We start from the raw sequence: 72,089 nt of genomic DNA on the forward strand, positions 1-72,089 counted from the left end.
TCATGACTAGACATTAATCTGTATCTACACATTGAAAAAATCTAAACAATGAAACATAAATAAAAGTTTGTGATTGAAATTTATACAATAACAAAACTAAACATCAGATAGACACGTGATATTTGTTTGATCCATGACACCTGTACGTAAATAACTTTGACACCTGTACGTAATTAACTTCAGCAATATGGAACTAAACATAATATAAATACTATGAATGTTTCTTTGACTCCGGTTTGAACGCGTGAGGGTAGAAGGGGAGACAAGCAATCACCCTTAACCATGTAATTAATATGAGATGATTACATTCTACAACCCCTAATGGCTCAATCGTGTGCCGGTAATGCACAATAAACTTAATATATGAGCCTAATTTCTTCTCGCTGGGTTACAAATGAGTGAATCTATTTTTGGTAGATAGACAAACAGCTGGTGTGATAGTGAGCCATCTGTTCTATGGCTCTCTGTCGTGTGGAGTAGAGCTACACTTGATCCACCCCCTCCCACACGACCATGCAGTCAGTCATCAAGTGCAAGTAGTGCGTGGAAGTTCCTGTTCGTTCATTGATAAGGGCTTGGGTACTCCGGCCCCATCCTGAATGACTCAAGATATTCAGAATTGTGATGATTGTTTTGTTGAGTATTTAAAAAGGAAATTTAGTGTTGCTTTGATGGTTAAGGTGAGTTAAGGTAAGTTATTATGTAGTACTAGGTTAATCCCATCCTGGAGGTAAATATTTGGCTTATTAATAGTTTTGTGTCTGGGATAATAGAGACTTTTTGAGGTGTAGGGTTGGATAAGATGTAGAGATGTTTGTGATGGTATTGAATTAATCCTTTGTTGATAATTAACTAAATGATATTCACTCTAGATTTACATATTTTTGGTTAGGTTAGGATAGGTTGTTTGTTTGTATTCTAACCTAGTGTGTTTTTTTTTCGTTTTTTTTATGTTTTGTAATCTTTTTTTTTTTATCGACTTTATTTTTCCAATTTCTTTCTTTAACACTTAATGAACACAAGGCGTTTTAAGGTATGATTTCCTGTGATCTTTTGAAAATTTTTGTTTATTCATTCATAAATTTTATCTCTCTGTTTACACTTTGATTGTATGTTTTGTGTTGTGTTGTCAAGTGAATAATTTTTCAAAGTTTCCTAGTTATAATTTTTGTTTATAGTGTTGTAGAATAGTTGTTATATATTCTAACTGTTATATTCTCTTTGCTGTTGCAGGTTAGTGGCGTTTGTGTTGGAGAGCTGGCGAGGTGAAGGAGGAGGTGAGTGAGTGAGTGGGTGGGGGTGAGGTGAGTGGGGGTGAGGTGAATGGGTGGGGTGAATGGGTGTGTTGGTCGTGGCGTGAGTGGCCTTATTACACACTTACTCTCACCACACTCAACTACCCCACTCAACTTTTTTTTCTGGTTATATCTAAATGTTTCTTAATTTTTATAGAAATTAGACGAATTTTTTTAGAGAAATTTTAGGTATTAATTTCTAACGTATGGTAATTACTTGCAAAAATTTGACACACCGTGAATATAAAAAGTGAGGGAAGAATGTTTTAAAATAGTGAGATGAGGAGGAAGAAGAAGAAGGAGAAGAGGAGGAAGAGGAGGAAGAAGAATAGTGAGGGGAGGAAGAGGAGGTGGACAGAGAGGAGGGAGAAGAACAGTGAGATGAGGAGGAGCAGGTAGAGGAAGAGTGAGGTGAGGAGGAGGAGGAAGAAGAAGAGTAAGAGATGCAAGAACAAGGAAGAAGAAGAAGAAGAAGAAGAAGAAGTAGGGGGGAAGAGGAGGTATTGGCCATTAAAGGTGTTTAAGAAGGTAAAACAAACAGCGTTGAGTTCCATAGACGCCTATACACCAACACGCTCCACCGACCTACCGACACTCACATTCCCAACAACTTGCATAAAAATATATACCCAGTGTGATGACTCTCCCTCTTCCCTCACTCTCCCTCACCCTCCCTCACCCTCCCTCACTCCTCCCTCACCTCCCTCACTCTCCCTCTCCCTGCCTCCCTCACCCTTCCTCTCTCCCTCCCCTCACCCCCCCCCTCTCCCTCCCTCTGCCCCTCTCCCTCCCTCCCTCCTCCCTCACTCACTCTCCCCCTCCCCACTCTCCCTCACCCTCCCTCACTCTTCCTCACCCTCCCTCACTCTCCCTCACCCCCCCCTGCAAAAAATAATACCTGTCTATTTCTGTCACCTGTTGTATATTTTTTTTTCATTATTTGTTTTTTTTTTATGTTTTTTGTTTCTATTTGTTTTGTAATTTTTGTTTTCATGTTTTTGTTTCGTATTTTAAGCTTACCTAGGGATGATGAGTTATTGTCGTGTGTTTGACCTGACCTTGTAGCTTGTGTGACCTTATGTTTTATAGAGAATACGAGTTTAATCTTTTATTTTTTATACCATTAAAACTTTTTTCCTTATATTTTACTAATATTCCTCCATTTCGTCGACTCTCTCTCTCTCTCTCTCTCTCTCTCTCTCTCTCTCTCTCTCTCTCTCTCTCTCTCTCTCTTTCTCTCTCTCTCTCTCTCTCTCTCTCTCTCTCTCTCTCTCTCTCTCTCTCTCTCTCTCTCTCTCTCTCTCTCTCTCTCCTTATACACTAAACAACTACTCAGAATTAAAAAAAAGCCTAAAAATAAAAATAGCAAACATTCAACACAAATGGAAGAATAAAGACAAGAAGACAGAGAAGACACACACACACACACACACACACACACACACACACACACACACACACATATTAACCAAACAGGAGAACCTAACACACACAAGGACGTAACTTGATATTAACACAAACACTTAAGATATTCAACAGGTAAGTGACATGATTGTTTGTTATAATAATTATTGACAAACATCAAATGAGTCAATTAGTCTCTTCAAAATACCTATTATAGATGAATAGGTATTGTCTGTTGATATAACCTAACCTACCCTAACCTAACCTACCCTACCCTACCCTAACCTAACCTACCCTACCCCACCCCACCCTACCCTAACTTTAATACACAGTTTATATGACAGAGGCTTGGCGCTCACATTGCCGGGTTAACCATCTGGGTTGTGGCAGTTCCTGGTTCAACTCAAAGTGAAACTGAGTCTCTTTTTATTGAGTTAAAATTCCAAATATTTCAGTTCAATAAATCTCTGATAATTTGACTCATCAAATAGTTCAGTAATTAACTCTTAATGTTTACCTATACAGGTATGTTGACCTTAACTTTAAGACACAGGTGCCAACCATGATGGTGTGTGTGTGTGTGTGTGTGTGTGTGTGTACAGTATATCCCACACAGGAGGTCCAGCACGAGGTACTATTAAGAAACACCAGACCAGCCCCCCCCCCTCCCTCCTTTACCGTAAATATGTTGCTAAACTTCCTATAACACCTTTAACACCTGTACTGTTGTCGCCCAAATGAAGGAACACCTTTCACTTAATTACCAATATTTCATCGCTCAAATGAACGCCGAACCTAACCTAACCTAACCTAACCTAACTTCACTTAACCTAACTTAACCTAACCTAACCTGACCAAACCTAACCAAATCAAACCTAACCTAACCAAACCTAACCAAACCCAACCTAACCTAACCAACCTAACCTAAGCTGATCAATGGGATTAGGAGGCAGTATAAATGGAACTTGATCCTAATGGCCCGCAATTCTACTGGGTACCAATCCTAATAGGTCAGGTTGGGTCATTAGGCAGGACTGTGGGGGCTATTTGACCTCCAGAGGCCCACACCCTTTAACTCAGTGTCACCGACAAGACATACTTCTCCCCTAACCTTCCTCTCTGGTCCTCAGTAAACACACTCTCGTCTTTTCCCTGTTGTGATGATTTTACATAATATGTACAAAGGCTATAGTTGACCTCAAGATGAAGTAAGATTAGATGGATATAAACTGGTCTTGTGTTAATTATACAGGTATACATAAATCTGGTCTAATTAGCACCAGGTTACTTAGTGATGCGCAGGTGTTCAAGAATATCTCGTTTACTCTCTCTTGTTTATATCTGAGGGTTGATATTGGTGATGCTTATCTCTGTATATATATATACTCTTTGCTTTGCTCTGCTTTGGCTCGGTGCCGAAGTTGTTGGGTGGTGTGGAGTGGGGGATGGTTGTGTGTGTGTGTGTGTGTGTGTGTGTGTGTGTGTGTGTGTGTGTGTGTGTGTGTGTGTGTGTGTGTGTGTGTGTGTGTACATTATATCCCACACAGGAGGTCCAGCACGAGGTAAAGGTTGGTAAAGGTAAAGGTTGTAATATTCAGGGGTACAAGTGGCTCCCCCTTGAGGTTACTTTATGGACGTGAGAAAATTGACCAAGAGAGAGAGAGAGAGAGAGAGAATATCTCTGACTGTACTTTACGGGCGCCTTATTGTATCCCAAATCACTGTGGAATGTATTTTAAATTGCCTTTTATCACACTTTATGTAATCTGATTGTACCGTGTCTTGCTTGATTATATGTCTGTATATCTTTAGTTTTGTTTAATGTGTATAGATCGTAATTATAAGGTCAGTTTGTGTCATATGAACTGGTGCTGTATGGCAACTGTCTGTAATATATGGTACAGTTGATAATATTGCAGATTATTTCATTATGGGGCTGTAGCATTCATGGTATGCGGTGGTGGTGTTGAATATTGCAAGGCGACGTCCTCAGGTGGTGGAATCAATTGTAAAAAAAAATTCCGTTCAGAATATTTTTAAGGATGTAAGTTCTTCTTTGTTTATTTTCATTTAAAGCTTCTGATGGCTGGTGATATTTACGTAAACAAAAACAGATTTATAATAGACGGTAACGCAATGAAGAGAAAACTTTATAGACGGTAACGCAATGAAGAGAAAACTTTATCAATTACATTAAATTAATATGTTTCCTTATTCTAGTTTTCATAAGCACCTGGTGTCGATTTTTGTTGATAGATATATGTTTGTGTTTAGACAGGCACTCATACACAGGTACGTACTCACAGAAGACGACCCTCAGCATGACGTGATGACCTATACTCGATGTACTGTAGTAAGATCGATCATAGGACATTAGTGATGGGCAAGTGGATGAGTGAATGTATGTACAGAGGAGGACTGCTGTAGTGGACTTGAGAGATCACCAGCCCTCGTAATGCCTACAAATTAATCAATCTCTCAAATGTAATTATCCAGGTGGGGTTGTTAAATACTCCTCGTAACAATAGCTCTTTGATGAGTGATACTCTATACTGCCCTGTTGTCTTGTTTACCTCCTGCATACCGTCACACCCGCTCGCTCGCTCACTGCCGCCACTAACTTGTCTGTTTTCACCATCACACACACACACACACACACCCCGTCACCAGCAGGCACCATCAAAGCCTACCTGCTACCGAGAGCCTATTCATATAGCCTCGTCACCTGATGGTAGTAATGACTTTGTTCATCTCACGGGCTGTTGTAATCACATACGTCTTTCAGTAAACCATTTGTCTCTCTCCTGTTTGTGGATCATAAGTTAGGCTTCTTATCCTTCCTCGCCTCGCAACGCCATCACAACACCAGCATGAACAGCCAGTAGTATCTCCTAACACGGGGGTCAAGTTTTGTTTTGTTTAATATTTTTTTCTTTCACTTTTTACTAAAATTGACGCTTTACTACTGGTGGGGGAGGTGGTGGGTGACACAGGATGGTGGGTAGTACACAGAGACGTGTCCTGCCCTTATCACCCTCAAGATATTCTCCCTGAGGACGCCACATCTCTTTACCTACCAAGTGTTACTACAGGAAGTTACTGATAAAATATATTGTTTATCATTTCGTTGCAACAATTTCACGAATTTATTCCTGATAATATGAGTGTCTTTGGCTCATAATTGTAAATATTCATATAAAATCATGTACAGTATATATGTATATTGTATGTTTTATTTTACTTTGTGTGGTGGACTAGAGAATTAAGGTCAGCCCCAACAATAATACGTATATTCCAGTTTTGTTTCTCTCATGCACCCAGAACGTCAGCCTCTTGCTTCTAGAGTAACATATCATAAGTTGAGATAGAATAAGTGTATTATCCACCGCCACTCCTTCCCCTCATTCCGTATGTAGGTGTTGCACTGAGGGGCGGTGTAGTACACTGAACCTACCACAACTCGTCTCTCTCTATGGTCTAGATGTCTGGTTTCTGCGATAAGCCGATGGTGGTGGTGGTAGTAGTACTGGTTCTGCCTCACACTAGATCTCAATCACACAATTCCTTCTCAATAGGAATTCAATCTCGTGAGTTATGGGACTGCTAACCCAATGCAATAACCACTCCGCCACCTTACCCATGTTACTGCTAATCTCCCATGCAGAGAGAGAAGGCGTATATACTTATTTATTAAGGTTTTACATCGGGGAACTAAGAGTAATGACCAAGACACGGATGGCCACGAACTATACTATATATTAAAAAAAAACAATTCTGGAAGTTTAACGTAAGCACTTCTGTGGTGATTAATTGAAACTACAGCGTCGGGAGGAGGTGTGTGGGTGGTGGTGAGGCAGGCGGTTTAGTGGTCGCTAACAGGCCTCAACGACCCGATGGTAAACGCAAGACCAGAGCATCACTGACGGCCCAGTATACAACGTGATACAACGCCTTACATCACTCGTAGTTTTTTTTTCCACACTAATCTCCGGTATACAAGGGTGAGACACTTAAGCTAGGTTAGTGTTAGGTTAGGTTAGGGTAGAGAGAAGATCCCTTGAGAGTAGAGCGATAAATAGCCTCATAGCGACGTCTGGGGGTTGTGGAGGAAGAGTCTCACTGCAGTACTTGGTGTAAGAGAGAGTCAACAAACTTGGTGATAGTGAGGCTCAGTCAACGTGGGTGTTCCTGCTACTAGTGTGTTCAAGCGTCGTGTTAGTTAATAAACTCATTTAATAACACAGTAATATTATCTCTTATCATCCTCACTCTTAATGTTGTTTTTTTTGCTTTTGTACGGTTGTTATTAGTATTTTTTTATGAATTAATGTTTATTTTTTTTATTTTTGTAGTAGAAGACATAATTCGATATATATTTTTTTAATAAGTTCAGACAATATTTTAAACAATTCTAAAACACTTTTCTTCTATGACGTTTCCCTCGCAAAAGATCTAGAACCGGCTAGGAAGTTAAGGTAAGGTTTAAGTAGGTTCTGTTGCTGCTACGAACCGAGATATTTAATATGCCAGGGGATTCAGGTAAGGGTAGATAGGTTTGATTAGTGTTATCAACCATAGGTATTATTTCGGTTATGGGTGAAAAGCCAGAAAAATGCCATAGATGTAAATGGTCTCGCTTTTGCCTGAACGTATCATTAATTGTGTGTGTGAGAGAGAGAGAGACACTAATACCTACCTACATGTCCGTTAGCTTGTGCGTTTATTCGGCCATAAATACATTGATGTGTACGTTTTTACACTGTGTTTAAGTGAAGAACATGGGTGAAGCAGGAGGTTGTTTGGCTGTGTTAAGACGGGTCACGGCTGAGGCGGAGGTGTGATGCTTCCCGCTGCTCTATCTACACTGTCAACACCGACTCCCTCACGACCAAACACATTGTAAACAAGAGATTCCTTTCATAAATATATACTGTCTATCCTCATGTATATAACACTTAGCTAACACCACTCCAAGCTAACACCACTCTAAGCTAACACCACTCCAAGCTAACACCACTCTAAGCTAACACCACTCTAAGCTAACACCACTCCAAGCTAACACCACTCCCAAGCTAACACCACTCGAGCTAACACCACTCCGAATAACACCATAAATAACACCACTCCCAAGCTAACACCACTCCAAACTAACCACTCAAAAGTAACGCCACTCCAAATAACACCGCTCTGCGCTAACTTGCCACTCTAAGCTAACCTTGCTCCAAAAATAACATCTCCTAAGCTAACACCACTCCGACTAACGCCATCTGGTAACCATCTCATTAACACTTAAGCTAACGCCGCCATATTTCTACACCACTCAAGCTAACATATCTAGTAACACTATCCCAAGCCTAACTTATACACTCGAGCTAACGCCATCGACCTAACGCCACTCGAGCTAACGCCATCGAGCTGACATATCTCGCTAACACCACTCCAAGCTAACACCACTCTAAGCTAACACCACTCCAAGCTAACACCACTCTAAGCTAACACCACTCCAAGCTAACACCACTCCAAGCTAACACCACTCCAAGCTAACATCAATAGACATTTTCAAACTAGTGGATTTGTCATTTAATTCATTACTGTATCGATTTCGTATTTTTCTGGGGTTAACTATCGTATTTTAGTTTTTTCAACGATCATATGGGTAGTTAGTGTCATTACTCACCACCTTTACATTAATGACTCACCAACCACCACTAATGAGGCCCCCCCCCCGGATAATGACTCATAACTCAGGGGTCATTTATACTCACCAGTCACTCGCCACTTCCATGACTCATCTCTTTAGTACCCCCCACCGTCACTCGCCACCTCAGACTCACCACTTCAGGACGTGTTGGTTGGTGAGGTAGCCACAAGAGGTGATTGTTGTATGAACATTAATTTCCTTGGCGTGATTGACACATGTTGATTTACCTACCGTGTGTGGTTGCAACGTGGGGTCATCTGTTATGTCTGATACGATGACGGGAGAAGAGGAGAAGAGGAGAAGGAAGGAAGTGTGAAGAAAAGATGAAGAGAATGAGGAAAGGACCTAGGGGAGGCGGGCGATGAACAAGAGTAGATGGTGGGAGATAATGGAGAGAAGGAAGAAGAGAGAGGTGGAGGAAGGATAGGGGAAGAGAAGAGAAAGAGGAGAAAAGGGAGATGGTAGATGAAGAGAGATAAAGGGAAGAGAAGAGGAAGAGGAAGGAGGATGGACTTCTCAAGGAGCTCTTCACTCCTACACTGGCCAATATCGTTGCCTCCTTCACTGGGGTAGATAATGAATTTGCTCCCATTACCAGACATGATATTGTCCATCCTGTCCACTATATCCTCCACCCCAGCTCCTGGTAAACACACTCTCATCCTATTTCTGTCTTTATTACAAAAAGTACGATATAAGTACCTTACCTGTGAATCACCAACAATAGGTTTTCTTACCTTCCTTGCCAGCCTTGTCCTCTCCCCGTCTCATATCTTTCTCTTTCAGCTACACATTGTCGCCCTTGACCTTCTCAAGCTCAGCCTTCAGGGAGACACAGAGCTGTTCCCAGTTGATAGACATGGTTACACTGCCTACTAATCCCCGGGAGCTAATTTGTAGTCACCTTTTCTCGAGCGATGTCATACCATTAATTATAAGTGACGTTTTTACCTGAACTACATACAGGTAGCTTTATTAGGTTTTCAAACACGAGAAGAAAATTAAAATGGGTTTAGAGACCTTTCGGAACTTTCCATAATACTTAATTAAACAAGAGTCTCAGCTCACACAAGGATGCCAACCCGGGGCCAGTGCATACCTCGTGTCTGGATACGTTCCTTATGCTGAAAACTGATTAATTTTACCGAGACGGAGGAACCAATTTTACCTGTCCCTATACTGAAGGAGAGAAGGGGCGTCCCAACACTCCTCTGAAGAATACGACCTCCTACCCACACCTCTATACCTTTCGTGTTTGCGTGCGTGCGTGCTTGGACTTAATATACTTCCCAAAATTTGCCTTTTTTCAACTGGTATATAACTCAAAATACTAGAACAACATTAGATATATTTAGTAGTTCCTGGCAATAAAATTTTCCCCTGAACTCTCCTTCCAACAAGTACTGGGAGTTAGCAGCTGGTCTGGGAGGTGTGTGTGCAGCGACCTCTGACCCGTGATAAGCTTTTAGCGTGTAGCCTCGTCCTTACCTGAGTCGGTAGCTTCAACCTAGGGTATACCTCTACTGTATATCACAACATGGTGGTGCTAGTGAGTGGTGGTGCTGGTGAGTGGTGGTAATGGTGCTGGTGAGTGGTGGTGCTGGTGAGTGGTGGTGGTGCTGGTGAATGGTGGTGGTGGTGCTAGGGTGGAGTGGTGGTGCTAGTGGAGGTAGGGTGGGTGGTGGTGAGTGGTGGTGGTGCCAGGAGTGGTGGTGTGTCAAGATGTCTCAGGAGTGGTGGTGCTGGTGAGTGGTCTCTGGTGAGTGGTGCTGCTGGTAAGTGGTGGTACAGAGTCGGTGCTAGTGAGTGGTGGGTGTTAGTGGAGGTGGTGCTGGGAGTGGTGGTGGTGGTGAGTGGTCTCTGGTGAGTGGTTCTGTGAGTGGTGGTGCCAGAGGTAAGGTTGGTGAGTGGTGGTGCTGGTGAGTGTCCCAGTGAGTGGTGGTGCTGGTGAGTGGTTCTGGTGAGTGGTGGTTCTGTGAGGAAGTAGTGAGTGGTGGTGCTAGTAAGTGTTGGAAGCAGGAGTGGTGGTGCTAATGAGGGGTTGTGTTAAAGAATGGCCCAGTGAGTGGTGGTAAGCAGGAGTGGTGATGCTGGTGCCTAGTGGTGCTAAGGAATGGTGATGCTAGTGAGTAAAGCCTCTAATTATGCCAGTGAATGTTGGTGCTAGTGAATGTTGGTGCTATTGAGTGGTGGTGCTAGTAAGTGTTGGTGCTAGTGAATGTTGGTGCTATTGAGTGGTGGCTCCAGTCTGCCTCCTCGGCCAGGTTATGATGTTATCGCTGTAATTGTATAGTATATATTATTCACCTAGTCATCGAGTTTACCTGTCTGTTATTATATTGTTATTGGGTGTTGATATTTTACCAGGAAGGTGAGGAGAGATAAGCTAAATAAATAGTGACACACACACACACACACACACACACACACACACACACACACACACACGAGTGAAAATCGTAGTAAACGTTAGAAAAGTCAATGCAAATGAATGTTTTTATATCACCTGTAAATCCAGCCTAATCTAGCCTTTCTTAGGTTAAATTAAAGGGGATTAAGGTAATTAAGCTAATTAATTATAAGTGGTGTCGTACACATCAGATTGAACTTAAAAATTGCTAAAAAGTCATCAGTTTGGGGAAAAAATATACATTGAATTAGCTGAGTTTTAGTACATTTACCGATGTACACTAATCAGTGCATACCTGGATTTTTTTTCTACGTTATTTACTGTCTAGTTGAAGTCTTACGTTGTTATTGTTAACTAATGACGTCAGCTTGTTAGTGTGTCTCTCTAAACTGTGGCGATATAACTGTGGAATGGGATTATATACAGTATATAGATATCGTTTGTTGATATTCTCTCTAACTGTTGTAATATATAAAGGGTTTCTGTCTGTCTGTCTGTCTGTCTGTCTGTCTCCAATAACTGTACTTTCCTCCTCCTCAACCTGTGTGTGTGTGTGTGTGTGTGTGTGTGTGTGTGTGTGTGTGTGTGTGTGATAAACAACTGTTATGCAGGTATACTCTTCCAGGCCTATTCCATCTTCTTTCCATCTCTTGCCTCTTTCCATCATCCTTCTCCCTTCCTATTCTCTCCCTTCTATCTAAACGGCGGGTCTCTTAATTCTCCCTCTCCCTCCCTCACCTCTTGTGCCAGTGGTCGAATAAGGGGGTGTTGTTGCGGTGGCGGCTGCAGGCGATAGACACGAAGATAACAGAGACAGAGACCGTGTACCGCCTCCTCCCCTCCCCCTTCCCCCTCCTTCACCCCCTCTACATCAACACTCCGCCCCTCGACCCTCCCTGGAAAGCACACTATAGCTAAATTATAATTGCCTAGTGTAAAGATTAATGGCCTTACCATAAAATGAACGCCAGAAAGAGCAATCAACAGCGCCCTACGTTCTTAACTCCACAATGGCACGCTTAGGGGTATAGCTTTTCGCCAGATGAACGCCCATAAACCTTTTTGACATGTAGTGGTGCTCATTTAGATAATGTACTTCATGTCAGGTTTGGGTTTTAAAATCATTGGTGGGCGTTTTTCATAAAACACGTAAACACACCTCCCCATGCAGAGCCGTCACACAGGGGTAAATCTTGGCTCTCGTTGAATCATCTCAGTCGTGTTGGGTTTTGGTTACATCTGGACTGGTGATGGTAGTTAACAGGTGAAGCCCTATAACACACGCCCAGAAGGTTAATTCCAAGTAATGTTTTGGTAATGAATTAATTATCTGTCATTTTTTGTTAAATACTTTGGGATCTTTTGAGATTTCTTGAGGTTTCTGTAATTTTGAAGTGAAGAACTGGGTATTAAAACAGTGACATAAATTAAGTCGTGTGTTATATATTTTAGTGCGTTAAACAAAAAAGTTGATCGTTTTTAGTACTTGGGAGTTCTTAATAACATAATAAGGATTGATAATACGTGTTATTGCCTTATTAATGAGATAACACATTAGTCGCTCTGTATATTCACCTCTGTGCTACATGTTTCCAGGTGTGTTACATATCTTTTACTCCGGAATACGATAACAAAAAAAAAGTTTGGATGAGGTCTTTTCAAAGCTGAGAATTTAACCCTTGACATTTTTACTCTAAACACATAGCAACTCTATTGGCTGTCTTAGTGTTTATATATATTTAAAGTATATGAACTTTGTAACTCTTTTTTTGAGTTATACAGGGAATTATGTACTGTACAGTCCCCTTCACTAGTGCGTTTACAGGGGCTCGTCAGGTTTTGTGCAATGTGGCAGCGCTGTGTTTGTTTACATTCGACAGAAGGAAACTCGCAATAGCAAACATAATATGGAATCAAATTAAAACAATATCAATAAAAATATCTCAAAGGTAATGATTTGAGGAATGTTTATATGACGAGCCCCTGTAAACGCACTAGTGAAGGAGGTTGTATTTATATTCTACAAGCAGCATTGGCCACCATAGTGTCGCGACTCCAATGGCATGAATGATAATTATGTAAACACAGATGACAACCATCCCTCATTCCTGTCTTCCGTCAAACACCAGATCCAAAGCCTCTTGAGCTCTCCTACCAACAGACCTTATTCCTATCACTCCAGTCCCACTCCTAGCCTCCTGCCCCCCTCCACACATTCTCCCCCTCCTTACAGCCCCCTCTCCCACTCCCTACAGCCCCCTCTCCCAGTCTCCACCCCCCTCCACAGTCCACACCCACCCTCCCAGCCTCTAGCCCCCTCTCCCAACAAAGCACCTTCCCCGCCCACGTCCGGGATGGGCGGCGTGAAGATTGACTATGACATCGCGTGTGGCCTCACAGTCAGATGTTAATGGATTTCTCTATCACTCTGGCTGGTGTGCGTGTGTCGGCTGTGCTCTACCGACGATGCTGCCACCAAGGGGGAGGAGAGAGTTGCAGAGGGACCCCAGCACTAGTCCGAGGTTCACGTGACATACTACTGAGGTTCAATTTGCGTATGTCCTTATTAAGAGAACCTCGTTTGTGCTTGAGGTCCACTAATGCTTTAGGGGGGTATCCTGTAGGTGCTGCTGTATTAGGAAAACTTGACCTACACTTCCTTCTGTAAGTAGAGAGACTACTGTAGATCTGTATGTGTTAGGGCAGCCACACCTGGAGGTTCTCTGATAATTGATGGGGTTACCTGGAGCTTCTCTGATAATTGATGGGGTTACCTGGAGCTTCTCTGATAATTGATGGGGTTACCTGAAGATTCTCTGATAATTGATGGGGTTACCTGGAGCTTCTCTGATAATTGATGGGGTTACCTGAAGATTCTCTGATAATTGATGGGGTTACCTGGAGATTCTCTGATAATTTATGTGGTTACCTGGAGACTCTTTGATATCAAGGGAGTCTCACCGGTAAATCCACCAGGCTCACCTGTAGTCCTGCGTTAGGATGCCAGGAAGGAAGGCTTATTTATAAAGGATTATTATCTTTAGAGAGGCAGAGCGGGGAGGATTTCTATGCCATATATAAACTGTATATGTATTAACATTTTCCTTTTAGAATGTTACGTTATCTAAACCCTATTTAAAGTGAAACCCTAAAGAAGGATTACGCCGCCATTAGTGATACTGTAAAGAGATTCCAATCCCATCTGATCCCTTAAAAAAAAGGCGTAGATAAAACAGCAGCGGAACCTAAGTTAAAGAGGATCTAATTCTACATTTATGCCTTTAAATTCTTGTTTTGTTTTTTTTGTCTCCCGTCTACCCTGTGTTACACCTCATAAATATTAATCCTACCCTGTGTTACCCTGTGTTATAACTCTTAAATACCAATCCCTGGCTCGTGTTATACCTCATAATTACTGTGACCATCTCTCCTTGTGCCACAGAAAGAGAGTTGAGTGAACCGGTTAATTCTTGCGCCCGTAAATCAATTACTGGTCAGACTTCCCCTTCCCAGCGTTGTTTATGGTATGTGTGGTGGGTGATGGTCTTTCGTTCTCTCCTGGGTGGTGTATGGGTTGGTGTGGGTGGTGTGTGGGTTGGTGTGGGTTATTAGGTTAAGGTGGAAGGGGATTTTTAGGGGTGGTGTGGGTTGAGGTGGTTTGGGTTGAGGTGGAGTGGGTGTTTTAGTGGTGGTGTGGGTTAAAGGTGGATGTGGGTTCATGGGTAAGAGGTTTTCAAGAGACCCATACCTGACCTCCACCTTATACCTTCGGTCTATCCATAAAAAGTTAAACCCACCCACTCTTCCCTTGACCCACCTCTCCCCTGACCCACCCTTCTCCTATCCCACCCATCCCCTAACCCACCCTTCTCCTAAACCACCCATCCCCTGACCCACCCATCCCCTGACCCACCCTTCCCCTAACCCACCCTTCCACCCACCCACCCATAACCCACCTGAGCGGCTGACCATATAGTACAAGTCATAATTATAATTTTTTTTTGTCTAAAACCTCAGTGAGTTTAATTTTTTTTTTTAAACCTTTTGATCCAAATTGCAAAGTGATACTATTTCCACCTTGTAATCTGGACCTCGGCGGTGCTAAAACCTTCTTCCAACACACACACACACACACACACACACACACACACACACACACACACACACACACACACACACACACACATAAAAAAATGGTTTTGTCTTCGAAGGCAATTTTTTTCCCCTTGATTAATGTTAATGTTATGGGATTATATGTTTACGATTTAGAATTGTTAGACTGAGGAATTTTAATGTTTCAATTTATTTATTTATTATTTTTTTTTTCCATTTTTTTCGTTAACGGTACTGTAATTCACCATCATCATCATCATCATCATCATCATCATCATCATCATCATCATCATTATCATCATCATTCCCCGCCTTCAATATAGTTTCAGAATCTCTCATAATTTCTCAACACATATCATCAATGGAAATAAATAAATCCGACCCAATGCTTTATCCATGATCAATAAGGCACGAGGGGTCACTGTCGGGTGTCCTCTGTTAAGGAGTGTGAGCAATGAGATGTGCAAATGACCTTATAGATTTAGTGGAAACGATTGAAAATTTATGGAAGCTTGTGTTTGGTCAATGGGTAGACAGGGAGAGCTGCCATCATGGTGTCTGTAGATAATGATGTATTTAATGGGTTAGTTGTCTGGATGTAATGGGTAATAATATATCTATTTAGGATGATGGGTAGGTTACCAAAGTGTAATGGGTAAATTGTCTGGTTATGATGGGTTAAATTGCGTGGGTATAATGAGTAGCTTTAATAATGATGGGTAGGGTTTAAATTGATGGGTAAGTTGCCTTATGGGTAAAGTTATGTATGTGTGTGTGTGTGTGTGTGTCCCCATGTAGTGTATGGCAGTTACCTTTACGGAGAAAACTACCTTAATTAATTAGACAGGTAAACGACACACCTTCACGAGACTTATGAAGGTACAAAATATCTTTCCCAAACATTCTGTGGTGTTTTAATTTCCTCTGGTAATGATTTGTTGATAATTAATGATAGGGGTAATGGTTCTGGTATCTTGGTAATGATTGCAGAGGTAGTTAAAGTAGGTAGGTAAAGTAGGGTAGGTATAGGTAGGTGTAGATAAGTTGTCATTAGCTAGATACCTGTGTTGATGGTCGCTCGCTCATCACCTGCCGCTTGTGTTATGGTGCACGTTTTCACCTCCTGCCCGCACACTCCATCGGCTCCTGGGGTTTATTTAACTTACACACACACACACACACACATATACACACACACACACACACACACTCACTCTCTCTCTCTTCCCTGTCCCATGGTTACAGAGTTTAATATAAGCTTTACCATAAGACGTTATTTAATGAACTAGATAAATTATTTAAAGTATCAATCACTAAATCACCACTGCCTCAGCCCTCCGTAGAACGTGTAGAGTTATTGATGGGTTAAATCAGGCAGGTATATCATTCATTAGGGGAAGGTGTACTCAGGTAGAAATAATTTATGGTAATACAGTTTCACCTCCCCTTCACAGTCGATGCTTCTCCCCTTAGCCGCGTGTATTACTGACCCCTGATTTAATGATTGCACCTGGAGCCTTTCTTTTCAGTATATAAATGTACATTGCATCTAAGAAACAGAAAAAATCCTGTAATGTAATAAACAGGAGAAAGAGAATCGAGATCTTGTCCATTTTGAGCTACTGCTTGTTGGACTGGTGAGCTGGGCGGCTCCACAGTATACCCATAAGGAGACGTGTGGGCTGGTAATCTGGTATGTATAGGAGTGATTAATGTCTTGTACGGCAGTGATCCCCGCGACGTCGGCTGGGGTGGTCCTGCCTGTCACTCTACCCAAATTTACGAAAGGAAATATTTTTTTTTTTTTTAGTGTGATATAATTTTTTTTTCTGGTTACCTTGTGTGTTAAGATGGCGCGTTTGTTCATATCCAGGGATTGTATTTGTTATTGTATGATGTTTTGTGTTTAGTGATGTTTTAAGGGGAAATTTGTTGTATCTTGACTCACTTATTCCTTCAAAACTCAAGAATATGTGTTTAATTTATTCAGTTCTTTAGCATATTTACTCCTGTCTTCATTATGTGACTATCGCTCTTTATGCCTTTATTTTATTATTTTTATCCACATTTTATTTTATATTTAATCATCACATTACTTTTCTTTTCTCCTCTTCAGTTTGTCTATAAATATTTCATCTTCATTTATTCCTTCCTCTCTCATTCTTATTTCTTCCTATTCCTCTTGTTCTTTCATCTTTATTCTCACATATACCTCTTCCTCCACTCTTATCAACCCCCTATCCCTCCCCCCCCTCCTCCTCTTGGGTCATCCTGGTGGGTCCTGGTAGTAAGTACTTTAACAATATGGGTGTAAGATCTTATGGTAAGGCCGCGACGGATCTGATTATTCTGAGGAAAATTTCTTTACTGTCTGGACGTGACTTCTGGGAGCCCCGAGCGGACTATAAGCTCAGGGCTGGAGGAGGAGGAGGAGGAGGAGGAAGAGGAAGAGGAAGGAAGAGGGATAACAGAGAGAGAGAATGTGTTGGTATGTCTTCCACGCTTGATAGAAAGACATTTGAGTGTTCTTGGTGTTTCGTCTAACATTGGTCGTTGGTGGTGTTACTGTACGGTGTGTATTTTTAACATGGAGACTAGACACACATTATTGATTCTCTTAAATTGTGTTGTGAGAAATTATCGTTTGTTATGTATTACTCTAATGGTTAATTTACCATAGCGATTTAATGGTATTTTTATTTACAAGGTTCAGTTTATACAAGAGAAGTTCAAGATGATGTTGAGAGTCGTTGATGATGTTATGTGAATAGATTCGTAAGAGCGAAGTATATCATTATATCAGCCATCATCTGTAAGTTGTTGATTTGTGTTATACGATCATATAGTCTGTAGTTCATTTAAGTTCTTTTTCTTTGGAGTTTATGATATAGAAAGGTAAATTAAGGTTACTGTGTTATAACATATAGAAAGTAACAATAGAATCAGTCGCAAGTATCACTGTTACCTGAGGCGATGAGAATGTTATTGTAATTTGAGTCACCTGATGGTCAATGTTCAGGTGCTCTCTTCGGCTAAATATAAGAAGATACTTGTTTCTTAGAGTGTACCTGTTGTAGTGGTCACTCACTGGTCACTGCCTGGACCTGCACCACCAAGTTACTCTTCTGAGGGAGGAGAGACACCGCCGCGCCACCACACTAGCCGCGCCACCACACTTAAGAGGTGCACGACATAATTACACCTTCGTTCCATTATCTTAATTTCCTTTTAATGTTTCTCGTATTTGATGATGAAACTTCCTAAGATGTCTCAGCACTTTAGACTATGACTTACTTAAAAATACTTATAATCAACATTTGTATAATCACTTAGAGATTCACTACACTATGTAACTCAGAATATATCATGTTTACTCTTAAGGTGTTATTGTTTGTTATTGATGGATAATTAAAATCTTGTAAACACAAATATTTTCCTGTTTTTTCTCAGACTTCAAGTAATATCTTCTAAATTTTTTACAAAGTCTAATATTATTATTTTATTGTGGATTTGTAAACAGACAGACAGACAGACAGGCGAGCAACACAAACATATACGAAAAACACCTGAAGACGAACAACACAGACAGACAAACAGACATACGAACACAAAAACAAACAAACAAACACCTATTGAGACAGACAGACAAGCAAACAAACAAACAAACACACCACCCAGGTAACCTTAAAACAAAAAAACACAAAAAAACATTGATGGTTGAGGAAGGTAATTACTAACCCCCATATAATGTGTTCTTGGGTTGTGTCACCAAGTTAAGGATGATAATTGGTGAAGAGTTTCCCCTCGTCTGGTCACCAAGATGGACGATAGATAAGTAGAACAATTAGTGTGTTTGTATAGTAGGCGAGGAACAGTAGATATAGAGTCATCAGAGTTAGGTAAAGATGTCACACACTCACTCACTCACTCACTCACTCACTCACTCACTCACTCGCTCACTCACTCACATGAAAGAGACAGACAGACCGACAAACAGAGAGAGAGTGAGAGAGAGAGAGACAGACAAAGAGAGAGAGAGAGAGAGAGAGAGAGAGAGAGAGAGAGAGAGAGCAAATATATATCACTTAACATTAATAAGGAAATATATTCACGCTGGAAAATGTTTACAAAATATAAAATCATTCTTTTCAAAACACACAAATGTTTGATAAGGTTCGCGTGTCTTCCACAACATCAGCCTCGCTAAGGGGAATACCATGTTAAATCTGGTACCTTGATACTATTATTACAGGCTGTCGATGACCCAATGGCGTGGTTACAATTCATTACCGAGGTATTTTCACCCCTATCACTGTCTGTTGTGACAGGTAGGTGGGAGGATGGATGATTTAAGGGGAGGCTGGTGGAAGAGGGTGGGGTGAAGGGGAGGTGGAGTGAAGGGGAGGTGGGGTGAAGGGGAAGAAAGGGAGATGGAGTGAAGGGGGGAGGAAAGGGGTGATTGAAACTTAGATGTAGCTGAGAGGAGGTTAGGTTAGGTCAGGTCAGGTCAGGTCAGGTTAGGTTAGGTTAGGTTAGGTTGGATTAGGTTAGGTTAGGTTAGGTTAATTAGGGTTAAGAGACGTGGGAAGCTGAAGCCGGGGTGAAGAGAGGTGGGAAGGCTGGGGTGAGTAGGGAGGTTGTGAGGGAGGCTGGGGTGAGGGAGTAGGGAGGAAGAGGGAAAATACGAGGTTAGGGATGAGGGTGGGGATGAGGGTAGGGATGAGGTGGGGATGAGGGTGGGGATGAGGGTGGGGATGGGGGGTAGGGATGAGGGTGGGGATGAGGGTAGGGATGAGGTGGGGATGAGGTGGGGATGAGGTGGGATGAGGGTAGGGATGAGGGTGGGGATGAGGGTAGGGATGAGGGTGGGGATGAGGGTGGGGATGAGGGTGGGGATGAGGTGGTGGGGATGAGGTGATGAGGGTCGGACATACCAACTCTAACGAAAGACCCTGGTCAGTGCTTTACGGTCCCAAGACACTAGGTGGGCTCACTCTAAGACGCGTGGAGAGAGAGCGAGAGAGGAGAGAGAGAGAGAGAGAGAGAGAGAGAGAGAGAGAGAGAGAGAGAGAGAGAGAGAGAGAGAGCTGGGTCATTCTCAACCTGATCAATTTTATGTTTTATATTATTTTTGTTTTGTTTTTCTTGTGATTTTTTTTTCTTTTTCTTTTCTTTTTTCTTTTGACGTATGTGCATGTGTGTGTGTGTGTGTGTGTGTGTGTGTGTGTGTGTGTGTGTGTGTGTGTGTGTGTGTGTGTAGATGGTGATACCCACCTTGTTCCGCTTCAGTGAGTTCAATCGTCCTTGTGTCCGTTCGTCCGTCCTCTCCGTCCCCACACACACACACACACACACACACATACACACACACACACACACACACACACACACACACACACACAACCTGTTTCTATAACTAACAAGTACAGGTTTTTTACATATTCATTTATAACACCCACAAAATATTGACAATTGATCGTGAAAATGTTAACCTTAGTCAGCGAATGTTAGTTAAGATGTGTTAAAGGTGTTTACTGAAGGGTTTAAGCGGTGTTGGGGCATTAGTTAAGTGGTGGCCGATAAGTGGTGAAGGTGAGACTGATACTAATTACCTGTGAAGTGGTTTTTTTTTTACCAAGTAGTTAACGTCATGATATCGGAACGGTTGTTATCTTAGTGCTTAAAGTTAGGTTAAATCGTTTAGGTTAGGTTAGGTTTGGTTAGGTTAGGTTAGATTTGGTTAGGTTAGGTTAGGTTAGGTTAGGTTAGGTTAGGTTAGGTTAGGTTAGGTTAGAGGTTAGGTTAGGTTAGTTAGGGGTGATCGAGTTGTTTATATCCCGATATCATAACGTTATGCCCTGCTAAACAACATGATATCGGAAAATTATATTAATAAGTTTGATATGCAAGGTCGTTTATATCCCGATGTCTATTATTTACATATTTATCCCACATTAACCCAACCCTTCATCCGAGATTCGAACCCCCATACAAGACAGGTTGTTATCCTTGTACCGTGAATGACTTAAGAACCATTTAAACCTGAACTAACACTTGTGGTCAGAGAAAACTTAAACCTGAGCACAATTACAGATGTACGATGGGTTGGTGGTACATAAATGACCCGCCATCACTCTCTTAGGGTTAGGTTAGGTTGTGGTTTCAAAGACCTGCAGGGGACGATGGTGTTATTTCGCATTTCACGCCCGTCATTGTGTGTGTGTGGGGCGACTCTGGTGTAATGGTCAGCTTGATCGCCGCCGCAAGGGAGTGGATCCGGGTTCGATCCTCGGGCTGGGTGAAACTATGGGTAAGTTTCTTTACGCCATTTGCCTCTGTCTTCACATCAGTAAATGGGAACCTGGATGTTAATCGATTTGCGGATTGTATTCCGGGGTAATGGTTAGCCAGTGCAGTTGGCGAGTTGTCCGGTCTTCTGACTATTCCTTGGCACTGGGTTAGTAGCTTGTTAATTTAAGGTGTGGTTGTATTGGCAACAGCTTCTACACCTTAAACAAATTCACGCCAAGGTGGCCTTGGGCTCCGCCATCCTCGTTATACGAGGGACAACCAATATTTATATATGTGTGTGTGTGTGTGTGTGTGTGTGTGTGTGTGTGTGTGTGTGTGTGTGGCAGCCATAGTGATAGTCTTGTGTGGTATTTTGGGAATATGTTTAAATGTAGATTCAGTCTTTCTCTCTCACCATTGGCCAGCAATTTTCTATGTAAATATATAAAAGCTTGGACCTGGGTGACACGCAAGGGTCTGGGATATTCCGACTCCTGGACCACACACTTCTGCCCTGTGGTCGAGTCTTCCTCCCTCACACACCGACAGTGAGGCCACTTCCGGTTCTGCGATAGCGTGTGGTCTACAAGGTATTTAGGTTAGGTTAGGCCAGGTCAGGTTAGGTTAGTTTAGGTTAGACTAGGTTAGGTTAGGTTAGTTAGTTAGACTTAAGATATCTATTAACCACAACCTATAGTAGCACCAACTAAAGTTTGTTAAAAGTATAGTTATAAATTCTCCCGTTGTAGTAGTGTCAAGTTTTATTCCAAATTTCTTCAATTTTTTCTTCCATTACTTCAGTTCGTATAAGTTGACTTGGTCTATAGTTTCAGACAGACAGATGGCCTTCGAAGAGAAACACTCAACCACACGTGATCACACTTTATATAGTACACGAAGCGCTGATTAACATAACTAAACTCACTTGTTTTTTTTTTCGAAGAGTCATTCATTAATAATAGATCAAGAGTCGAAGGGAGTACCGAGACGGGTTGTCGAGTGGGTGGTGAGACCATTATCTACCCCCTTGTCACTTAGGGTCATTAAGGGTTGAGGAATACTGATGTGTGTAGGTTTAAGACGACCTTAGTGACGTGTACTGAGGTAGAGGTGGGGGGTGGTGGTGGGGGTGGTTGGTGGTGGGAGGAGTAGGGGGTTAGTTTACTCTGGTGTTGGGTATCACGTCAAGCAGGTGGGGGGTGGGGGCTCTTGTGGGTATTTGGCCACTAAGGGTTGGGGTATGGTGTTGGGTGGGTGAGGTAAAGGGGTTAGTTAGGTTAATGTTATCGGTAGTACTCAACATTCATTAACATGACTCTGTATTGCCACCTGAAGCCAAGTGAATATTGTATCACCTGACGCCTAATTATTACCTGTATTCATCGTAAATAGTCACCTTTTATTACTTTCCTCACCTGTAAAATATTAACGTTACTTTGCGTTAACCACTAAACTTGTTAACATTAACCACCAATCAGTGTTAATGTGATAGCAATAAATGTTAACATATCTTAGTATTATCCATAGTTTCTCGCTCTTCATTAACCACTTAACATGCGATTATTACCAACAGTCATCCTCATTATTTTGATTGGTAAACATCACAAGCACTTGGCGTTAACCCTTCTGACCTGTAAATAACACTTAACGATAAACACTTGTACATAAGAACATAAGAATGGAGGAAACTGCAGCGGGCCTATTGGCCCATACTGGGCAGTCCCATTTACACCCAACCCCTACGTCATATTCATCATACATCCATCCAGCTCATTGCTAATGATGATATTTGGTATTTGTTCCACTCGTCCACTACTCTGTTTCCAAACCAATGTTTACGTATTTCGCGCCTAAACCTAAATTTGTCTAATTTAAAGCCATTGTTACGAGTTCGCTCCTGGTTGATAGTTTGAGTACCTTGTAATGTCCCTTTGTTTAGCCCTGACTTCCATTTATACATCTCTATCATATCGCCTTCTCACTCTACGTCTCGCGAGGAGTGCAAATTAAGATGCTTCAACCTGTCTCTGTACTCAAGGTTCCTAATGCCCGGGATTAGTCTTGTCATTCTCCTCTTAATTTTTCCAATGATTCTATATCCATTCTGTAATACGGTGACCAGAATTGAACTGCGTAATCCAAGCGATTCACACGCGCAAGATATAGTTTTAAGATGACCTCGCTAGTCTTGTAACTAACACTCCTTTGTATGAACCCAAGTACTTTATTAGCCTTGTTACGAGCAAATACACATTGTTTACTTGGCTTAAGATTCCCATTTATCATTACTCCTAATCTGTGTCGCAACCAACCCTTAACATTAACCTCCACTGTGGGCCTCAAGAGGATAAAGCAGTAGCGGTGGCCACTCTATAGGAAGGGTTGGGTTGACGGGTATACTCATCTATTATGTGAATGTGAGTAATTATACAAAAGGTGATGGGCGTCACTGTGTAATAAGTCAGCATAGTGAGGCAGCCAAATTATTGTGTTTAGTTGTAATAGCGGGTGAGTTGAGGAGAGAGTGACCAGCAAGCATGCATAATATGTTTCCTACTCTGACCCCGTGCCATGATGGATGATGGGTATGTCGTGTAATTGTCAGCTGTCAGTAGTTGCCCTGTGGATGATAATGATGATGCCCCTGATGCCCCGAAATGATGATGCTCCGCTGCCCCGAAATGATGATGCTCCGCTGCCCCGTCATAGTGATGTATTTATGCCTGTTGCTGGTTGTCTGTCTTGGGTGAGTGTTTGTTAATCCGAGAGGTTCTGTTCCCTCGCATTCCACATTGAAGTCTGAGGAATTGTGTACGGTGGTGCTCTAAGTTTACTGTACGAGGAATTCCCACTCCCCTCCCACTCTCTCCTACCACCGGTCATCCTATCCCTCTCTACCTGCCCTCCCTCCCCACTTATCCCGAGGTCATGTAAACTGTTTCATCCTGGTTAGTTTGTGTCCCCCCTGTTCCCCCCCCCCCCTTTTCTAACTACCCTTTTATAGGTCGACGGTATTGTTGCTCTGTCTGTCTGTCTGTCTCTGTCTGTCTGTCTGTCTCTGTCTGTCTGTCTGTTCCTTATGCATTTCCACACCTTTGAAGACTGAAAACTGAAATTTGGTAGGGAGGTGCGGGTAGCGTAGCTGGTAGTCATACACTGTCTCCCGTCGCTCTCTCTACCCGGACGAAACTGAAGTAACTCATCTAATTAAAATAAAAATATCAACTCATGTAAACTAAATTTATATTCAACACGACTCGGAGCCACAAGTTGATTTATCTTACTGTTGTGTGTTAGTCTATGAACCCTGAACCCTTTAAGAGGTCATAGGTTAACACACGAGAGTATATCATTAAGTTGTAGTTGATAATTAGTAAGAGAAGATAAACACGGTGTACCAATTAGCAAGAACGTGGGTGATATAGTCAGTGGGTGCTGTGGAGGGTGTAGCAGTGAGGGTGTTAAGGTGTGTTTGTCATCAGTGTAGTGTGTGTGTGTGTGTGTGTGTGTGTGTGTGTGTGTGTGTGTGTGTGTGTTGCTCCTTCTATAACTTACTTTTACGCCTTATTAGTGGTTCTTAATGTTGGTGTTTTTGTCTTTAAATATTGTTGATTTTATTTATGAAACCATACCATCAAAACTGGTTGGTAACTCGCAAACTCAATGACTGCCAGGTTACAACAAGCAATAACTCTGATACTAATACAGTAATTTATCAACATAGGAGGTATCTGAGTATAAACAAAAGTAAACAAACAATAATGCAGCGGTTGAGTGGAAATAGTGCTCGTATATTGTTCTAAGGGGTAGTGGTTTGCATATGGGACCACCCTTACCTCACCCAACTGTGGCTTTTCAGTTCAGTAAAGACGATCACATTCTATCTCTGTGTGCTGAAGGTTTACTGTACTGTCTGGCCTATGGGACACACTTAACACAAAAACATTTCAAAGAGATGATACTAATCCATTACACTTTTTATCTCCATAAACTCACTAACACAACACGCCCGTCCAATATCGTTCTTCTTCAAATTAGTTTCAGGAGCATGAAAGCATAATGGTCTTTTTTTTTAACCCATTAGATACTGTAGTGATGGTCAGCGTTGTGTATACTTAACCATACATTCCTCCATGTGTATTCTGTGCTCCATAAAGTAAGATGTATATGTATGTATGTATGTATGTATGTATGTATGTATGGATGGATGTATGTATGTATGTATGGATGTATGTATGTATGTATGTATGTATGTATGTATGTATGTATGTATGTATGTATGTATGTATGGGTGGTGATATACTGATAGAGTGATTATAATTACTGTACTGTATACTCAAGTACTGTCTATACCTGTACTATATGATTACCTGTCCACACAAACTAACTCTCCCTGATTACGTGTTAAGGGTAATCTGATCCTCTCTGTAGACTCACACTCACACACACACACACCGGACTCCAATACGTGCCGTAAGACCTATTATTTTATGGGATTCGGATCGTTTGCAAGGCTACGAGTGTTGAGAGAGAGAGGGGGAAAAAAATTACTCAACATGTAAATTACTGACCGTCTCCCCACACCAGATCAGACCAGAACCAATATTGGCGGTTTGTAAAGGCGACTACCGTAATTATTGGAGCTTATGAGGGATCTATACTTGTTACTAGACCCGGGTTGTGTAATGTAGGGGCGCGGGAGGAGTTATATCCGGATGGTGTGCACGGGAGGGGCTGCGTGAGGGTGTCGGGGAGAACGATATTGGTGGATGTGTATTAATTGATGGTGTGTGTGTGTGTGTGTGTGTGTGTGTGTGTGTGTGTCGTTTCTCCACTCATATCTCTTCTCCTACGCCCATAGCTCCCTCCATATTTTCCTACGCTCCTACGCCCTCCATCCACCTGCGACCCTCCGCCCATTTCCCTCCTTTCCATCACCGCATCCTTTTCTAATCTGTGCTTCTCCCCTTCTCTTCCTCCCTCCTTCTCATTACCCCTACACACCTTTCTTCACTTCTCTCTCTCTCTTTCTCCTCCCTTCAGTCATCACACCACACCCTCTCCACCTGTGTCCCTCCTCCCGTCCGTCCTCCCAACCCCCCACAACCTCACCACCAGTGCCCCTCCCCCTCCCCACCTGTGCCCCCTTCCCTCCTGTCCTTCCCTCCCCCCATCACCACACCCCCTCCACCTGTGCCTCCTTCCCTCCTTTCCTACCTGGTACCGCTTCCTCCCCCTCCCTCCCTCCTTCCAATCACCGGTCTTGTATCACCCCTCTCTGCCCACCTCTTCCTCCCCCATAAAAACGTGTAGAGCATCGTCGGGCAGCACAAGCAGAGTGGCGTGAAGATGTGTGACTGATAACCTAAAACTCTGGGACAATACTGTTGCTCCAAGGTATTGTGTGTGTGTGTGTGTGTGTGTGTGTGTGTGTGTGTGTGTGTGTGTGTGTGTGTGTGTGTGTGTGTGTGTGTGTGTGTGTGCATTTCTCATATAGTTTTGTTTGTCGTTAGTTTGTCCATATCATGATTATTCTACTTTTATCATAATTATTTACATCTTTATTTATCATTTTATTATTAGTCATTGTTAACATCTATTACCATATTCATCCTTATTTATTATCATTTTCATCTGTGTTATGTTAAACTTATTACACCGTCGGCATTTTTTTTTTTATTGTTACCTGAAGATTCCTGTTTTTGTTTTCCCCTCGAGGCTGTGTGGCCAGGTTATCTCTCATCTGTGGCCCGTGGCGGTCAGTCGGTCGTAAATAGCACCATGGGAGGACACCGCATGCATACACACACACACATTGCCTGCGACACCTATCTCCTCTGATCCGCTTTCTATAGTCGTTCCTCTCTCACCTTTGATAGTAGTAATGAGGAGGTGGATGGATGATGAAAGGGTTAGTGATAATGAAGGAAGGGAGATGCAAGGACGTGGACAAGTGAGGAAGGAATGGATGATAGATGAAAGAAAGGAGAGGAAAGAAGAAAGATTTTTTTTTTAATTATGACAATACTGTTACTAAGTTACCTATAGAATCACAAGTTCAGGGGTCTAATATTTTTTTATATAATTAGACGATAAAAAAAAACAGAGTAAATCACACACAACAATAATGAATTCAGAGCATTATGCCACCTGGTTTCTTAACACGTATGCTAATGTACCGAGTGTGGGTCAGTCCCCAGAGTAAACACATACAGGTGAAGGTTACAGTTCTAATGAAGAAAGAGTTACCATTTTATTGAATATTTGGGAGATTTTTTTTTTTTTTTTTTTACATTATTTATTATTATGTATATTTTTTATGGCTTCATTTTAGATCCCAGTCTGGTGAAGGAAACTTGCTGAAACGGGAAGATGTTTGATTCATGCTGTGTGTTTAGTGGTCGTTACAATTACTAATGCACACACACACACACACACACACACACACACACACACACACAAACTCTCACTCCATCCTTTGAATGTTTACTCCCACAATACTTGATGATAGAATTAATTTTAGTGACCTCAAACCTCCAGCTCAGGAGTATTTAGATTAGCTCTCACAGTGAACCCTCTGGAGTGGTCCCTCTACCCCTCCCCACTCCGCCTTGCCCCACCCCACTCCGCCTTAAACCACCACCCACTCTACCCCTCTCCCATCTGTTCTTCTTTTTGTCTTTCCCTCTCCATCTGTCTTTCACTCTCCTACCTGTCTTTACCTAAGTCTTTCCTAGCCTCGTGTATTCCCTCCCCCACCCCCTCCGGCTGTCTTCCTCCTCCTCCTCCTCCTCTGTCTTCTTCCATCTAATCTATCCTTCTCCATCTCTCTCTCTCTCTGTATCTCTCTCTCCTTCTCTTTGCCCATTCCACCCAACGCCTCCTCCCCCTCCTCATCTTCTTGCCTCACCGTGTCCCTCTCCTCCCAACCATCTCACCTCCACCTCCCTACATCAAACTGGAATTGTCCCTCCTCTTGTTCCTCTTCTTCCCTCCTCCTCCTCCCCATATTCTCCGACACACCCCCTCCTCTCCACGCACCAGTCAACACCAAGACCCCTGACCGTGTAAAATATTTCCCCAGATTGATTTTCATGAAGCCTGGCAGAAAGGTTGGGTACAGACCAGGGAGGAAATCACTTAATTTTTGCTCTTTAGGTAATGGCCGTGTTGCAAGGTGTTACTTGTTGATGGGTGACTTACGATTGTGTATTTAGCATCTCTGTGCGTGTGTGTGTGATATTGCTACCGTGAGTTCTAACTGTAAACTGCATTAGCATGATTCACTCTGTGTCTCCTCCATCACCAGATAGTTTGAGCATCTAGTTCAGTCATGTGTGTGTGTGTGTGTGTGTGTGTGTGTGTGTGTGTGTGTGTAACTCCTCTAGGTTAAACACTGAAGAGTTTAGTAGATAAAAACCCTGTCATTTAACGTTGTATTTAGGATTTTAATTAATATTCCCAGCTGACTTATAAAATCTTAGGAGGCTGGAGTTTGATAACGTGTAGTTGATTATGTAACTAGATTTCCGTGTAGATGTTATCAGTAGACGAGTAAGAGGGATTATAGTTGATTCGCATATTATCATTTACAAACCACCCGTCCAAATTAAATTCCAAAGGGCTTGAAAGACGGCTTGGTAAAATGGGTAACTCGTATAAATTGAATACCGGGATTACATTAGATACCCATGTATAAAAGTCACATAACCCACACCCATACCTACACCCATACCCATACCCACACCCGTACCCGTACCCGTACCCTCAGTGTTTACGGTTAATGCGGACAGTTATCAGGATTTCGGCTAAGTCGTTTTAGGTCGGCGGTGTATCTTGTGGCCTAGGTTCACCATTTGCATAGTCCCCCCACTCCATTTTTCCCTGCTCACCCACGATGGGCGGCTGGGTGGAAACGTGGGTGGGAGAGGTTGAGAAGATGGCATTGCTTCTTGTGGAGTTTCCAGAATGTATTTTGTTACTCGTAGTTCGGGTTTTGTCTGGAGGTTAGGTTAGTTTAGGTTAGGTTAGGTTAGGTTAGGTTAGGTTAGGTTAGGTTACGTTAGGTTTCTCTGGTGTTGATCTCGGCTTTGTTGACACCTGTGACTCGGCTCGTTGTTGATGCCTTTAGTGGCGATAATTTTTCTAGCGTTATCGCACCTTTGGTTTATTTATCGTTAATCTTGCACCTGTGGTTTATCGTTAATCTTGCACCTGTGGTTTATCGTTAATCTTGCACCTGTGGTTTATCGTTAATCATGCACCTGTGGTTTATCGTTAATCTTGCACCTGTGGTTTATCGTTAATCATGCACCTAAGGTTTATTTATCGTTAAGCTTTTATCAGGGTCTCTTGTTTGCCGCATGAGGATCACAAAAAATTCATCCGTGCGTCTGTCTGTGTGTTTATCCATGTATCCATTTGTGTGTCTGTCCGTCCGTCCGTCCGTCTGCCTGTCTAGCCATGCGTGTCGTGGTTACATCTGTGATATGATTGTCTGATAATTTTGTACCTGTGGCTTACCTGTCTGATAATCATACAACTTGTGACTTACCTGTCTGATAATAATTTACCTGTGGCTTACCTGTCAGATAATTATACAACCTGTGGCTTACCTGTCAGATAATAATTTACCTGTGGCTTACCTGTCAGATAATTATACAACCTGTGGCTTACCTGTCTGCTAATAATAATTTACCTGTGGCTTACCTGTCAGATAATTATACAACCTGTGGCTTACCTGTCTGCTAATCATACACCTGTACATTACCTAGCTGATTATTATCATACCTGTACTATGTCTGTACCATAACTTTTCACCTGTGTTTTTCTCTAGACTCTATAAACTTTATAATAATCTCACCTAAATTGCTTGTACCTCTCGTGTGGTTTATAAGGTGACACTAACGACCATTACACCTCCCAAGGATAGTTTGACCTTTCTATCGTCTTGAACATGCCCTGTACATCAAGTCTCTCTCCCTCCGACCCTTCACCTTCCTTCTGTTGCGCTCTCTCTCTCTCTCTCTCTCTCTCTCTCTCTCTCTCTCTCTCTCTCTCTCTCTCTCTCTCCTAATGGTATCACCGTCGTCTCCTTCTTAGTAAAGGTCCAGAGAGAAAGAAAAGAAAAGAAAGAATATAAACTATAGAAAAAGAAGGGAGAACCAAAAAAAAGATAGAGAAAGAAAGAAAAGATTGAGGAGATACGTAACAAGACGTCCTCTCTCTCTCTCTCTCTCTCTCTCTCTCTCTCTCTCTCTCTCTCTCTCTCTCTCTCTCTCTCTCCCAGTCTAAATCCAGCAACAGTGAGCTCTGCATCTCATTATGAAATCTTGTTACTTACACGTATATATCTTTCTTCACCTTGGGTTATTCATTACTGCAGTGCTCGGCTCCTTCCCTGCCTCATTAATTGTCTTATCTCATGACCTATTGCTTGTTTCACCTCATTAGGTCACTTTAAGATCATTACTTATTCATGTTTTCTCCATCCCCTTAAATCATCAGAGACTTGTAGCATTGTCTTCTTCTTCTTCTTCTTCTTCTTCTTCTTCTTCTTCTTCTTCTTCTTCTTCTTCTTCTTCTTCTTCTTCTTCTTCTTCTTCTTTTTCTTCTTCCTTCTTCTTCTTCTTCTTCTTCTTCTTCTTCTTCTTCTTCTTCTTCTTCTTCTTCTTCTTCTTCTTCTTCTTCTTCTTCTTCTTCTTCTTCTTCTTCTTCTTCTTCTTCTTCTTCTTCTTCTTCTTCTTCTTCTTCTTCTTCTTCTTCTTCTTCTTCTTCTTCTTCTTCTTCTTCTTCTTCTTCTTCTTCCTTCTTCTTCTTCTTCTTCTTCTTCTTCTTCTTCTTCTTTCCTTCTTCTTCTTCTTCTTCTTCTCTTCTTCTTCTTCTTCTTCTTTAGCTAACTAGCTTCTTTAACTTCTTCTTTATTTTAACTAGCTTCTTCTTCTTCTTCAACTTCTTCTTCTTCTTCTTCTTCTTCTTCTTCTTCTTCTTCTTCTTCTTCTTCTTCTTCTTCTTCTTCTTCTTCTTCTTCTTCTTCTTCTTCTTCTTCTTCTTCTTCTTCTTCTTCTTCTTCTTCTTCTTCTTCTTCTTCTTCTTCTTCTTCTTCTTCTTCTTCCTTCTTCCCTCTCTCTTCTTCTTCTTCTTCTTCTTCGCTTCTTCTTCTTCTTCTTCTTCTTCTTCCTCTCCTTCCTCCTCCTCCTCTCCTTCTCTTCCTCTCTCTCCTTCCTCTTCTCCTCCTTCTCCATTCCTCCTCCTCCTCCTCCTCTCCTCTCCTCCTCCTCCTCCTCCTCCTCCTCATTAAACATCACATATATTTCACCTTTGTCACCTTTGCCTTCTTTAATTACATTACTCTTGTGTACAATCTCCTCCATCCTTATTAACGAATCATCTAAATATTGTACTATTGTCCCCTCCATCATATCAAGTAACCCAAACTCTACAGCACTGCCCCTTCCCCTCTCTTTAAATCAAAACTGTACATCATTGCCCCTTCCCTCTCTTTAAATCACCCAAAACTGTACATCATTGCCCCTTCCCTCTCTTTAAATCACCAAAACTGTACATCATTGCCCCTCCCTCTCATTAACTAACTAGAACCATACAGATCAATCATATATCTTTTATTAAATTACTTGTATTACTCTATATTTATGTCTCCCTCCTACTGAGTAATCCACACTGTAAGACATTGCTAGATCCTGACATTAAATCAAGCTTAATATTGCCCATTGAATCCCACTGTGCATTGCCTCACCCCCTCTAACCTAACTTAACCTAACCTAACCTAACCTAACCCTTTACCTAACCTAACCTAACCTAACCTAACCCTTTACCTAACCTAACCTAACCTAACCTAACCCTTTACCTAACCTAACCTAACCTAACCTAACCTAACCCTTTACCTAACCTAACCATCTCTACCATACAAAATTATTCAAGTCTGTTCACTTGTTACTTTAAGTTCATTTCCTTTATATTTTTTATACTTGTAAACTTTTATACTTTTGTCTTATCTACGTTATTAATATATTTTTCACAAGGTCATTTTTATTTCCTTGGTTTCTGATATCATTCTAGATCAACACTTATTTATTACGTCAAACATCAAAAGGGTATTTTAATATGCTGAAATTTGTACCGTGTAATCGTCATTATTTTTAGTAGTTGAAACAGAAAAATATATATAATGACTTTATAGTATTTATTATGTTCAGAGGTCAAAGGTCAAATTCATTGTTTCAACTCGACATTACGTGCATCAGTGAACTTGATTTTTGAATAGGAATTTGAAGGTCATACCGGGAGAATTACTATGCACTGATCCTCTTGTTATGATAAGCAATCCTGACTAGTGGTATTTATGTCCTGGGGAGGTCATGGTATCAAGGAGTGGGCCCAGACAACCTTCTAGAAGCATAAAGACGCCCGCCTGTATCATGGAATATAGAAACACGCAGATAAACACCGGTATGCAAAACAAAAAAGTGTAAATTTTTGTAGTTCCTCGACTGTATAACCCTGAAAAATAATATGTGTATGGTTGTGTGTGTGTGTGTGTGTGTGAGAGAGAGAGAGAGAGAGAGAGAGAGAGAGAGAGAGAGAGAGAGAGGGGGGGGTCATAACAAGATTTCAAGTTGCTCTTCATTTTCAGTATTAAAAACAAAGTGTAGTGTAATACATCTCCTCACACATCAACACACTAGCGGCATCATAAACGGCGTGTCGAATATACCGAGTCAAACAGTGAACCAGCTTCGTTTAGTCTCGCTCACAGGGTTCACTTCTGAAGGTGGAGTCGACATTGTAGTTTCAATCTCTCTTGCCCACGCGCGTGAATATCTGCCAGGCCTCCATCACACCCAATTCACTACAACCCAACTTGGTTATCATTAAAGATTCGCTGTCGGTAAAAGAGTTAATAATGAATATCTAGAGAAGAATAACAAATGAGATGAGGTACTTGGCGTCAGCATTAGCATCTCATTACACCGTTTTCCTCCCGCATACAGATTACGTATTAGACCATTTATTCATTCCACGGCTTTACAAAGTGTGTTCTTAGCGTGTGTGTGTTGTGTGCTTTTACTGTTAAGAAATTATCCCTCTTGCCTTTTTTGTAAAGTAATGGAGCTCTTCAAACACACCTTAAAATATGTCTATAATGGTAGCGACTTAAAATAATCTAAAAACAAAAAAAATCGTTCAAATATCCCAACACACCGTCAGAAAAGGTTCATTTTGATTTGCATAAACGATTAAGATTGTTAAAATACTACGTGCTTAATCCATACCAGCGATTAAGCGAATCTTGAGAGTTTGTTTGAAGTAGGTCTTGTCTCACGAGTTATCGCTTACGATTTTTAAGGCTGTCATTCCTAACCTCGATGCGTTTTCTTTAACCGCAACACTGGATGATCATTTGCATAATTTATCGTGGTTGTCCTTTATATTGTGGCAAATTGAAACGCTGCCTCTTTTCTCCTTCTATTACCATAACAAAAACAGTGTTGCCTCCCTCGCGGTGAACGCTTTTGATCTCCTCTTGTTAATTCATTAGTACTCTCATACCGTTATCTCGATGTGTGTGTGTGTGTGTGTGTGTGTGTGTGTGTGTGTGTGTGTGTGTGTGTGTGTGTGTGTGTGTGTGTTACCTAAAATTGTCCCTCCATTTCCTTTTACCATCAATATACCTGGACACCTCTACACGCATGGCAATTAACCTGATCGCCTCACCTGTACAATCCTCGACACTCTACTGCATTATCCTGCTGGTGGAAATAAGGTAATGGTTTGGTTAGGTTAGGTTAGGTTACGTTAGGTTAGGTTAGGTTAAGTAGGTTTAGGTTAGGTTAGGTTAGGTTAGGTTAGGTTAGGTTAGGTTAGGTTACGTTAGGTTAGGTTAGGTTAGGTTAAGTAGGTTTAGGTTAGGTTAGGTTAGGTTAGGTTAGGTTAGGTTAGGTTAGGTTATCTTTGATCGAATCGACTTACTGTGTACCATTGTTTGTGTATATTGGGTGTGTACCTGCGCTGCGTCTGTACATTGTGTGTATACGTGCACTGTATATTTACATTGTATATCTACCTTGGCAATCTATGTATATTGTGCACCTGTACTGGCTATATAAGGATATTGTTTGGTTACCTGTACTGCTTAGGTACATTGTATACCTGTACCTTCCGTCCGTCTATCTATCTATCTATCTATCTATCTATCTATCTATCTATCTATCTATCTATCTATCTATCTATCTATCTATCTATCTATCTATCTATCTATCTATCTATCTATCTATCTATCTATCTATCTATCTATCTATCCCCACTACTGTCTTACGTGTAACAGACATTTCTACACGATGTCACCATTGATTTTCTTCTTTCATTAGATACAAATATTTCAACCCATCATATTATTACCTGGCAAATTTCCTTAATCTTTTCTTAACTTTTTTTTATTTATTTTTTTTTATTATTTTAGGATAGAATATTATATTGTCTTTGATTACTAAACTTCCAAAGCACATTAGAGATTTACGCCTTAGACACTCCTGGTATTATAGAGAGAGAGAGAGAGAGAGAGAGAGAGAGAGAGAGAGAGATGAATTTCCTGTATTTATCTTAACATGACACACTCCTTCCCACCCCCCCCACCCCAAAAAAAAACCAAACATGACATTATTACATTAGAGACTGAGATGAGGAATAGGTTATGGATCTTCTAATAAAAGGCGAGTTGATTATTTCTTTATGGCGCGTCACATTTTTAAGGATGTGCTGTACTGTTTTAAGGATGTGCTGTACTGTGTGTTAAAGAGCTGCAGGAGGAGAGATTTACTGACCTTAAAAAGTAAACGAGAGGAGCGAGGATGAGTGACGTGAGTGTGTAGCAGATGTGAGGGACAGGTGTGGGTGGTGAGTGTGTCTGACAGGTGTGAGTGGTGAGTGTGTCTGACAGGTGTGAGTGGTGAGTGTGTGTGTGTGGCAGGTATGAATGACAGGTGTAAACTTACCTGACAAGTTATAGCCTTTTTATGACCCCACAAGGTGAAAACATAGGGACGTGTGTGTGTGTGTGTGTGTGTGTGTGTGCAGTACTTATTCCTCATCAGCCTCTTAATCACGGAGGGCGTGGCACCACTTAAGAAGATAAAAGTGGTGACTTAAGATGCCTCCAGCCGTGTCTCGTGCCTCACCAAGCCACCTCCCCCCCCCACACACACACACACCCGGCTTTGTGCCTTAAAGGATGCCTCGTGTTGATCTTTACCAAACGCAAAAACAATTAGAGGTCGTAAGAGAATCTATTTGTGGGTGATTCATCGTTAGGTTGGCAGAGCGGCCCGGCAATTTTTGGAGATGGATAGTGACGCTTATTATAGGTTGTTGTTGTGGTGTTTGTGGGGCGTCACTCTGATGGTCTTAAGGCTTTACCGCCATGGTTGTATAGATCGTTTAAGGACATATTTGATATATTTAAGAGTTGTAGCGCCATAATGCTCGCTGTTGAAATATGAGCAGCATATTTTTCACGCTAGGATTCATGTTTAAAAATTTGGTTTTTCGCTTAATGTCTAAGAGTAATTACAATATACATCAGAGACCAAGAGTTTGTGTACCTTTGGGTTTCCGACATCCTCCTTTCCCATCCTTCACTCCTCACGTTCAAGGATGAGAGTGAACACAGAACCTTCAACATTATCATCACCTGTGTAATATTTACCTTCATCTATACCTTGTTATGTCACCTGGAACCTCATACTCAGATTTTCCTGTCATATTTACTCTCTGGTTTAGGTCACAGGCTCTGCTCGGTCAATCCAAGAGTTGAGTCTGTTTGCGATATTTGTTGAACCACCGCGTCACGATCCAGGCAGGGTGGTTAAAGGGGCCAGTGCTGTGAAATATAGAAACGTGTCTTTAATTACGCTCGCCAATCAACGCAAGTCTCGATGTCACGTGATACTCCCAGACTGGTAAATCATCCAACGTGTTTTAGTAAATATCGCCTCTGTTATTGACATTTAAAGGCTAAAGGAGTTCTGCAAACTTGCATAGTGTTGAAAGTGCGGTGCAGACTTATTTTTCTATTTGTTAGTAATTTTCGTTGTTATCCTCCACCGAATCTATAGCATTTTAGGTAAAATTGTCAAAATAATGAGTGGAATTATGTTAGAGGGAGGTAATACTTGACGAGAGTGGCCCGACCTTTGCATCAAGTTTAGGAAATTTCTCTTTAGAACATAAATACTTTCTTACCTCCAGAACCTAACAAAACGCTCATATATGTGATGATATTAACGTAGTATTTATTAAGTGATTTCATTGACTACTTTCGTTAGCTCATGGACCATAATTATTTCTATTCATATACTTAAAGATGAACGACTTGTAGTGAATCTTACTAATATATTACTTGACTGTGATCATTGGGAAGAATACGCTATTATTTATCATTAAGGGCTAGACCTGACTCCTCCTGAACAGCAGTAATCAGGGGATTCAGGGCATTTTCTCTCAGTAGGAAGTGAGAGTTCAGTGGCTTTCTCTCTCAGTAGAAGGGATTAATTTCCTTGGTGGTAAATATATCTTAAATCCTGTTCTCTCTGGATTAGTATTGGGATTATATTTAAAATCCGGTGTTAATCCTTGTGTGTATAGAAATACATTGTCTTAACAACCTATGTATCGGTTAATTAATTTTGTATAGACGTAAAATTATAGATTCATGTGTATTGTATATTAATCTTTCTCTATATACATAAATTAACCAGAGATTCGTACATAAGCTCAAGGTGTAGTGAGGATTAATGTCTGTTGTTGTTAATACCTCTTGTGAATACCTGTGTACTTAGACGATAGCGATGTGTGTGTCACGTTAGGTTAGGTCAGGTTAGGTTAGATTAGGTTAGGTTAGGTTAGGTTAGATTACCGTGCAGCAAGAAGGGAAGGAGGGAAGGGTAACAAGCAAGGAGGGGAAGGGGAGGGGGAGGTAACAAGCAAGGAGGGGAAGGGGCGGTAACAAGCAGGGAGAGGGAAGGAGGGAAGGGGGGGTCGTTTAGTTTATCTGTTCGAGCTCCCATTACCATACTCATTTGCATGTGAATGATAATGTAATGATGACGGATGCTGGTGCAAGTTGGAGTGCGGTTGTGGCAGGCAGGCGGGCGGGCAGGAGGTGACGGTAAGCATCAGTATTAATATGATACGTCTGTTTGTCTGTCTGTCTGTGTATAATTGTTTATTTTGTATAGTTGTCCTTCTATCTGCCGCGCGCACACACACACACACACACACACACACACACACACACACACACACACACACACACACTCTCTCTCTCTCTCTCCTCGTATCTGTGTGTATATACTGAATCTGTTTTTTGCATAGACTAAAAAATATCCCAAATAACTGCTATGGAAAGGATGTATGACGGACAAATGAATTCATCCCCCAAGTTCCCCCAGCTGTGAATAGGTGCCTAACTTTACATTTGTAGAAGTGAAAGCTCTCGAGTGCAGTATTGACTAAAGCTTACCTCCTTATGTTCCTTTAAAACTCTTTATCTACAGCTTATTGTCTCAGCTCAGTACCTTACGAGCCTTGTTACCGACGATCCATTGATGATCCTCTGAGTGGGAGTTTTCTTCACCTATAGAAAAGTCATTGTGAGTAACTTCAGGTGGGTAGGTGGGCAAGTGAAGACCCTAGTTTGTTCTGGTTCGTTTCTGTTTTAAGAGTGTAGTGTGTGTGTGTGTGTGTGTGTGTGTGTGTGTGTGTGTGTGTGTGTGTGTGTGTGTGTGTGTGTGTGGTTCCTATATACTAAATCCCCTTTAAGGTAATATAGCTCCGTAGTTGACCACCTCAACGCTTAAACGATTCAGGGTTAATCCATCGTCCTGATCAGCAACACTCCTACTATTTCTCTTTCATTCAACAATCTGTACACTAACCCTTCCCATATTCTATCACAATTACATACTTTTACCCCTTCCACATTCTACCACAATCTCATACTATTAACCTTTCCACATTCTACCACAATCTCATACTGTTACCCCTTCCATATTCTACCACAATCTCATGTTTTTACCCCTTCCATATTCTACCACAATCTCATACTGTTAACCTTTCCACATTCTACCACAATCACATACTTTTACCCCTTCCATATTCTACCACAATCTCACACTGTAACCCCTTCCACATTTAACCACTTCTCTATCTGGCTTCCTTCTCACTGAGCTCGTCCAACTTTTTTTTTTTAAATTAATCGAAGTTTGTCTTAAAGCACTAGTCATCACAGCCACTAACCCACCACACCCACACGCCTTATCAAGCATCTCTCTCTCACTCTCTCTCTCTCACACACACACACACACACACACACACTCAAAGCCTCCGCTCCCCCTCTCTCTCTCTCTCTCTCTTTCACCCCTTTGGAGGACCAGACGAATGTAATCACCAATCCTAACTACGTCAGTGAGATTAGCTTCATTGCTTGAGCCCTTATGTGGTGACGTGATCTCTGCTGGGACTCGCCTCACTCGCTGGTGTTTTGGTGATGGGATCTACATGTATATATATTGTATTGCGTCTTTAGCCTGTGTCCATCTTCTGGTTTGACTTCGTACTCGATGTCAATGTTATCATCCATGGTTGTGGTGTGTGTGTGTGTTGTGTTGTGGTGGAATATACAAAGGTACTCAAATTATCCAACCAGGAGCGAACTCGTAATAATGGTTTTAATTTAGACACATTTAGATTTAAGCGCGTGATAGGTAAACATTGGTTTGGAAATAGAGTAGTGGATGAGTGGAACAAGTTACCAAATATCATTAACTCGAATACGCTGGATAGCTTCAAACATAGGTTGGATGGATATATGAGCAATAGGGTTGGGTGTAAATGGGACTGCCCAGTATGGACCAATAGGCCCGCTCCAGTTTCCTCTATTTTTATGTTCTTATGTATGTGTTGTGGTCTATGTGTTTCTATTAAAGTCATTGAGATTTTTAAGAGACCGAAATAAAACGTAAATTAGCATGATTTTGGGGGGTTTAGCGTCATGTTCCAGTAATATTGTTATCCTTTATCCATCATGTCTTGGATGTGGATTTACCTTAAGCCAGACATAAATAGGTTTGTTTTTGTAACGTAATCCTCCTTAAATTTGAGGTATATATACGAATTAATTAACATTATATTACCTGGTGTATCAAGTCTACTTAGTGATGAAAGGTAAACTTGTTGATATGAATAAACGAAAAAATTATGTGGCAAAATATTAAGAAAAAAAAAACAACATTAAACCTGACTTACGAAACTTCTAAATTATCTAGTTTTTGTCGTACTTAATTTAAAGGTGAATTATATGTATGAAGGCAATTTGCAGTAATGATGATGATAGCTACTCGTCCTGTTCAGCGTTTATTAATATGCGGCTCCAACCTTACCTGGTTAGTTTGTGCAGTACCTGTGTGGCCGGCCGCTTGAGCATACCTGTGTGAGCAAATACCATGGGCTGTGGTTTATGACTTGAATTAATAACCTTGGTTAGGTTAGGCTAGGTTAGGTTTAGGTCAGGTCAGGTTAGGTCGTCGTTTTGAATTACATTACCAATTTAAGAGGTCATGATTGGCAAGGAAGTAGAAGATGTCGCTCCTTATTAGTCTCAAATTAGGTGTTGGTGACCTTTGACCTCTGTGAATGGTCAAAAAATTCATATCTGTCAGTACTGTTCCTTGGAGGTGTAGTAAAGCATCGCTGTAATGAGTCACAGGTAAATTGGGTCAAGTTACAGGTAAATTGGTTGAAATCATAGGTAAATTGGTTTGAAGTCACAGGTAAATTGGTTGAAGTCACAGGAAAATTGGTTGAAGTCACAGGTAAATTGGGTCAAGTCACAGGTAAATTGGTTGAAGTCACAGGTAAATTGGGTTAAGTCACAGGAAAATTGGTTGAAGTCACAGGTAAATTGGGTTGTCACAGGAAAATTGGTTGAAGTCACAGGTAAATTGGGTCAAGTCACAGGTAAATTGGGTTAAGTCACAGGAAAATTGGTTGAAGTCACAGGTAAATTGGGTCAAGTCACAGGTAAATTGGGTCAAGTCACAGGTAAATTGGTTGAAGTCACAGGTAAATTGGGTCAAGTCACAGGTAAATTGGTTGAAGGGCAGTGGAGTCATGGGCCAAAAATCACCAAAAATATCAACTATTTTAGATGAGAGTTGACACCTGTACCTGATTGTTAATTAAAGCCTGTGCCAAGGTATGACTACAGGTGTGTATGCATTATTATGTATATTGGTTGATTTATTGCTAATTAATGGACCACGACAACCCCCATTTAGGCATCGTTATAACCTTTGACCCAGCGATCGAAAATGTAAAAAACAAATGAAAAAATAAAATATAAAATAAAATATACTTTCTAGAATATATATTTTTTTTACGGTTTGTTTCTGTTAACTTCCATCATAAGTGGATAAAAAATGACCGAATAACACAAAATATATAGACTTTTGGGGGGGGGAGGGGATATTTTTACTTTCGACTTTAAAAAAAAATCTTAAAATAGCCTAAAATAAAAAAAAATTAAGAAAAAAAAAATATTGCAGGTATGTTGGATTAGCTGATGTAAAAGTCTGGCAAGTGAAGGCGTGAGGATTAAGTGTAATTAATTGCTAGAATAAATAAAGAAAAACTGAAGATCCACAAGAAAAAATCATCATCTCTGATTTTCCGAAGACATAATGCGTCTCCTTGAAGGGATTTATTACCCATGGGTTAAAATCGGAAAAAAAAAATTAAACATTGATTTTTTTTAATTTAACTGAAGAAGACAAAGAAGACCTGCCTATAAATAAGTGTTTATTAGGGAATGTTTAAACCATCGTGTGCTATTATAAACATGAGTCAGGGTTGTGTTTACTTGCCTGGCTGGTTTGTGGACTGTGTTGAATGTTGAATGTTGCTGTGTTTATATCCCGCTGTGTGTTACGTGTTTGCACCTCTGGCCCCCACACTCATACATATACCCTTGTCAGTGGTACAAGTGTGCTGGCTGACCTTACCATGTAGCTGTTGAGAGTTTAGGTCAAAACACAGTCAAATGTTGTGAGCTTTAGATAACCCGGTCAGTGTTGGGGGCTTAGGATAACCCGGTCAGTGTTGGGAGCTTAGGATAACCCAGTCTGTGTTTTAAGCTTAGGATAACCCACTCTGTGTTTTAAGCTTTGGATAACCCACTCTGTGTTTTAAGCTTTGGATAACCCACTCTGTGTTTTAAGCTTTGGATAACTCAAACAATATTTTAAGCTGAGGATAAACCCAAGCAGTATTATAAGATGAGAACAAGCCATTCAGTATAAGCCATTCAGTATAAACTAACCCAAGAATAACCTAGAGACAGTGAGTGATTTTAGTATAGAAGAACCAAATCAGTGTTGGGATTCAAGGACACAACATTAATCTGCCTTGTGAGTCAATGTTATGAGAGAAGGAACCATCTGTGTTCTCTGACTAATACAGTGAGACGATGAACGTAACAGAAGCCACCTCTAAGACTATTTGTATTATTATTATTATTATTATTATTATTATTATTATTATTATTATTATTATTATTATTATTATTTTTATTATTATTATTATTATTATTATACATTAAAACTAACAGTGGTAAAGTAGTAGTAGTAATGGTGGTAGATTAGTAGTAGTCGTAGTGGTAGTAGTAGTAGCAGAAATAGTGGTACCTAGTAATAGAAAGATAGCACGAGAGCATTGAATACCTCACCTTCCAGTGGATAATCTCTTTGTACAGGTGTGTGGAATGACGTGTCTAAACTCCTGTGTGTTAAACAATTACCTGGGAACACTTGTCTTATATTTACCTGGGAACACCTGCTTATACTACCTGCGCCTCATAACAATTTAGCATAGTATAATAAATTTCTTCAAATGTTATTATGTTATCGTCTGCAGATGTTCACTAAATAACAAAACAGAGGCGAATATAGTTAATAGAGTTATTTTCTGTTCTGTACTTTCCATCGGGGTATTTTCAACCAGTTAAGAACGAACAGTCAAGAGCAATTAGTAATGTAAAAATCACCCAGGTTATTATATTTTTCCTTAACTAATGAACGACTATTGTTGGTGGGATACAAACAAGCTTACAAACACACGGTACAAAGTTAGTGATGTCGGTGTGGTGCTTGACATTATCTGTTCATCACACCCGCGCTCAACCAGCAGTCGTGCATGAAGTTCAAGGCTTGTGTGGGCGTCAGGTGGCTCGTTGTGGGCGTCAGAGGAGGGTGGTGGAAGGGGTGGGGGGATTGGGTGTGAAGTGTTATTGGGAAGAAGAGAAAATGATGGGCGTGAGGTTGGGTTGGTGAGGAGAGGTAGTGGGCGTGAAGGATGTGAGGTGGGTGGTGGGCGTGAAGGTTATGGGGTGATGAAGGGTTGTGGGTGTGATGGGCGTAGGATGAGGAGAAATGAAGGGTGTAGTGGGTGTGGCGGGTGTGAGTGTGGTGGATGTGAATGTGGATGTGGGTGTAAGAATGCATGACGTGGGGGGGAGGGGGCGTAAATATGAATGGTGTGGGCGTGAGGAGGATAGCGTACGAGGTGGGTGGGGGAGGAACAGGAGTGATAAGAAGTGGTGGGGGGTGGGATAAGGGGTTGGGTTTAGTTTGGCCTTGGATACATGAAAGATAGGAGTTGTGCTTTACAAAATAGCCTCCACCGCGGGGTAGACATTGCAGACTGGTAGTGTAGTAATTACCATGTTTGGTTAACACTCGAGTAGAGATGGACGGTGGGAAGGATGGAGAGACTGAAGGAGGGATGGAGGGATGGAGGAAGGGATGGAGGAAGGGATGGAGGGATGGAGGAAGGGATGGAGGGACAGAGGGAAGGAAGGAAGGAGGGAGGGAGGGAGGGAGAGATGGAGGGATTGAAGGAGGGACTGAAGGAAGGATGGAGGGATGGAGGGACTGAAGGAGGTAAGCCGCGGGGTGAGAAGGAGGAAGGGGAGGTTGAGGCCAGCTCATCACGTGACAACTAAGGCCCAGAAACGCAAAGAAACTTACGGTATATATTTATGGATCACCTGAAGATTAGACACCCTAGCTTATTTCACCTGATGTGGAAGTTAAGTTAGGTTAGTTTAGGCTAGATTAGTTTAGGTTAGGTTAGTTTAGGTTAGGTTAGATTAGTTTAGGTTAGGTTAGGTTAGTTTAGGTTAGGTTAGGTTAGGTTAGGTTAGGTTAGGTTAGGTTAGGTGTCTAAAATCATCAGGTGATTCCATAGTTCCTTTTACTTAACCAGATAAGATGGCGGCCAAAGTGCTCAAAGACTGTACCGTAATAAAAGCAAATTAGTGACGTGAGAAATGATGGTTGGGTGAAAACTTGGTCAGAGGGATTTTTCTGTTTTCGTAAATAGTGTCCAGTTTACTACCCGAAGGAGGAGACGAGAGAAGAATGTGTAGTAAGAGCAGATGATGATGATGATGATGGGGTAGAAGAAGTGGAGGGGAGGGGAAAAGAAGAAAACGCAGAAAGAAGTAAAAAAAAAGAAAATGGAATAGTGGAAAAAAAAGATGAGAGAGAGAGAGAGAGAGAGAGAGAGAGAGAGAGAGAGAGAGAGAGAGAGAGAGAGAGAGAGAGAGAGAGAGAGAGAGAGAGAGAATAAATAAAATAGAGGACCAAGGACGGTGAAGGGGTGGGAGATACAGGTGGTGGGGAGGAGGAGGAGGAGGAAGGAAGGGCAGGTGAGGGAGAGGTAGAGGGAGGAGGAGAGGGAGGGAGGAGAGGGTTGAGGTAAGAACAAGCTCCTGCTGAGGGAGTTTGTTGACAGAGGGGAGGTGGGAGGGGGGAGTAGGGAGGTGGGGGAGGTAGGAGGGAAGGAAGGGGGGGTAGGGAGGTGGGGGAGGTAGTGAGGGGAAGGATGGTGGGGGGGTAGGGAGGGGAGAGGGGTCGTAATTAACCATTGAAGACGTGAGTAGTTTGCATGATATTCATTCGTTGGGTCACTTTTGCTCGTTAGCCTAATGTGTGTGTGTGTGTGTATGTGTGTGTGTGTATAGATGCTTCGCTCTTTCGTTTGTTTAAAGAGTACAGAACCCTTACTGATTGGCTTTATATGTGCAAATCACTTCGATAGCTAGTCATGTGAAGGTCATTTGCTCGTTAGCTCGTTGTTTGAAGGTCCTATGGTCGTTGGCTCAGTATATCCAGCTCCTGTGCTTTTGATAACGTGTTCTGAGTGTTTGTTTGGTCGTCAGGTGTTAGTGTAATGGGCTTGTTTGTGTGTGTGTGTTATAGTTTCTTGGTAGTTAAGTACCTGATTACCTTAGTACACGATTAGACACCCTAGTCATATTTCACCTGGCAATTATTAAACACCTTAAACTCTACCTTTGGGGGTTAGTTTAGGTTAGGTTAGGTTAGGTTAGGTTAGGTTTAGGTTAGGTTAGGTTAGGTTAGGTTAGGTCTAGGTTAGGTTATGTTAGGTCTAGGGTGTTTAATCATTAGGTGAAATAAGCCCGCGGGATTTAATTTTAAGGTGAAATAAGGTGAGGTGTCTAATATGCAGGTCATCTGTCGTTAGTTACCCCTTCAGGTCACTTGACGTATTTACCTTTTGTCAGGATTCCTCTCATTACCTTTCCACCTTTTGACCTTTACTGCATTACCCTTCTTCCTTCTTTATTCTCTCTTCTCTTGCATCCTTCCTTCCTTCCCTCCCCAAACCTCTTGTATCCTTGACCTTTACGCCACTTCTCCCTTCCTCTCCTTCCCCCCTTCCCCTCGCCATTCCCTCCTCATCTCTCCCACCTCCCCACTCCTTCCTCTTTCCCTCCCCTCCCTATCCCCCTTCCCCACTCTTTTTTCTCCCCATCCTCGCCTCTCCCCACTTCCCCCACTCTCTCCCTCCCTCTTCACCCTCTCCCCACCCCTCTCCCCACCTCCCCACTCTCCCACCTCCCAACCCCAGTACTGCCAAGATTCATCTGAAGAACTGCTTGATCCTTAGTTCTACACATATAGCGGCGGTGGCCTCCGTCTCCTCCCTCCTCCCTCCCCCTCCTCCCTGTCCTCCTCCCCCCCACTCCTTCCCGTCCCTCCTCCCCACCCCTCCCATCTCCTCCCCGCCGTGCTGGACCTGCATGAGGTAGTTTTTTCCCCCCGCCCCCACGTTTGTTGGATAGGATTTAATTTGACGGTCGCCTCCCCATCTCCCCACCTCCCCTCCTCCTGTGTTGGATGTACTGCTGTTTGCAGGAGTGTGTGTGTGTGTGTGTGTGTGTGTGTGTGTGTGTGTGTGTGTGTGTGTGTGTGCGTGCGTTGGGAGGAGGTTGCGTATGTGTATGTGGGAGCGTAAGGTTGATTGTGTAAGGAAGGTTGTGTGTTTAGGCGGGGGGGGTGTGTGTGTGTGTGTGTGTTGTGTGTGTGTGTGTGTGTGTGTGTGTGTGTGTGTGTGTGTGTGTGTGTGTGTGTGTGTGTGTGTGTGTGTGTGTGTGTGTTTACCTGTTCAGTTGTGGATCTATAAAGTTTATAAATTGCGTGTCTTGATTACCACTCTGAATGAAGTCTTGAAGTGGACTGTGAAGATAGATAGATAGATAGCTACATAGATAGATAGATAGATGATAGATAGATAGATATGATAGATAGATATTTAATCAGTAGAATCATCATAACAGACAGTGAAGGTATACACAGAAGTAAAGAACACAGTAAGTCAATTCGTCCACTGACAGGCCAAGAAAGATACAGTTGTGGTTCTGGTTTAATTTATTTGATTATGTAATGTTACTGTCTGCATATATGTTCATGTGCACTTGTATTTGTGTGTGTGTGTGTGTGTGTGTGTGTGTGTGTGTGTGTGTGTGTGTGTGTGTGTGTGTGGGGTGTTAGTGAGATGTTTGTTGTTGATGGTAGGAGGAAGGTGTGTTGGATGTAGGGGTGGGGGAAGGTGGATGGTAGGGGTGGGGAAGGTGTGTTGATGGTAGGGGTGGGGGAAGGTGTGTTGATGGTAGGGGACTTGGGGGCAGGAGATGGAGGCTAAACATTATTGAAGACCTGGACTAAATGCTAATTAGCTCTGATATTGGCCAGTGGGGTGATGCTCAGCTAACCCCATAGTGTGTGTGTTTTAGTGTGTCTTGGAGAGGTCCCTGTTCTTACCGCTAATTCATCTATATATTTTACTATATGTTAAAAATATTACCTCAAATATTATCGATGTATTGAGAAAGTGAGTAAGTGGATGATGGATTTTAATTCGTACAGAGAGAAATCCATGACCAAGGGAGGCAGTGGTAGTAGCTGGAGTGTATAGTAGAGGTCTTGGGGTTTATATACCTTAAAAGAACGGAAGCCTCGGGAACTGTGATGCATCTCCCTCCATCCCCAGTAAGTAGCCAGTTGGTGGGTTCCTAATAAGCCAGGTAATGAGAGTGGCGACACCAAGTAGCCAAGTCGTGAGTTATGGTGGCTATATTTGGCGTGATCTTGGCGTGATGTATATGGTATACCGCTGTCTGCTTCTCTCCCTCCACTGCCGGCGTTTCATCCATAAATCTGGAAAGAGGCGGAGATCACCGAGCCAAGCCAAGAAGGTCCTGTGATGGATCGTCGATCTTTTTGTGAGAGTTGAGGTCAAGGTATGGCCCTAGAATTTCTTGTTCCTGCTCGTTTATCACTCCACATGGACGCTCAGGTCATGAACATATCGCTCTCTTGATTATTGCGCCTTGTGGATTTATTTTACATAGTTTTAATTTTAGGTTCCAACAACGACTCTGCAAGGTTGATAAAACATAATGAAGAAAACTACTGTAGGTCTATGTGTATTATTCAGCCCTGTTTACACTATCACTCGTATATTTATCCAACCTCTATTTGAAGCATCCCAACGATTTCGAGTTAATAATGATTTTTGGCAGCTTCCACTCCTACACAATTTTTTATTTGAACTAAATATTTACCATTTCTATGTATTCGCTCTTGATCTGATAGTTTAAATACCTTAGTATCATTGTTATTTAACCCTCATCTTCCACCTATACACCTCGATAATATCACCACCGCTCACTGCGTCTCCCAAGAAAACTGTTACTTAAAAAGGGCACTGAGAAGAAATACCTGTAGAAGTGTTCCTCGAGGTGGGATGCATAAGGAACTACTGTACCTGTAGAAGTGTTACTCAGGGGGATTGTATATTAACCTACCTTTAGGAATGACCCTGAAGAGGAGTTGTATAAGGAAATATAATGTCCAACTGTTCTCCTGAAGGCTGGTGAAGGGGAGGGAGGTGTGAGGAGCTACCTGAAGGAGTGTTGCTGGGTTTTATCAGTGAGGATCTGCCCCAGGTGGACATGACCCTCGGCTGAATCAATATTTACAATGTTCCTCAACCTTAAATGGCAATTGTTTGGGGAGTCGGTGTTTTGGCACGTTTCTGTGTGATGGGTCAGCAGAAACTGGTTGGTTTAACACTTAAGAAATTGAATAGAAATCGGTAATGGTTGTTTTAGTAATGGATGTTTATTAGTAATTTTAATATATTACGACTCAAATATACTAAAAATATGATTGTAATTATTAAGGTTTATTTGTACGAGGTTTATATTTCACGTTAAAAAGAACTTACGTGTATTTAAAAGGAAACGACCAATGTTTACTTAAGTTTAGTGTTATTAGACTAAAGTTAACATTTAGAATACATTAATATCTAAACAGCTGAACACTCACATTGACCAAAGTCGACCAAGGTGCTCACTCCACATGATAAATGGTGTTGACCTCATGACCTCAGCCTGTCGACCTCAACCTCTTGTCGACCTCAAACACACAACACACGTGGAAGGTAAATCAAATAAAACAAATGTTGCCTTTTGTTTTACTTATTGCCATAATCCATAAGGAGAGCGGAGTGTAAACAGACGAAGAGAAACATGAGGAACACAAGAGACCAGGTGCCCGCCCTTCCTGTGTTAGGTTAGGTTAGGTTAGGTTAGGTTAGGTTAGGAAGAGGTCCAGTCAGGTTAGGTTAAGGTTAAGGTTAGGGTTAGGTTAGGTTAGAAGAAGGTTAGGTTAGGTTAAGAAGTTAGGTAGGGTTAGGTTAGGTTAGGTTAGGTCAGGTCAGGTTAGGTTAGGGCAGTTAGGTTAGGTTTGAGTTTAGGTTAGGTTAGGTTAGGGTTTGGTTAGTGTTAGGTTAGGTTAGGTTAGGGGTTAGGTTAGGTTAGGTTAGGTTAGGTTAGGTTAGGTTAGGTTAGGTTAAGGTTGATGAAGTTAAGTTATGTTAGCGTTAAGGTGTTTAATCATCAGGTGAAACAATCTAGGGTGTCTAATCTTCACGTGACTCACTTATATTACACAATAAGTGAACATACATACAAATTATTACAATATTTCGACGAAGTTAACCGAATTTACACAGAAAAAAAAAAAGATATCCAGATACTAAAATAAAATGAGGAATAAATAAAGTTAATTATAGAGGAAGTGACAGTATTAAATATCACATAGGTCAAAGTTACCTTATAGTATACACAGAGACCGTCTTGCAATACTAAGAGATCGTGGCGCTGTTCTTGTTGAGTAGTTACCATCTGTCTCTCTCTCTACCATTTCCAAGGGATTTTAATGATTTCTACTTACTTACTTTACTACACACACACACACACACAACGCCCATAAAAGTTCCTGGAGCCACAAGGTTCAATTAAAACCATTATGGGGTTGAGTTTCGTCACATAGGTTCAACAAAGACAACACAGCCTCAGGAAGGTGTGTTGGTGGAGAGTGTTATCACCAACCACGCCATATTCAGTGTCTACTTAGATAGCACAACTGTAAACAATGCGTGTTCTCTTGAGTGCTCAGGCTTTGCTGCCATCGTTAGGTGTGTGTGTGTGTGTGTGTGTGTGTGTGTGTGTGTGTGTGTGTGTGTTTCGTTATCACTCACACCTGCCTTTTGCTCACCCATCATCCTCTTTCTCTTCCTCTCGTTCACCTTTCACTCGCTGTCATCCATCCCAACACCCTCTTACTTAACCATGTGTCATCCATCTACCATCCACTTAAATATCCTCTTTTTTCCTCTGCACTAGCGGATATCCATCCAATATCCAACTATCCATACGATTCATCCCACAATCACACCCTCTCCACCCACTTTACAACCTCCACCCACTCATCTCTCACCTATTGTTCAACCTCTCACTCACTCACTCACTTTCTTCTCATCCACTCTCATTCACCTACCTCACTAATTCACCCACCCACTCACCCCCACCCACTCACCCGCCCACACACCCACCTACCCACCCACCTACCCACCCAAGCACAACATGTCATCACAATTCGCCATAACCCGTTTCCATTAAATCATTGACTCCACAAGAATAGGATACCATCGGCGTCTTCAATGGCGGCGTCGGCGGCGGTACCTGAGAGATCCTTTAATCAATCCGGTAACGAATCAAAGGAGTGGAAGGAGCGAGCAAGTATCCTTTAGCGGTAAGACTGGTGGATTAATATTCGCCCGCCGCGGTGATAGATACCGATGTGAACCGGTATACCTGCAGGTACTTCTTTTAATTAATACACCCAGGTACAAGGTGGTGTTGATAGGTAAGGTGTGTAGAGGTAAATAGAGAGAGGGGGAGTTATTCTTTTTCTCTATCTCTCATAATTACTTTTCTATCTGTCTTTCCTCTCTCTGTCTCTCTTTTTTGTCTCTCTCTCTCTGTATCTGGCTGTCTCTCTCATCACGTGTGTTGGTCGTGCAGCGTATAAGAACGAGTCATAACTCCTTCTGACCTGCCGGGTTAAGACTCACAGATGGCAGCCCGTGTTGAAGTCCTTATGTCGAGTGGAACCATAAGATATCATCAAGGCTTCAGGGAGTAAGATGCAAGAAATTTATATATTTTTGGATGGTGACGTGTGTGTGGGTGGCTGTGTGTGTGAGGGTGTGTGTGGGGGGCGTGTGTGTGTGGCGTGTGTGTGGGTGTGTGTGTGTGTTTGTTTGTCTTGCGTGCTTGTACTTGTGTGTGTTCGTGACTTCACCTTATAGTCTGTGGCCTGACACAGGTAAACACCGCATCGTGACGGGTCTTGTCTCTGTACACACCCTAACGCCTAATTAGTTTTCCAAATTTTCTTCAGAATGATTTTGAGGTAAAATTATGTTTTGCCCGTTAGCTCGTTATCAATGAAACTGAACCATCCTTCTATATTTTAAACTTATAATTTTATCAAGTAGATTTACCATCTATTTATTTTAACACTGACATAGGCTGCCAGTGAAGTACCTTTATGTTTGTATGAACCTGTATGATAAGCATGTGAACCGGTCTTCCACCCTTATGAATCTTTCCTCTATACCTGTAAACTTGTCTTGGTTCAGGTGAGAGACATACCTGAGTGAGGGTGGCGGGGCAGACTGGGGTCGACTTAACATTCCCTCTCACCGGGACTCTGGGCGCCGCTTAGCCTAGCTCCGCTGTGACCTGCATCTAGCTCTTTCTGAATCACTTATTGGAGCGTAATTTCCCCTCACCTTATATGTATGCATCTGAGTATACGCGCACACACATGCATGTATGCGTGGAGGTATGTATGCATACACAGAGTAGCTGAGACGCTCGTGCATTCGTATATCCTTGATCGATCAGCTCAAGTGCCATGACAGTGTGGTGTGGATATAGTATACTGTATACTAATCCTTCGGTACACAAGGAAGAAGTGTGATTGGTACTGCACTGGATGGCCTTCACTTCCCCAAATATAAAGCTGGGATCCCACTTACAGCTGGGTGAACTGGGCGTGAACCAGGGACCCTTAGGACATGAATCGAGTGCTTTATCTGCTCGGCCACCGCACCCCAAAATACAATAAATGGTGTTTAATAAGTTAATAAGATTCAAATAGTAGTTTAATCAACACACAAATGAGTTGAAATTGTTTACAGTAATCTCTGAAGGCGGCGCTGAAGAAGGACATTAATCACGAGGATGACACGAGGCGACCCGCTCTGTCACTCGCTGCTGGTGAGTGAGTGAGTGTCTGGAGGGTCCTAGGGGGTGGAAGGGTGTGGGGGGGGGGGGCTGGTGTCGTGTAATAGGTGAACTATTTATTTTACAAGTTGAAGTGGCCGAGGAGCATAGCCTTGAGTGACCCCCACTGTTGATCTATTACACACGCACACACACACGCACTCACACACACGCACACACACACACACCGTGAACAACGCTCTCACACGCTCCCTGGTGAGGACTGAGTGCTATGTCATGCACTCTAACGACGGAATGAAATAATAATAATAATAATAATAATAATAATAATAATAATAATAATAATAATAATAATAATAATAATAATAATGAAGGTATTATACACATATTAATAGTGAATAGGATGTATATGGGTGATGCAGAATGAGATATATTAAATAACTACTTTGTGAGCTAACAATTACTGGTGGTTAAGATAATTCTTCTATTTTCCAATTTTATTTAGATTATCATCGCATATTTTCTCACATGTGAAAAAAAAATTAAATACTTATTATTTATTACTGTATATTATTTTGAGTCAAATTTCTCAATAGTATGTACATTTAAAAGGGAATTATAACATACTTGGTTTATTAAAAAAAAAAAAAAAAAAAATGCTCGCTTTATGAATGGAAAAAAAAATATATGACAATAAAACTAAATAATAATGAAAATAATGAAAGTTAAATTAGCCGGAGAGAAGAAGGAAATATTTATATAGAAAGATGACACTTCTGACACGGGAGTACTACGAGAGAGAGAGAGAGACAGTCTATACGGCACCGTGTTTATTATGCTACACCCTTGAATGTCGTACTGGGAGTCAACACTTCATGGGAGATAACAATAATAAGACCAGTAGTTCCCGGTAAAAATGAACCATGTGAGCAAACAACTGGTGCTTCGTATGCCAGGGTACCAGTCAGCCAGCCAGCCAGCCAGTCAGTTAGTTAGTCAGTCAGTCAGCCATACTTCTTCCTGCCACTGGGGACAGATACTACTTCATCTGGCGGTCTGTTTATCCACCTACTTGTGTTACTTACAATACAATTATCTTCTTTTTTTTTCGTTTTTTTTCTGTAATATAAAACTCATGATTCGTTTAAAGCTAATTGAGGTTGTTTTAGTAGTGATTTCCTTAGTGGTAGTTGATGATTGTGAATTGAAATGACTCGTTAACTTAATGTAGAGGAGTATTTTGTTTATGTAATATTTCCTTGATAAACATAATCAGCTTTGACAGGCTCCTCAAATCATTAGCTTTTTTTTTAACAGGTAATTTAATATAATAATGTGTTCATGATTTACTGGATGCATATACGAGTGTCAATGTCATATAATCAGAAAGTGTTTAGTGTTATATAATCAGTGGTGAGATTATAGGGAGCCTTGGATTAGATTATAGCGTGTTATATATCAGTAAGGTGAAGCAAAACTGACGTCTCGATGACATGTTAGATGGGAATGAAACGGTATATTGATTTAATTATATATTAACTCAGGTATGATTCCCCTTTTTGGTGGTTTAATAACATTGTGTGATTTAACTTATTTTGGCAAGAATATATAAACCAACACTAATGATCTGAGTCCTCTCGTGGCATAGGTGAAGGAGAGGGTAGTTAAGTTTTTAAACCATTTTCAAGACGATGGTTTAACGAGATGATGGATAAATACCTTTAATATGGAACAGTGGTATATCAGAGGACCGAGAGAAACACACACACGGCCACACCCTCAAATATGAATGTGAGATTGTTAGAGGGATGTTAAAAAAATGAAGTTAGGTTCAAGTGCTTTTGGCAATTCGTATTTTGCTGACATGGCTTCTGTTGTTCCCTTACCTGTGTCAGATATTAATTGCTTTTGCTCCATGGGGGAAAAATTATACCTTTAACTGGATATATATACAGTATGAGTCAGGTTCTGTGGTCAATCCGGTCATAGGTGTGTGGTGAGGGTCAAGGTGTGTGTGTGTGTGTGTGTGTGTGTGTGTGTGTGTGTGTGTGTGTGTGTGTGTGTGTGTGAGTAGCTGTACAAAATCCATGATTTCCATACTAAAACGAACTTAAAGTCAGGAATACTGTATGGCTGGTACATAGTATAATAAATCTTATGACACGATCGTATGTAAATTTTCTTGAATAGTTACTAAGATAAATTGCTGTGTTATGTTTAGATGTTGTTTTTTATTATGCAGCAAGACGAGTTATGGGATACAGCGTTTACTAGATTTAAAGGGCATATAAGAGTGATTAACTGAGGCCGTATACGTGCTTCAGGTACTTAGCTAAACAACCTTGTACAGTAGTTAGTTTTTGCATTATTATCAAGGTATGAGATTAGTGTTTACGCCCATCGTGTGAGATACAAAAAACACGAATATGATTTCGTTAATCTGATGAAATATTGTATTGAGGTATAATGAAGTTTAGACAGACGTTGGCTTAGTGGGATGTCTTGTGGTCATTTCAGGGGACCGTAATAGTGGGTTATTAGGTAGTCAGTCTTTGTTGATTCATATATTGAACATTTATAAACCCGTCAGTCATTGTAAGTGTCCATATTTCCGGGGTTTTTTTTCACTGGTCATCATTATAATCATGGTAGGTGGTGGTGGTCACATCAGGAACCTTACTATTATTCAATCATTTGAAATTCTCTTTTATAATTAATTAATGGCGCCACAACTGAGGTAACATCAGATAAGAGCCACATGGTATTATAAACTCAGTATTAATATAATTATTAGGGTTTAACTTAGTGAATATTTGCAATAAACTCGGTAAATTGACTTTGATAATTATCTGAATTGAATCTGTATTGTATGGTTGGGTTCAATTAATCCTGATCGGTATAATCTTAATTAATTGAGGCAAATGAATTTCATATACACAATATATATATCTCATGTAGATATAGTATAAATCACTGGAGGTGAGCGTGATCCATACATATGTTGATAGCCACATAGGAAAAAGAAAACACTAATGTCCCAAGCAACTTCATGTATTTCACATCTTAATGGGTGAGTAAAGACTACTGTGGAGCCGAAGCCGTTGCCTCGCCTCTGGTTTCAAAATTGAAACCTTTAGAAAATTTCGAATCCGAAGCCGAAGCCAATCCAAAAAACTTGGCATCCAAAAGCCGAAGTCGGCTGAGCCCCACATCTGGTACCGACCACACTGCCTCCTTGTGTACGGAAAAATGGCTTAGTATTGAATATGCTGTTTCCACACTTCATAACGGGCCGTTAAGCATATAAAACCCCTTTCACTTTCATAAACCTAACCTAACCTAACCTAACCTAACCTAACCTAAACTCAAACACAAGAAACGAGTAGCGAGATGATACAGACAGCCGCCTATGAGTGAGTGACGCGGTGTTGAGGGCGGGGAGGTACACAGACAGGTGGACATTAGCATAAAAAGGTGAGGGTGGGCGCCGTCAGTCTTATTAACGCAAGCACCGATAATGGAGGTCACCACGCCCACGCCACGCCCACGCCTGTCTCTCTTCCATCATCAAGAATTCGAGATACCAGACACACACCTGGTGGCTGATTGGTTCTTTACCTGGATAAAACACCTGGTGGATGACTGGTTCTTTACCTGGATAAAACACCTGGTGGATGACTGGTTCTTTACCTGGATAAAACACCTGGTTGATGACTGGTTCTTTACCTGGATAAAACACCTGGTGGATGACTGGTTCTTTACCTGGATAAAACACCTGGTGGATGACTGGTTCTGCACCTGGATAAAACACCTGGTGGATGACTGGTTCTTTACCTGGATGAAGCACGCCTGGTAAACTCTTCTATGGCAGCACCTTACCAATGCCCCACCTCACCAATGCCCCACCTCACTAACGCCCCACCTCACCAATGCCCCACCTCACCAATGCCCCACCTCACCTGTCTACAATCAAGCCTCCTGCCCCTCCCCTTCACCATCAGTAGTGACTATACCACAGGGCTGCTACACACGCTAATGCTGATGGTGTGAATCTTCCTTATCGTGATGGATGGTGTCAGGACTGAGGGAGTTGTAACCGCAGTGAATCAGACGAGCGAAAATCATGGTGAATCTCTCATTGCTATTGGGAGTTGTTCAGTTAAAAGCGGATTACCATTTAAGTACGGGTATTGGTGTTTAATATTTGTCTGTCAGATTAGTTGTCAGTGAGGTGAGGTTAGGTTAGGTTAGGTTAGGTTAGGTTAGGTTAGGTTAGGTTTATGTCAGTTTGATGGATTTATGTTGAGGATTGGGATTTTGGTTTTATTAATTTTTATCATTTTGCTCATCGGTGTTGGAGTGTGGGGAGGAATGTTGGTGTGTGAGTGTTAGAGTATGTGTGTGTGTGTGTGTGTGTGTGTGTGTGTGTGTGTGTGTGTGTGTGTTGGATATCGTCGTCTACCTTTGTGTGAGCTTCCCCCTCACTACCCTGGGTTGACCGTGCACCAGGATCACAATGCCGACTTGATTACCCCCCATCACCGCTGCCGCCCCATCTTAACCTGTTGACGCCACGCTTGACCTTTCTGCTCCTGCGCCGTCAAGGAGACCAAAAGCCTTAACAACAGATGCGATTAACTAACTAGAATCCTTTTTGCAATCAGGCCACAGCAAGGAACCTACCCTTAACTAGACTATAGTACGATGACGTTATGGCCAAAATGTACTTTTTACTGATTGAAACTTTAATATTACAGGTGAGAAAGTTTCAGGTAATGGAAAACTTTTGAAGAATTTGGTACTATATAAAAAAAAGTTGAAGTTGTTGAAGAGTGTAAACAGAAGCGGATATTAAGTTACTGTTTTGATAAAGGTTTGAATAATCTTGTGTCTCTGTATCCGAAAATTTATGGTCTTGCGTCTCGACAACTGAACATTGTTAGAGTTTGAATATTTATCATCATAAGGTGTGTGTGTGTGTGTGTGTGTGTGTATGCTACTTAATACTTGAAGACTCTCTCTCTCTCTCTCTCTCTCTCTCTCTCTCTCTCTCTCTCTCTCTCTCTCTCTCTCTCTCTCTCTCTCTCTCTCTCTCTCAATCTTTTATTCATCGTCTGGTTAATTCAGTACCACAATAATTCTCCACTACTCTTTATGGCGTCCTGGACAAGACAACATAGCAAGCAGTAATTTATAACTTCACTCTAATCACTAACAAGCTGGCTATATTGGATCGTTAAATGACTATGTGGCTTTTATAATATAGCTGACATCGAGGACGACCGTCAAGGCTGAAGGAGGAGCAGTGAAGGAGGAGTGTGGTGTCCGATGGTGTGCTGGAGGGTGACCACACAAGGACCACTGTTAGCCACACGTGTCCTGCTCCTTACACCTCCAGGTCCTCAACACACACACACACACACAGACACACACCTGCGCCACACTCACAGCCAAATGACGCTTCTGAGTGGCAGCCGAGGGTTATAACTATTATGTGTTCTCAGGATTTCGACTTCCTATATACCTGCTCTGGGAGTCTGAGACCTCATCCTAACTTCAGTGGGAAGATATGGAAAACCGGACAAAAACTCACCCCTCCTAACCTAACCCTAACCCATGAGTTTTGGTCCGTGTAGTCCATAACTTAACTGAGGTTAACCAATATTATATATAATAGGTGTTTTTGAAGAAGTATATTACTATTTATAATTTTTTAGCGTGAAATAGGAATTGAAAGAAAGCAAGAGAGAGGAGGAGAAGAACGATCTCACCCTGTCAGAATCAAATTTATTTTTATGGTCAGCCGGAGATGAAACTAATAAGGCATAGATTTATAGCCACTACCTATAGAGCTGATGGTGGTGGTGGTGGTGGTGGTGGTAATGGTGGTAGTAATGGTGGTAGTGGTAGGTGAGGGTATTTTGTTAGTATGGGGTAAATGGTTTTGGCTTTGGTATTCATATAGGGACTCTCTCTCTCTCTCTCTCTCTCTCTCTCTCTCTCTCTCTCTCTCTCTCTCTCATATTTAGCCTCACCGTCATACACACAGTCATCCCTAAAATTTTTATTACGAATTAATTATTTCCTCGTTAATAGCGACCGACCAAACGACTCATGCCGCCTCACTAAATGGTATATGTTGTTAAGACTTGAATCCCTTACCACAATAGACCACACAACCCACCACACAACCCACCACACAACCCACTAATTTAAATAACACTGGAGCCCTGAGAGTTAATGCTGTCATCTATAGGCCAAGTGGAAGGTTGGGACCAAGTATGGTATACACTCTACAGACGATCGTACTATAAGTATTAAGCAGAAGATGTGTTAAGGGAAATGTGTGTGTGTGTGTGTGTGTGTGTGTGTGTGTGTGTGTGTGTGTGTGTGTGTGTGTGTGTCGGTAGAAGATCATTTTGCCTTTCCTTCCTCCGGGTGATGTTCAGCGCCTCTGTGTTATCTCTGGCGAGTATCAGTCCAGCCTCTCCCTGCGGCTATGCTGGAGTGGGTAGAGGGGGAGAGGAGGATAGGATGGAGGTAGTGCCCGGATGGATGGGAGGGAGGGTGGAGGGAGGAGGGAGGAGGGAGGGATGGGATGAAGAGGTGGTGCCCGGATGGATGGGAGGGAGGGTGGAGGAGGAGGAGGAGGAGGGTTTAGGATGGAGGAAGTGCTCCGGTGGATGGAGAGTAGGCTATGGGGATAGGTGGAATAGGAAGGGGAGAGGAAAACCAGTGGTTGGGTGGGGTGACCTATGGCGTGAAGTTACTGGAGTCTTAAAGAAGCACCCTTAAATGGGATATTACCTCCAGGGGCTGACACACACACACACACACACACACACACACACACACACACACACACACACACACAAATGGGACCACATGCTTACTTAAGAACAGCGTGCAGTATATCCCTTCTCACTTACACACACAAATGATTGTAAACATCAGAACAGTTCCACAAAGCAAAATACAAAGTAATATATTGAATTACGTCAAATCTCCCACAGGTGATTTAGATATACACTAATTACCTTTTTTCATATATAAATCTCGTACATTATTTTTGATTCCTTTAATTACATTGTGATTATTGTAACTATTAATCCAGAATTACATTGAAAAAAGACGATTCTTCAACAAGTTAACCAGACCACTAAAAGTACAGCATTCCTGAGAAAATTCCAGACATATTTGATCGGTATGAGGTAAGCGGTTCCCCCACATGCATATCTGGGTGGTCCAAGCAGAGTCTTATGCAACTTGAGTCACCACTTGCCTCGTCACAGCTTGTTGGTGAGGGCGCAGCAGTCATCCTTAGGGACACTCCTGGGAACAATACCTCAAGTGTAATAGTATAGCGGTTTGTTTACATTTTACTCTCGGGGATGGATAATTTCTTCGTCAGCCTCGTATGTCTAGGGACCTTAATCATTGTTTAGATTACACAATTGAAGTGATATAAGAAACACGTAAGTAATCAAGGAATGTACACACCTGTAACACTGTCATCTGTTTGTTAACTCTGGTTTTTTTAATGTTTCCTGACGGCTCAATGAACATTTTCTAACCATAGTTATTAGCTTTTCGTAATAATATCACCACAATGATAAAATTTAAAAGAAAAGTTATCACAACATTACACTTTTCCGTTGTTAGTTTTGGAGTTTTGATTCTCCCTTTTCCACCCTCCCCTTCCCACCTTCCCTTCCCACTTCCCCATCCCCTCCGTTCCCCTCCCCACCTCCCCTTCCCACCTTCCCTCCCCACTTCCCCATCCCCTCTCTTCCACTCCCCACCTCCCCTTCTTCCCCCGAGAGGATAGTTCACACCTCACCAAGTCACACTGTAAGGTAACATTCACCTTACAAAATAGAACACGTAGGAGATTAATTATATACAATATTCAGGTATACCAACTGGGCCAAGGACTGTCCAAGGTAATCCAGTATATGACCCAACACGTGTTCACTACCAAGAGATGTCAACAACAGAAAACCCTGGTAGTTGTTGGTTGTTTCTGTGCTGTTGTTTTTGTTGTTTGTTTGTTTGTTTGTTTTTGTTGTTTGTTTGTTTGTTGTTGTTGGTTTGTTGAGAGAATATGACTCGTGTTTCAGTGTCTGTCATCAACAATTTAGGATTACTTCAGGATTTTTTTGAAAAGTTTAGATTATCTCAGATGATTTAAGACATTATTAAGAAACTTCAGGTTGGAGAAAACTCTTAATGGCGTTCAGTATAGTTCAGATGTATTCAGAATGTCACTTTTTTTTTTTTTTTAAGTTACAGGGAGATATGACTAATTCTAAAAACACCATTATCACCATAAACTGATACCACCATTATTAACTATATCAACACCACTACCACTATTACCACCACTACCCACCATTACCACCACCATCACTGACAACACCCCTCAACCTATCAACACCACTACAATTACCACCATTACCTATGTCATTACCACCACCATTAACCAGCAATAAACACTGCCACTCACTATAAAGGCTGGATACTACCCACTTCACTACCACCACCATCACTAACACCAATTTCACCTCTCTCAACACCACCACTACCTGCACCACTACCACCACCATCACTAACACCACCCCCACCTCTCCTCAACACCACCACTACCCACCATTACCACCACCATCACTGACAACACCCCCACCTCTCAACACCACCACTACCCACCACTACCACCACCATCACTAACACCACCCCCACCTCTCAACACCACCACTACCCACCACTACCACCATCAACACCACCACCTTCACCACGGGGTCCACTTGCAGACTCATCCACCAAGAAACCTGACTGACCATCACTCCGGCTTTTCACGTCTCTGTAATTTACGACGTTATAAAAAGACTATCAACCTAACCTAACCTAAACTAACCTAACCAAATCCGAACTTAATCCTAACCTAATCCTAACCTAACCTAACCCTAACCTAACCCTAACCTAACCCAACCCAACCCTAACCTAACCTAACCTAACCTAACCTAACCTAACCTAACCTACCCTAACCTGACCAATTTACCCACAACCTTTATATAGAACAGCAGCAGATTTTAGTAACAACTGGTTATCAGTGCCAGAGTTAATGGCACTATCTCTTAAAGGTGCCATAGAGGTATACGTCTTTATAATGTCACCACAGCGACCATTACCACCCTATAACACCTTATAGCATAGTGGTTCCTTAATGGAGGCCTCGTGAAAAACATGTCATACAAGGTACTTCAACTGAGAGGTCATTAAGAGGAGATGGTGTGACGCCTGGGTGAATTATGGCCCCCCAAAAAAAGTAAAAAAAAAAGCGGATTTCAATTATCCTTCGTGGAATTTTAGTTAACTTTTCGGGAGTTTTTAAATAATGTATAGAGAAAAAAATTTTATTTAGTATTTGAGAATAAATTAAATTATTTTTTTTTTTAATCATAATTTTTCTAATATATGACTTTTGCTAATTTATAGAAGTTGTATTAAATCTTGAAAAGGAATGCAGTAATGTTATTGGATCATGTGAAGATTATACACACCCTAGCTTATTTCACCTGATGATTGAACACCCTAAAGATATTATACCTGGTTGGTGGGTGGTTAGGTTAGGTTAGGTTAGGTTTGGTTAGGTTTGCGTTAGGTTGCTTAATCATCAAGTTAAAATAAGCTGGGGGTGCCTAATCTTCACATGATCTCTTATTATTTAATATTTTAGCTGTACATGTAAGAATTCACCTCCAGTAACAGTTAAAAGACATACTCTCTCTCTCTCTCTCTCTCTCTCTCTCTCTCTCTCTCCTTGGGTGTCGAGGCGTATAAGCCATAGCGATAGTCATCAAGAAATAGTTCTGTATATGGCAAACGACATATACGAAGGGAATTATTATCTTCGCCTTCATGAATACGTGATATTATTAGGTTAGGTTAGGTTAGGTTAGGTTAGGTTAGGTTAGGTTAGGTTAGGTTAGGTTAGATTAGGTTAGGTTAGGTTAGGTTAGGTTAGGTAGGTCGAACAAGCATTGTGAACGAAGACCCAAGTTTCAACACCCACATTACACTTGAATATTAAACGGGAAATTTTATAAAACAGACGCATTGCAATTGAACAAACTGTAACAAATTTGAATACCTGGTACAGTAAACAGCGTCATTTATGATGTTCTGAAGTTTAAGAATATTGAAGAGATGATGAAAGAAATCCGAAATTGTCTACGAAATCAGTTGAGATAAAATTTTTCACCATAGGAATAAGAAAACTCGTAAATAAGATAATAATAATAATAATAAACGTTGATAATTATAATTGGATTGATTAGTTCTAAGAGGGATTGGCTAAGCTGTTGCAGGTGTGTGATTAGTGGATTAGTTGTATGTTTATGAAAGATATACCATGACTTTAGTGTTAGTTAAGTAAAGAGTAATAATTTGATTGTTGGTAGGATGAGTTGGGTCTATTTTTTTTATGGGTGAATAGGCTAATTAAAAAAAAAATTGTATGGTCGATGTTAATGGTTGAGTTGATAGATAATAATTGATGGAATACGTTTGGTTGATGGATATTGATGATGTAAGATGTAGTTGATGGGCGATGGGGTTACCGTGAGTGGATGGGATTGATGGTTGGGTATGATCTAAAGTTGATTAAAAAAAATGAAAAAAATACTTCTTTTTAATTAAGCCTTTATGGATGATCTTTGGGGCCTGGTGTGTGTAGGAGGTAAATGTGGGTGGTGATGGTGGTGGTGAAGTGGGTGGTGTGGTTGGTGGTGAGGTGGGTGGTGAAGTGGGTGGTGTGGTGGGTGGTGTGGTGGGTGGGTGGTGAGGGTGATGGGGGGCGATTTGTAATTATCAGGTGATGAGGTGGATGTTGAAGCCAGAGACAGTGATGAAGCTGTTGAGGTTAGATACGGCGGTGAAGCTTTTGAAGTTAGAGACTACGATGAAGCTGTTGAAGCCAAGGAAACGGTGATGAAGTTACTTAGAGAAAAAAATGTGGAAACGGTGACGAATCCCTCGATACCTGAAGCTACTGTCAGGTACTCGGAGATACAGAAGGAAAGGAAGAAAGGAACAGAGCGAAATATCAATAACAATAACAAGAATAGTTGTAGAGGCTAAGAATAAGACCTAACAAACATACACTCAGATATTTCCGTGATTGAAATGACATCATAATAATAACATCTAATTTAATACCTCTTCTTTAGGATATTCTAATCATCGTAAAGAAAGAATTATTACAGGTGGATCCTCTTTTCTGTCTCATATTGATAAGCATAAACATGGTCGGCGTAGCTTCCTGCCTTCCCTCTGTCTTTATAGTTTATAAAAAAAAAAATCCCAGTCGATTATTCTTCAATTAAAGTGATATGAAGCCACTTTACCACCTCTACTCTGGGTAATCTGTCATATCAGAAAGTAATTACTCATTTTGGGAAGGCGGAGGCGGAAAAGACAGCCAGCTAGCTAGACCATCATTCAACCGCTAGGGGGGCCCAGGGTTAATGTTTTAGAATCTGGTGCAAAATTGGAGACCACTTTGTATTCTTGTGTTAACGAGGCTATATTCTCGTTAACCTAAGATGGTGGTGTGGGCTTTTAGACATCGTTTTACTGGTGGTGGGTTTACTGTTAGTGTTGGGTGGGTGGTGGTGGGTTGGTGATGGTGGGTTGGTGGTGGGGAGTGTTTCTTTCGTCGTGTTAAATTGTTGTTCCCACGACGACAGATGGTTGGCGTGCTGGGGATGTCTTCAGAGGTAGATGAAGGGTTACTTAAGTGAGTCTCTCTGTGGGCCTGAGACAAAGAGAAGAAGGAGAAGAAGAGAGAGAGAGAGAGAGAGAGAGAGAGAGAGAGACAGATATAATGAGTAAGACTGAGAGAGAGAGAGAGCGAATGAGAAAGAGAGAGAGAATGAGAAAGAGAGAGCGAATGAGAGAAAGAGAGAAAGAATAAGAGAGAACAAACAGTTTAGTCGAATAAAAAAAAATTGTGCTTTCAAAGGAAATTATTGTGTATGTTTTTTCTGGCTTCTAGGTTGCTTTATCATTCCCCGTTACAGTAGTCTGAATGTCTGTCTATCCGTCCATAACTTACTGCTTGTTAGGGTGGAACTACTGTTAGTTTCACCAAGTCTTTTAAAAAACCACAAACCAATAATAATATGTATTTTAGGGTCAATATGCTGTATAACCCTTGTTGCTGTAGTAATAGTATAGTTCAAGAACAGTTTTCAGTGACTCATTATTGTAATTAGGACCTAGACTATCTCTTGGGGGGGGGGGGTATATGACCTCATCAGCAAGGAACACGTACGATACACGTTCATTTATCGTCATCAATTTTCAACTTTCCATTTTCAGCTTGACTAGATATCGTGTCCTGATGTTTGGTTTGGTGGTGTTAGCCTCTACAAAACGCTACCGTAAAATATATTAATGTAGTGATGATGTTAAAGTGTTCTCAAGGTGCCTCAAGTTGTTACTGGGATTATTATTATTATTATTATTATTATTATTATTATTATTATTATTATTATTATTATTATTATTATTATTATTATTATTATTATTATTATTATTATTATTATTATCAACAAAAACGAAACACTAAAATCACATACATTTTACAGGTGAATGAAAAAGATTTTGAACACAATTAACCTTGATGTAGTGCCATGCTTCACCTCCACCTGCAAGCAGACCCATGAAAAAAAAGGGCCGCTATCCATGTTTGTGCTCGTGGGGGTGTGGGGGAATGGGTGACGGCGGGGATGTTAGCAATTTTGTCCGAAAATGTTTAGTAATTGTGAAATTGCTGGTCCGGCATAAAACCGAGTGGAGAAATGGAAAAAAAAAATAAATGGCTGAAATAGTGAGGAAGGGTGTGTGTTTGTATGTATGTGTGTCCTATCTATCTATCTATCTATCTATCTATCTATCTACCTGCCAGCATATTTATCTAATTATCTGTCTCTCTGTTTATTTGTGTATTTATATTATTTATTTATTGACTTTTTCCAACAAGATATCTTATAGTATTTTTGTTTTCTCCAGGTAAGGTCGCACCTGTGTTGACTACCTGACATGAAGGTAAGTTCCACGTAATCAGTACAGGTAAACTCGCGGGTCATCTTAGGAGAAATTAATTAGTTCTTATCTTTATCTTAAATCTGTTTCCTTATCTTAAATCTGTTTCCTTATCTTAAATCTGTTTGAAATAATAGATACTGTATTAGGTATTTAAATCCTTGTGTTGTTGTATGATTGTATGATGACACCTTGATGATAGTGTTGAAATACACACACACACACACACACACACACACACACACACACACACACACACACACACACACACACACACACACACACACACACACACACACGCCAGGATATTATTCATATTTTATCCATGAATATTATTGTGCAGCTTAAAACAGTTCATGAACGTATTTGGAATGTGTGTGTGTGTGTGTGTGTGTGTGTGTGTGTGTGTGTGTGTGTACGAATTTGGTGGCTCTTAATGTACAGGAACTCACTTTATGTTCACGAACGCATTTGGAACTCTTAAATGCAATCTTTTTTTTTTAACACTGTCGCCATATACGCTAGACACATATTGACTTGTGTTCTTTGTTGACCTGATTTCACTGTGTGTGTTTAAGTTAGGTTAGGTTAGGTTAGGTTTGCTTAGGTTTGGTTAGATTAGGTTAGGATAGGTTAGGTTAGGTTACGTGTCTGTATATACATCATTTTCCCCCGGTTATAGCACTGAGTAATTACAATTTCCTTTATATTTTATTAACCTATGAGTCGATCTAATTTGATATTCGATGCGTCAAACGATTTTTTTGCCGCCTCATTTGGCCACTATTGCTCACCTGTGTAAACCTGTTGAAGATTAATTTACATAACCCATTATATCGGCAATTATCCGATCAGTGAGGCTACGAGATTGTGTGCAGTTAATTGTTCCTGACAGCTACGAGAAATTGAGCGTGTTAAGTATGGGTGTGAAATTATATACAGTGTGGATTACTTTAATTAAGTATATTTTGTTATTTATTATATTTTATATTTTTATTTATATTGTTGTTTTTGAATTTTTTATTTATTTTATTATTTTTGTATTTTTATTTATTTACTTATTTTTATTATTTATTTATTTTATTTTATTTTTTCTATTTTTATTTATTTATAAATTTTATCTCATTTTGGTTTTTTAATTATTTTTTATATATTTGATTATTTATTTGATCTTATTTTCGTAATTTTTTTATTTATTTATCTGATTTTATATTTTTTGCGTTTATTTTTATCTTATTTTTAGTATTTTTATTTATTTATCCATCATATTTTATATATATATTTTTACTAAAGAGGAAATTACAATTTATTTTTTCTTTTAAGAATTAGTCGAGTAAAATGGCCCAATTATCTCCTTATCTCTAATTACAGTCGTCACTTTCCGGTCAAAATTATCGCCCAAATCTTTTCTCAGCCACTTTGCGGATATTGAAGTGGATTCTGATGTAGTTTAGTGCAGTCACCGCGTAGATAGTGGATGATACTTAAGCTCCAAATATAACTTACCTAGATACCTGTATATGATAGCATGTTCAGACTTAGTATAATTGCCACCAGGATATCATTCTAGGTTAGGTTAGGTACAATATATCGGTGCTCTAATGGATATCGGATAATGGCTCCTCTTGGTAAAAATATTGATATCGGGAGCAGGTTCTGAATTTTCCTTTTGGAGTTTAGTTCAAAATCGGTTAAGAGTTTTAATGATATAAGGAACTAATCATCAGCTGCAGGGCCGGTCTGGTGTGGTCGGTGGCGTGTGATGGTGTGGACGAGGAGGGAGGAGTGGGTTGTGTTGGGGTGCGGCATGGTGGAGAGGGGTGCGGCTGCGGCTCCTTCCTTCACACACACACACACATGCTGAGAGGTATACATCCAACAGGTGATATTTTGTTGTGTTACAGGTGATTAGTTTATACTCTCATGTACGCGTATTTATATACATGTACACCCCCTACACACACACACACACACACACACACACACACACACACACATATATACAATTCCAATAAACATATCGCTCCCCCTTCTCACGCCATCCAATTTTACCCAAATATAGAAAACATGAAATTGTAACGGCACGCGAATTGAATATATGAATATTTTTTACCCTACTCGTCTGTGTCACCCCTCCCCTCTCCCCCTTCCTCCCTCCCCCACGTAAAAAAAAAGAAAAGAAAGAAAAAAAGATTATTAATCCTCTAACTACCAAACTGTTGAGTAAATAACACGTATGCAACATGACTTAAGGGGTGAATGAGGTATCTAACTAGGTTATTATTTTCCCCTACGTAGTTAAGGTCTATTCGTTTCTCAGGTGTTTCTCGTAAGGGTCGTCGTGGTTGGTTGCCTGAGGACAATTTTGCTGTGTTTTGAGGTATGGAGGTGTGAGGTCGTGAGAGGTGAGGGATTGTGTTTTTGTTTTTGTTTTGAAAGATTTGGATCAGTATTGTAAATTGGGAGGGGGGTGGGGTGTCTGTCTGTCTGTCTGTCTAACTGTCTGTCTGTCTGTCTGCCTGTCTGTCTGTCTGTCTGTCTGTCTGTCTGTCTGTTGTCTGTCTGTCTGTCTGTCTAACTGTCTGTCTGTCTGTCTGCCTGTCTGTCTGTCTGTCTGTCTGTCTGTCTGTCTGTCTGTCTGTCTGTCTCTCTTTTATTTTATTTTCTAGACATCGCTTACTTGGCCATGCTGTTACTTACATTCTTCAGGTACACACACACACACACACACACACACTATTAGGAGTCATCTCTCATTGCCTTGTTTACTACTCAGACTCACACCAAGAACTCGGACCTCCTTGTACTTAGGTCATATATCCTCCTTTAACACGTTGAGTTTTTCTTCCTTCATCCTTCTTCTTCCTTCATTTACCTTCCTTACTTGGTGGTGGAGGTCACACTGTCTTGGTGCTTGTCGTGTCCTGAAGGTTTTTCCTCAAGTCGACTCTCCTGTTCATTATGACCTGACTGGCGGCTTGTATCTTGCGGGTATATGGCAGATTTTGGGAGTTAGTTTATTTGATTTCTTTACCTGTATGAGTCACAGGTAAAGGAGAATCCAGGGTTGTAGTTGGCTGTCCAGAATGTAAATTACTCATGAGGGACGAGATATCACATAAGAGTAGATGTTTGTGGCAACGATGATGACAAATATCAATCGCTTTATCACCAGTTGAGAGGGAGACGGTGTATAATCCCAGCGACTGGTAAGTGTATACGACCACATACGGACATCTAGACATCTGGAACCCCCCCACCATCATTCAACCCCCTGTAAGTATTTTAAAGTAGAGAGTGTGTGTGTGTGTGTGTGTGCCTTGCTTGAGTGCTCATGCTTGAGTGCACTCATGTAGTTTACCTCAGTTATTACCTATTATCATGTTGCTCCTTGCCTCACTCCTCTCTCTCTCTCTTGATAATTACAGACTCATTTATATAGATTTATAGTGGTATCGTGACGTCGGCGTGCTAAATGGTCCCTCGACTTCAGCTTTTTTTTTTCCTTCTTCTTTGCCATTGCCACCTCTTAAGTGTTCCGAGTCCAACTTGAAAGTACCTACGTCAATAATGTGTGTATAGGCATTTGAGTCTGTCTTCCAGAGTGTGTGTGTGGGGGATGGGATGGGGGGTGAGGGTGTGCAGAAAGAATTTATCAAACTGACGAACTCTCATTGACGTGTTGGCGATCTCTACGTTATGAACTCTCAGGGTTAAAGAGCAATGTTGGGGGATTTATACACAGGGCATGGCAGGTGGGGGTGCTGGGAAGGGGGTGGAGTGGAAATAAGGGGTGGCGCTGAGAAGGGGAAGGGTGACGCTAGGAGGACAAGCAAGGGATATACCCGAGTAGGGATTTCTGAGAGGAAAGATTAGATTTTCTTGGTAATTTCTCTCCACAACTTTCGTAAATTTTCCTCTTCTTGTTCTCTCTCTCTTCCTCCTCCTCCCTATCTTTATAAATGTGATCATCTTTTTCACTATCTTGTTTTCTTTTCTATTTTATTTCATCAACTTATGCAATAATATGAAAAAGCTAAGATTGAAAATTATATACAAGGGGACGACATTACAGTAAGTCCACGGTGATGTAAAATTTGAGTGATATATAATTATTTCCATATATGAATGATTCCTTTCCTGATGCCACACGCACACACACACACACACACACACACACACACACACACACACACACACACACACACACACATCAGAAACAGCATCATAATAATCAATAAGAATATCTCTGCTATGATATTGTCCTTCCCCATGACTGTAAAATGATACTATCAGTGAACAAAAATAAACAATATTATTTTTCTGGTCTCTATTCCCTGACACCATATCGCATTACCACTACCGAATATGATTGCCATTGAATATAGATACAACAATGTTATTAGATCTCATTCTATTTTATTTACACTATATGAATTTTGACGATTTTTTTTATTTTTTTTTATTTTTTTTTATTTTTTGGCAACAGTTGTCCACCATTTGCAACAAGCTGGGAAATTGTTTTGCAGTTACCAATCAAGGAACAACCGACAGCTCGTAATTGAAAAACCCAGGAAGTGTTAATAGCCATTGGTGGAATAAACTTCTGGTATTATTTCATCATCGGGTTTAACTGATCTAGAGATGTGTTAGTTTTATTATTATCGTGAGAGGACAACAAGACCTCGGCACCCTCAGTTGAGCACCTTAACCCCACAGTGATGTATTATCAGAGGCGCGCCACACCTCCACGCCGCTAAGGGCCGATGACTATGTTTATATAATGTGGCGGTGTGTCTCTGCTCCCCTCCACGGCCGCAGTCTGGTCAGGAATACCCTCCTAAACTAAACCACACCCTCATATTACACTTAAAGAAGAAACCTTTAGTAATACACTCCAAAATTGACTTCGATTGAGGATCTCTTAAACACTCTTTTAACACAGACTTAAATATATCTTATGATCCCTTGAGTAAAAATCCTGTTATTCTTGTAAAAGGTTTGTGTTCCTGTTAGATGATATATATTAAGTACTTCTAACTACACAGTACTCTCTCAATAAGGGCTGATGATAGGGCTTAAAACGTGTTGTTATTCTTGCATACACGACAGAGATAGACTAACTGTTCCTCTCGTAACCAGTCTTGTGTTCTTCATGCCGTTTAGGTCAGTGTGTCAGGCTAAGTTTAGGTCAGTTTATCTTCAACTTTTGGTTTACCTTTTACAAAAATAAGTGAAAGATTAGAAGCCAACGGATGAGAAGGAATTTAAGGAAACCACAAGGAAAATATCGTACTGTTAACTAGAGAATGAGGTGAAGGATCCGTGGACCGTAACAAGTGAGCGGGAGGGTGTAGAAAGAATATGGAAAATAAATATAAGTGATTTATCGAGTCCTACAGGTCCTATAGGATGCGGCTCCTGAATGAATATATTACTTACTTCTTGTCCTAATGGTCGCTGGTTCGATCCTTGAGCAGTGGGCACCTCCTAGTCCACTCAACTGTAAATGGGTTTCTAACTTTACAATTTGGGAAGTGAAGAAGGTCGAGTACAGTACCGGCCACGCTGCCTCCTTGTATACCGACGGCTTTTTAATACAGTGTAATGTATCCATACTGTCCATAAAGGGCCGACATGGCTATGAGACCCACTTTCACTATGGCAGGTGAGGAACAGGTGGTCGAGGTGTAGTACAGTATATACGAGGTCGGCCCCTCACCCTCTTGTGTGGTACACCCCTACTGACCTTCATGTTACCACCCCTACTGACCTTCATGTTACCACCCCTGTGTTTTGACGACATAAATCTGTTGTTTCTCGATGCTGAGTATGGTGTTAAGATGAGCCAGCACGCGAGGCTCGCTACTTTACCTCCAGTTTGTGTTGATCCCGCATATTGCTCCTCGTTAAGTGTAATTTAAAGACATGAAGATCGCGGTGAGGTGGATACATCTATTCTCCTGTTCTTTATACTCGTAAACTATATTACCATTGGGGATATAATCACGGTTATGTATTTATTAAGAAATTTCTCACATAGACGACATATTAGGATAAATTTCTCTTGTGTTTACTGTGGTGTTTTAGAGCGAGAGTTAAGCGTCTCGTCATCAAGAGATCGTCGAAGTTGTTGTGTTTATATTTTTATTAGCTACTGGAGCGGGCGTGTGTGGCTGCCAATGACCGATAATAAAGATAATCACAGTGTGTGTGTGTGTGTGTGTGTGTGTGTGTGTGTGTGTGTGTGTGTGTGTGTGTGTGTGTGTGTGTGTGTGTGTGTGGAGTAAATCACGTTGAGGGTGTTCACTGCACAGTCGCCGTCGGGAGTAACCATGTAAACTGTAATAGAGTTTTCTGAAGGGCTTTTATATTCACAGGTGGGAGGGAACACCTGAAGATTAATCACCCTAATGCTACCTGGGGGATTTAGGTTAGTTTGAATTAGGTTAGGTTGAGTTAGATTAGGTCAGATTAGGTTAGATTGGGTAGGGTCAGGTTGGGTTAGGTCAGGGTGGGTTTGGTTAGCGTTAGGGTGGTTAATCTTCAGGTGAAATAAGCTTGGGGTGGGGGGGGGGCGAATACTCAGGTAATCCTATGGGAGTTCCCGGGCTAATCGAACACAGATCACCTCACGATAGACCAGAAAGTCTCGCCCTTGTAAACGATATAGTAATGGTTGGGTTTTATCCTCGTATGAAATTTCTAATCGTCGGGCGCTGCCGTATCGTAATTACTAAGTATAGAATAAAGGTTTGGATTACAGGATAAGGAATTGGAATGTTGTGGTATACTGAATTACGACACCACTACACAACATGGTATTAGGTAGCGTACACAACACACACTCCCCATACATACTTCACTCCCCCCTCCCCACTCCACATACTCCCCTCCACACCCACTCCTCCCACAGACAAATACCCTCTCACCATTTCACTGTCTCTCTCCGGTAAAATAGCGGGAACAATACTAATAACAATAATAATAGAATGTTTAAATAACCCCAATAACAACAACAACGCCCTGAAGTACAACAAACCCGGACATTGTGTAGGGAGTGGGTGGGGGGTGGGTGGGGGTGAGGGGGTGGGGGTGGGGGGTAGAGTGGTGTAGCCTGGCCGGTACTGCAGATGTGACCACTCGGCCAACCTCGTCTTGTTGACACGAAGCAATTAACACCAGGGCGAGAACAGCAAGCTAGCCAGGACAGTCATACTAACATCCTCGTCACTGTGATGTTTTTTTTATATTAATCCCTGGAGTCGAGAAGGACGTTGTTATAGTGTTAGTCGGTAAAGAAAATACCATTTATAAAGGATTTTAGTCTTTGGTTTATCTTGGCACTCATGACATACTTGGCACTGCATTGTGATTCATCCTTCAAAAAATTTTTTTTTTTTTAGATTTCGATAATTTACTCAACTGCCGCCCGAAACTCAGAAGTATAAGGATTCGTTTGGGTTCGAGTGTTGATATTCGTCCTTATTGGGTACGTTTAGGTGGACAAACAAGTCCAGGTGTTGTATTCGAGGTCTGTTGTACTCAAGATCTAAAGGTGTACCCTAGTGAGGTGGGCCAGACATGACCTCTTGGCTTAGATTGTCGGGAACGCTGCGTAGAAACTGTCGTCTTCCCACCTCACCACGTCATTAAGATGCCCCGCTCGTCTTATTAAATCTGTGCCACAAAGACTCCCAAAGAACTCGGATTAACATTCTCCATGAT

Source organism: Homarus americanus, unplaced genomic scaffold (assembly GCF_018991925.1).
Source record: "Homarus americanus isolate GMGI-L3 unplaced genomic scaffold, GMGI_Hamer_2.0 scaffold22413, whole genome shotgun sequence".
Classification (NCBI taxonomy): domain Eukaryota; kingdom Metazoa; phylum Arthropoda; class Malacostraca; order Decapoda; family Nephropidae; genus Homarus; species Homarus americanus.